This window comes from Sorex araneus, chromosome X (assembly GCF_027595985.1).
Source record: "Sorex araneus isolate mSorAra2 chromosome X, mSorAra2.pri, whole genome shotgun sequence".
In the NCBI taxonomy this organism is placed as follows: Eukaryota; Metazoa; Chordata; class Mammalia; order Eulipotyphla; family Soricidae; genus Sorex; species Sorex araneus.
In genome coordinates this window covers 365,684,428-365,756,516 of record NC_073313.1, presented here as the reverse complement: position 1 = coordinate 365,756,516, position 72,089 = coordinate 365,684,428, and the positions used below count along the sequence as shown (strand labels likewise).

General features: G+C 41.5%; 1 pseudogene; it reads right to left on the bottom strand.

The window, feature by feature from the left end:
- Positions 1–22,268: 22,268 nt before the first annotated feature.
- On the bottom strand, positions 22,269–49,807 carry LOC129399932 (histone H3.1-like; annotated as a pseudogene).
- Between the last annotated feature and the right edge of the window lie 22,282 nt (positions 49,808–72,089).

The following is a 72,089-nucleotide window of genomic DNA, read 5'->3' as shown; positions in this document are numbered from 1 at the left end:
AACATTTAAAGAAGACCTATTGCCTGTTTTCCTCAAACTTTTCCAGGAAATTGAAAAGACAGGAACTCTCCCAAACAGTTTCTATGAAGCACATATCTCCCTAATACCAAAAGCAAACAAAGACACCACTAAGAAAGAAAATTACAGACCAATTTCCCTGATGAACACCGATGCGAAGATCCTCAACAAAATACTAGCAAATAGGATCCAACAACTCATCAAAAAGATCATACATCACGACCAAGTGGGATTCATCCCAGGGATGCAAGGATGGTTTAACATTCGGAAATCAATCAACATAATCCAGCATATCAACAAAAGTAAAGATAAAAACCATATGATCATTTCAATAGATGCAGAGAAAGCATTTGACAAGATCCAACATCCTTTCATGATGAAAACCCTCGCCAAAATGGGGTTTGGAGGAACTTTCCTCAGATAGTTGAAGCCATCTATCACAAGCCTACGGCAAGCATTATCCTCAACGGGGAAAAACTAAGGGCCTTTCCTCTAGATCAGGCACAAGACAAGGATGCCCACTCTCACCACTCCTCTTCAATATAGTACTGGAAGTACTTGCGATAGCTATTAGACAAGAAAAAGAGATCAAGGGCATCCAGATAGGAAGGGAAGAAATCAAACTCTCACTATTTGCAGACGACATGATACTATATCTAGAGAAGCCTAAAACCTCTACTAAGAAACTCTTAGAAACAATAGACTTATACAGTAAAGTTGCAGGCTACAAAATCAATACCCAAAAATCCATGGCCTTCATATATGCAAACAATGAGGCAGAGGAAAGGGACATGAAAAAAGCAATCCCATTCACAATCGTGCCCCAGAAAATCAGGTACCTCGGAATCAGCTTAACCAAGGAAGTAAAAGACCTTTACAAAGAAAACTACATAACGCTACTCCATGAAATCAAAGAGGACATGAGGAAATGGAAACATATACCCTGCTCGTGGATAGGGAGAATCAATGTTGTCAAAATGGCAATACTCCCTAAAGCATTATACAGATTCAATGCGATCCCTATAAGTATACCCATGACATTCTTCAAAGAAATGGATCAAGCAATCCTAAAATTCATATGGAATAACAAACGTCCAAGGATAGCTAAAACAATTCTTGGGAAAAAGATGATGGGAGGCATCACCATCCCCAACCTCAAACTTTACTACAAAGCAGTAACAATTAAAACAGCATGGTACTGGAACAAAGGCAGAGCCGTAGACCAATGGAACAGGGTGGAATATCCCTACACACAACCCCAAATGTACGACCATCTAATCTTTGATAAGGGAGCAAGAGATGTGAAGTGGAGCAAGGAAAGCCTCTTTAACAAATGGTGCTGGCACAACTGGACAACCACATGCAAAAAAATGGGTTTAGACCTTGACCTGACACCATGCACAAAAGTCAGATCAAAATGGATTAAAGACCTCAACATTAGACCACAAACCATAAGGTACATTGAAGACAAGGTCGGCGAAACCCTCCACGATATTGAAGATAAAGGTATCTTCAAAGGTGACACGGAACTAAGCAATCTAGTAAAAACAGAGATCAACAAATGGGACTACATTAAACTAAAAAGCTTCTGCACCGCAAGAGATACAGTGACCAGAATTCAAAGACTATCCACAGAATGGGAAAGGATATTTACACAATACCCATCAGATAAGGGGTTGATATCAATGGTATATAAAGCACTGGTTGAACTCTACAAGAAGAAAACATCCAACCCCATCAAAAAATGGGGCGAAGAAATGAACAGAAACTTTACCAAGGAAGAAATACGAATGGCCAAAAGGCACATGAAAAAGTGCTCTGCATCACTAATCATCAGAGAGATGCAGATCAAAACAACTTTGAGATACCACCTCACACCACAGAGACTAGCACACATCCAAAAGAACAAAAGCAACCGCTGTTGGAGAGGATGTGGGGAGAAAGGGACCCTTCTTCACTGCTGGTGGGAATGCCGACTTGTTCAGCCCTTCTGGAAAACAATATGGACGACTCTCAAAAAATTAGATATTGAATTCCCATTTGACCCAGCAATACCACTGCTGGGAATATATCCCAGAGAGGCAAAAAAGTACAATCGAAACAACATCTGCACATGTATGTTCATCGCAGCACTGTTTACAATAGCCAGAATCTGGAAAAAACCCGAATGCCCCAGAACGGATGACTGGTTGAGGAAACTTTGGTACATCTATACAATGGAATACTATGCAGCTGTTAGAAAAAAGGAGGTCAAGAATTTTGTAGTCAAGTGGATGGGCATGAAAAGTTTCATGCTGAGTGAAATGAGTCAGAAAGAGAGAGACAGACATAGAAAGATTGCACTCATCTATGGTATATAGAATAACAGAGTGGGAGACTAACACCCAAGAACTGAAGAAATAAGTACCAGGAGGTTGACTCCATGGCTTCGAGGCTGGCCTCACGTTCCGGGGAAAGGTCAACTCAGAGAAGCGATCACTAACTACATTGTAGTCGAAGGCCATGTGGGGGAAGGGAGTTGCGGGCTAAATGAGGGCTAGAGACTGAGCACAGCGGCCACTCAACACCTTTATTGCAAACTACAACAGCTAATTAGAGAGAGAAAACAGAAGGGAATGCCTTGCCACAGTGGCAGGGTGGGGTGGGGGGGGAGATGGGATTGGGGAGGGTGGGAGGGACACTGGGTTTACGGGTGGTGGAGAATGGGCACTGGTGAAGGGATGGGTTCCAAACTTTGTATGAGGGAAGTATAAGCACAAAAGTGTATAAATCTGTAACTGTATCCTCACGGTGATTCTCTAATTAAAAATAAATAAATTAATGCCATAGAAAAAAAAATGGAAAAATAAAGACAAGTGAAATTTTATTATTGAAGCTGAAAAAAAAAAATAAAAATAAAAAAATAAAAAAATAAAAAATAGGTGGTACACAAGTTTCTGCTAAATATTTAGCACATCAAAATTGTTCTTTGTTTCTGATGATAAAGAAGTAGATATTCTTAGGGACTGTATGTTTGAAAAATGCTGTCAAAGCCTGTTCTCATTAACACTCACTCTAGCTCCTGATAAATTCTATAGGAGATAAAATGTGAAAATTGAATAAAAGGATATTTCTGTACTGCATTCTTATAGATAGTAAAAGTGCCAAAAAATAAAATAAATAAATCCATAAACAATAATGGCAAATGAAAAGATAATCCAATAAATAGAAGAAAATTAAAGACTCTTGACAGATCATAGCAAGAGAAATAATCTCTGAATTTTAGGAATACCAGGAGAGGAAAACAGAGAGGGAACGTATGACTGATAACTTCTCTGGTCTCTGGAGAGAGCCTTCAGCACAGATTCAAGAGCCCCAGGAGTACCAAACAAAATAGACTGAACAAAATCAATACTAAGGCTCACAATAATCAAAATAAACAGAATACAAATAAATACTACTTAAAGCAGGAAGAATAAATGAAAAAAGCAAGGTATATAATACAAGAATCACAAAAGATGGGAGCATATGTTATCAAGCAAACCAGAAAAGGGTGGGATGACCTATTCAAAATATTTAACTAAAAAATCTTCCAACCTAGAGTTTGGTGCCCTGCAGAGCAACCATTTAGACTCAAGAGCGAGATAAGAACTTTTTTAGACAAACAAGATCTGGCAGCATTTGGGACACCTAAACCAATCCAGCCAGAACTACTGAGAAGTCATTATGAAAGAAAAATATATTTTCAAAAACAACTTGATTGAACACACATACACAAAAATGGCAACAGAACCCCTTTTTTTGCTGGAACCTTCACCAGGTGGGAACAGAGCCCTTTTTAATACCCAAAGATTTATATCTATAATATCTCTCAATGTTAATGAACCAAACTCCCTTATAAACTGGTATATAGTAGCTAAATTGATCTGGAAAAAAATCTAGCCATCTAATGCTAAAAGGAAACACACCTAAATGCACAGGACAAATAATGATACAGAATGAAAGAATGAAAAGCAATCATACAAGCCAATAGTAGAGAAAAAAAGTGTTAGAGACAATCTTAGACCAAATAGTATTCAATCACCAAAAAAGATATAGACAGTAATGTATACAACTTATTGGTTAATGGAATAATAGATCAAGAAACACTAACTGTGATCAATATTTGTGCACCAAAGAACTGGTCTGCAAAGTTCATAAAGATAAAGAAACACTGATGGAAGCACAACAGTAATTGGAGACTTTGTCACTCCAACTTTGGTATGGGACAGTAGACTCAGACAGAATATCAGTTCAGACAAGAGTTCTGAACAAGGAGTTAGAAGAACTGAGTTTGTTGAACAAACAGAAAACCTGAACAAGGCAATCACAGTAAGGGAATAAAAAATATTCCCTTAATTGAAAATAATTGGATTTTTTAATTAAATAAATATTCCTTAATTAGATATTCCTTGATTAAAAGTAATTAAATATATCCTCAAGAATACAAGTCCTGGTCTAAATGGATTCACTGAAGAGTTATATTAGGTCTTCAGAGAATATTCACTGCCTTTACTTTTTAAGCTCATTCAATCTATTGAGAACACAGAAATCCATCCTAACATTTTTTTAATGAATCACTGTGAGGTACGGTTACAGACTTACAAACTTTCATGCTTACATTTCAGTCATGCAATGATCGAGTAAGATAGAGGAACTTCAAAAAAATTTTTAGAAAAGTCTATGTGATTAACATCAAAGCAAAATTCCTTAATGAAATCTTAGGTAACCAAACCCAACAACATAACAACAACAGTAATAATAACGAAAAATTATACACCCAAATCAAGTGGGATTTATCTCAGATTGAAAGGATTGCTCAACAGACACAAATCAAATAATAATGAATCACTTTAATAAAAGGAAAAAAATATACTATTATATCAATCTATGAAGAGAAAGCTTTTGACAAGATCCAAAATCCATTTATGATAAAAAAAAACCCTTAACAAATTATGGGTGAAAAGAACCTTTTATAAGCTAGTTATGGAATAACGAGCATAAACTTGCAACCAGTATCATTCTATTTTTCTGTGTTTTTTTTTTGAGTCACCTACCAAATGATACTCTGGAGTTACTCTTGTTTCATTCAGGAATTACTCTTGGCAGTGTTCAGGAGACCATATGGAATGCTGGGGAATAATCCAGAGTCGGCCATATGTACAGAAAGTGCCCAGAATAGCTATAGCTCCAGTATCAGTCTATATATATTACATAAATATATATTATATTTATATAATGAGCTATAGCTCCAGTATCAGCCTATAATTTAATGGTTAAAAATCTGATACAATTCCCTCTGACATCAGTACAAGGCAAGAATGTCCACTGTCTCATTTTTGATTAAGTATATTATTCAAGGTCTGGCTATTGCAATCAGGCAAAAAGAACACATCAAAGAGATGCTAATTGGATAAGCAAAACTCAAATTTCACTATCTTCAGATCATATCATAATATGCATAGAAGAATCTAAAGAGTTCACATAAAAAGCTCCTAGCAACAATAAAGGTATACAGCAAAATAGTTGGCAACAAATTTAATTCACAAAACTTAGTGTTATTCTTATAAACAAAGAATGAATCAGAAGAGAAAGTAATCAAGGTATTTATCCCATTTAAAATAATGTCCAATGAAATCAATTATTTAGAAATCAACAAAAGATATAGGGAACAATTAAAACTTTAAATTACTTAAAAAGTGTTAGAAAACCTTAGGAAATGGAAAAAAAATATTCCATGCCCTGGATTGGATGAATCAGTATTGTTAAAATGACTGTCATATCTGAGCTATTATACACATTCAATGTAATTCCCATCCAAATTTAGAGGACTTTCTTCAAGGACCTAGAAAAGTCAGTAAAAAAGTTCATATAGAGTCAGAAAAGACCACAAATAGTCCAGACAGAGTAAAAATAAGAAATTGAGAGGTATATAATTACTTAGTTTGAAATTGTACCATGAAGATATATTATCAAAATTGGATAGTAGTGGAAAACTTGCTATAATAGTGCTCTTTGGTACTACTGCAGCAATATGGGAAGATGTCATCATTGACAACATCGACAAGGAATACGAGTGACTGGTTCAGAACTTCCACTATTGTGTGAGGAATGCAGAGAGAAAGCCACAAAAAGTTGCCTATCTTTGGAAACTCTCCAGCTTATTCGTGAGCGTGGTCTGGCACAAGCCTCAGGCAATCCCAAGCTAATGTCCGAGCTCGCAAAGCTGTGCAGAGACGACCTCAAAGAGAGAAGAGGGGCAATGTTGGCCAATGCGGCAGAAGCTGGGAAAAATATTCGCAATACTCGCCTGTCCTTCGCCAACTACAGGACTAAGATGATTGCCCTCCGACATCCTGATGGATCTATCACATCTTCCAGATGGGCGATAGAAAAGGTTATCCACAACTTCTACTCTGATCTCTTTGATAGCCACATCCACCTGCCAATATACCAAATGCCACAGGATGGATATGTCATTCCTAGCTTCTCCCTTCCAAAATCCAACATGCCATTTTGTTGGTAAAGAAGTGCACAGCACCCGGTCCAGACAAGATCAGACCCGAACACCTGAAGAATTTGCCGCCAGTACTCATTAGCATACTGGTTTGGCTCTTCACACGCTGTGTCTGAATGCAAGTTTTCGTCCAAATGGAAAACCTGCAGGACTGTTCTGTTGTACAAGAAGGGAGACATTCACGACATCAGCAACTGTCTCCCGATCTGCCTGTTGTCAGTCATCTACAAGTTATTCGAGTCATAATGAATAGAATTGACAAAACACTAGATAAAGGACAATCATGCAAAAAAGCCAGGTTCTGAAAAGGGTTCAGCATGATCGATCATATCCACATGGTGATCAAGCTCATTGAGGTTTCACAAGAGTTCAAGATGCTGCTATCTAATGTTCATTGATTTACAGAAGGCCTTTGATTCTGTTGAGACTGAGACGGTCATCGAAGCCCTAGCCAAACAGGGTGTTCAAACTCAATACATCAGGATTCTCCATGAGCTGTATTATAGATTCACCACCAGGATTTCACCATTCTACAAAGAAGTGATCATTGACGTAAAGAGAGGGGTTTGATAAAGTGACACCATTTCACCAAAATTCTTTAGCGCCACCCTCAAGAACATCATGTGACGATTGGAATGGGAAGAAATGGGAGTTAAGATAGACAATTGGCAACTAAACCATCTCCGCTTTGCTAATGACATCGTTCTCATAACACGAAATATCAGCCAAGTGGCACTAATGCTGGCCAACTTCGACTGTAAGTGTGGAAAGGTCGAACTGCAGCTGAATCCCACCAAAACAATAGTCATGAGAAATGGACTAGTTCCTGATATTCCATTTGCCCTCAATGGAATGAACATCTCTGACTGCAGCTGTTATGTGTACCTAGGTCTAGAACTCAACATGAAAAAAGACCTGGCACCTGAACTGCGCAGGAGGAAGGGAACAGCGTGGAACACCTTCAAGAGCATCGAAGAAGTGGTTAAGAAGATGAAGAAATTCCGGCTCCAGGCACATCTTTTCGACTCCACTGTTCTTCCTGCACTAACATTTACCTCAGAGATCAGGGCCCTATGAAAACAGGATGAGAACGCTATTCCAGTATCCCAAAGAAGAATCGAAAGAGCTATGGTTGGAGTATCATGTTTCACTCAAGTGAGAGAAGGAATCTGGTGTTTCGACCTCTATCAAATATTGAGAATCAGGGACACTGTCTCATTTGCCAAGGTGTCAAAAATCAGATGGGCTGGACACGTAATGTGATTTAGAAACAACCGCTGGACTAGAGCTGTTACCAAGCATATTCCATGGGATGTCAAAAGACCGCGTGACTGCACACCTATGAGATTGCCAGACTTCTTTGTCAAAACCCTGAACAAACGGTTTGAGGCTCTTCGTTTTTCCTGGAGTGAGCAGATGCCATTGGTTACACTAGTAAGCAACAGGGACAAATGGAGACTTTACTGGTGCCCACTTGAGCAAATCAAATATCTACAGGATGACAAATGACAAGTGATACAAGTGATTGGAAAAAATATAGGTTCTTTGATCAATGAGTCATAATCAAATGCCGAATGGAAAAAATCTCCTATTTATGGACATTTTTATAAAGTAGATGAGAACATGAACAGGATTAAAGATAGTGCCTTCAATGAATGCTGTTGGAAAAACAGGAAAACCATAAATAACAAATCAAACCTGGAACCATATCACACTACTTACATAAAAGTCAATTCAGAGTGGATCAGAGATACAGAGACTCGCATAAAGTCTCTGGAAGAAGTCTTGGAAGAAAGCAACAAGCTACAGAGATGCCTCCAAACTCTGTACAGGCTGAGTTTCAACTGCGGTGCCGCCAAGGGGCGTGAGTCGGCCCACTTCCTGTCCCAACAGAGCCCAGCAGCTGAAAACCTCCAGTACCCAGTGGCTGCTGCCATGCTCACGGCCAATGTCCACATGCTTGGGATGAGCATCACACATGAGAATGAAGCTGTTTAAAAACTCAGGTATGAGGGTTTTGTGACTGGAATCTCTAGGCTCTTGCAGATTTTGGAATGGGCAACCTCTCCACTTCTCTCCCAGTTCTTCTGGGAGACTGGCAGTCACGCCCACAGACTGTCTCTGATGCCATGTAATCTCACTAATGCCCATCATCCAGAGACTCACACAATCTCAGAAGAGAGAAACAAGCTGCAGAGAAGCTTTGGACCCCAAAGTCACCACTCAGTTAAAAAATTAACTCCAGTTGTCACCTATTTAAAATTTTAGAATTCCTGGAATGCACAGCCGTGACATACCATAATCTACACCACTGATGTACTAAGAGTAGCACCCCACATTTGGTTGTGTGTAAAGTAGAAGGCAACCTATCTGGATCAAAAATATATATATAAGCATACCAGACTCAACCTGTAACAACATGTTAGTAATCTCTTATTTTTTTAGCCTTTTGGGTCACACCCGGCTATGCAAAGGGGTTACTCCTAGCTTTGCACTCAGGAATTACTCCTGGCAGTGCTCAGGGGACCACATGGGATTCTGGAAATCGAACCTGGGTCGGCTGCAAGCAAGGCAAACGCTCTACCCGCTGTGCTATCGCTTCAGTCCCCCATGTTAGTAATCTTTTATACAGGGGTTTAATGTGTCCAGGGTGAGATACAGCAATCTTCAAACACTTTCCTCTAAGGAAATTTTTTGGGATCTTTTTTAGAGGATTATTTGTAACAACCAATACAAAATAAATTATTTTAAATCTGCTTTTAGAGCAGGCTTGGGTGGTGGTAGGGCACTTCAAAAATTATGGTGGTGGGACTGGTGTTGCAATATTTAATGCAATAAATATTTTGTGAACAATAAAATATTGTGAACATATTTAATTATGTGAACAAATTTATTGTGAACAAATTTATAAAAATAAAAGTAAATTTTTAATTTTTAATTTTCTTATTTAATGCATTAGACAAATGATTGATATCCAGTATATATAAAGTACTCAAAAAGATGAACAACAACTAAAAACACGAAAACTATGAAAAAATTAGTAGGAATAAATATACGTATTTTTCACAGAAGAAAACATGGAGATGGCATACAAAAAATGTTTAGCATAAATTAACATTAGGGAAATCCAAATAAAGGCAACTATAAGAAATCACCTCACATGAGTTAGAACAGTACATATCAAAAATAATGGGAACAATGTAAGTTAGCAGCAATATGTCAAAAAAGGAACTCTTAAATACTGCTGGTTGGAATACTGTCTGATTCATACCCTGGTGTAAACAGTATGGAGGGTTCTATGTGAAAGTATAATTAAACTGCCATATAACCCAGTGATTTCCATGTGGAAAGTTACAAAGTTCTCAGGCTTATGTCTCAGTTATACAATATTAAACACCCATGCCTTCACCAGTGCCCATATTCCACCACCAAAAACCCCAGTATACCTCCCACCCCCCGCCCCCTGCCCCTCCACCCCAGCCTGCATAACTGATAAATTTCACTTCATTTTCTCTTTACCTTGATTACATTCCATATTTCAACACAAAACTCACCATAGTTGTTGGAGTTTCCCCCCAAAGAAGACAGCCCTACTGCCAAGGAAGCATCTGATAGTTTTCCATTGTTGAGAATGAAAAGATATGAAGACCTGCTGTTCCAAGTACATAACTTTATTTTTCTTTCCTGCACCACCAAGTTCGTGTCTGCTTAGTAGTCCTCATAATATGGCAGACGCCATGCCACTTCTCCCCGGAAAGGGAAAATAAAATGAGAAAAAAGGATATTTCCCCTCCTTGGCTGGCGTGGGGCTGTGCCTTAGTTCACAGCCCAGACACATGGCTGCAAGCAGTTTCTGGGACCAAAAGTAGTCTAGTTGGCCCCTAGATTCTGGTCGATCAGCAGCAAAGCAGCGGCACAAAAGTGTGGCCACCTGGCTCGAATCTCGGCGGAGCGTGCGCTGGTATTGGCCCCGGCCTGAGACTGCCCATGAGTCCCGCTGTTCCAAGTACATAACTTTTTTTTTCTTTTTTTTCTCCTTTCCACGCCACCATGTTCATACCTACTTAATAGACCTCATAATATGGCGTACACCACGCCGCTTCTGCCCGAAAAGGAAAAAAAAACAAGAAAGAAGGATATTTCCTCTCCTCTATCAGTGTGGGGCTATGGCTTAGTTCACAGTCTAGAGAAATGGCTGCTACTTTGATTACCTACAATATTTCAACAAAAGACTCACTATTATTGTTTGGATTTTTCCCCCAAAGTCAGAATTGCTAAAAAGGAACCGTTTCACATTGCTGACAATTAAGAGATATTAGGTCGTGCGGCCGATGTTGGTTTTGAATTTCTGTATAACGTCCAGGGAAAATTCTGCCAGATATTGCATCACTGCAAGCTTTTACTTCCATTTTGTGGTGCTCCTAAGATGGAAAAGCCTGGAGAGAAAGACCCTACCCGCCTGGTGCCACATGGGGCGATGGCTCAGTTCACAGTCTAGAGGCATTTCTGCGAGCCCAGCAATTTCACTCTTTGGCATCTATCCCAAGGACAAATAACATTCATTCAAAGGATATATGCACAAAAATATTAATTGCAGCACTTAGTATCATAGCTAAAATATAGAATCTAGTTGTTCAATGATAGATGAATGGATTCTGAAGATGTGATACACATGCTTAATAAAACACTACTGCTGCAAAGAAAAGACAAAATATAAATTTTCTTCAACCTGGTTGGATGATATAATGTTAAATGAAATAAGTCAGAAGAGGATGATCACAGGAAGATCTCCCTTATCGGTGGTGGGCAGAATAACTAGAAGCAGAAATATCATGATGGAGAAATTGCTGAGGTCACACTTGGCCCCAGAGTATATGGTGGAGAAGAATATAAAAGGAAATAAACAGAGGGTGGAAGGAAAGGAAATAATGGAAAACAGGGATGTGAGCTTCAGATATACTGGTAAAGCACAGATTAAAAAATATTGAAAACCTATGATCAAAACCAAACTATAGGCACTAAACTGCAAAGAGTCTGTGAAAGTGGCAAGAGCAGGGGCAGGGAGGGAACTTAGTACACTGGCAGAGGGAAGTTGTCATTATTGGCAGTGTTATTTCTATATCTATATCACCGTATCACTGCCATCCCATTGAACATCGATTTGCTCAAACGGGCACCAGTAACGTCTCCATTGTGAGACTTGATTAATAAAGTTAAACATAGTTGAGTCTTGGACATACGGTATTTCAGCGCTGAACCACCATGAGTGCCAAGTTCTCTCCACCACTCTTCCCAGGTTCCCTCCCTCCCACAACCTCCTTGTTATGTGCCCACAGCCCCCCATTCACCCTCCTCCCACCACACACACACACCATGCATCTTGACAGGCACCTTTGAAAGTTTGGTTGTTAAAGTTTGGGTCTCATGTTTTCCTGACTCTGTATTTGGGATATTTAGATATACCATTCCCTGCACCACTAATATGCCCCAAGTTCCCTTGACCCCTGTGTAAAACACAAAACTAAAAAAAAGGGGCGCCACACCAGGGAGGTTGAATGGCGATGACGAGGCAGGTGAAGGAAGGAATGGAGCCAAGATGGTTGGTCTCACCACAGTTTAATCCAAACTTCTTTCTCCATTCTCCTCTGATTCTCCTCCTGCTTCTTCTTCCACCATGCTACTTTATTCTCTCTCCTGTTTCTCTCCCGGCTCTCGGTCTCTCTCTCGATCTGTGGATCTGGCCCCCAACCCACTCTTACAGCCTAGTTAAATCTCCACAGCATGAGGGCATTGGGGAATACACATAGGTGTGGTCAGCAATAGGGTAAGGTTCCTTTCCCTCAGGGGATGCTTTTCCTAGGACTTAATTCTCTTTCAGCAGGAGGATCCTCCCAAGGGCAGAATCCCATGAATGTGTTTCTCTTCTTCTCAGCCAGCAAACATATAAGAATTCATAATATTAATCATTTTGTAAGGACACAATAAGACATGCATTAAGCTTATAGAATTGCTCTCCTGGGGCCACCTCAATCTCAGACTACAGTGTTCAGGCTAGAACAGTCTTTCCTATACCTAGCAGGGTCCTAGTCTCATCATTACTTTTGGATCATGACAGCATTTGTCTATGATCAAGCTCTTAACTTATACTTAAGAATTAGGCACTTTGGCCAGGCCCATCTCGATGCCAGGGCAGCACATAACTCACCGCTTGCCCTGAATATTTCCTGTCCCTCGTCGGGACCCTGCTTTTGGGGTGCTAGGAACTGAGGGCAACTGAGGCTTAAGTGGAGAAAGCAGATGCCCGGGAGGGAATACTATTCGAGGCCAATTAAGTCCCAAGTTACAAAAACATAATATTGTTTCTTGTGTCTATACAAGAAAGACATAGCTTTAAAGTAAATTATTCAAAAGGCATAAAGAGGAGAGAAAGGCAATGTTATAATATTCAGTGTCCTAGGATGTTCTGACCTTACCAATTAACAGAGTTTGATTAGAGGAAGAGAAGAAAAACTGGTAGAAGTGGTTACAGATAAACAAAGGAATGGGAGTGACTCGGGAGCACTTTGATGGGTGTGATTGAAAAACCTAAGCTCCTAGTGGCAAGGGGGAAAGGACAAACCAATGATATCCAACAGACCCCTAGTCCCTATTGTTTCCCATATGTCTCTTCTCTACTAACCCACAACAAAGTTCATTTGTTTCTTTCTCCTCTCTATAGTCTGAAGTCAAGGGTTGCTCAGGTATTTCTTTTTAAAACTATTGTGTTTCCTCATCCAGTTATTTTAAATGTAAATTAGATCATCCTGTGTTTGTCCTTCTTCTTCTGGCTTAATTCATTTAACATGATGACCTCCCAGTTCCACCCATGGTGGTATTAGGATATTATATATCTGCCTAATACTCAACTAAGAATAATTTTGTAAATCATAGCTCCTTAACGAACCAAATGTTGTTTGAAGTGATAAAGATATTAAAAAATAGAAATGTGAAAAAATAGCCCCCCAAAAATTAGTTACTGGAACAAGATATGGAGAGTCATAAGATATTCTAGGCAGATATCTTCCTAGGAGATCTGCAAAGATTATGAAAGCTCGTTCTGCCCGGCAGCCCATCTGGGATCATGGGCATGCACATGTGACCTGAGGAAGTCAAAGGAGGGCCACATGATCCAGACAGCTCAGAACATACTGCCTCATACTCGAGTGTTTCAGCAACAATGTGTGACATTCATATTTTTGGCATTGTGGGGTATCTCACTGGATTGTTGATGTTTTTGACTTCCTAGTGTTTTTTATAAATTGATGATCAACATATTCTCTGTGTTTTCAAAGATAGAGTATTAAGGTTGGAGATGAAACCCAGATCTCACATTTACCTGTACTTTTATTTTCAGTTCACAAACTGAGGCCGGCTGATATCAAGGTAGTTGCAGCTGTGGGTGACTCTCTTATGGTGAGTTCCTTCAGTTATGGAGGAAATGGGGCAGGCATGCTATTGATTATTGGTGAGAATTGGAGAGAGAAAAACCCTACCTCAAATGAAGTGTTGCCATCTTAGGTCCTATTCATCTACCCATCTCACGACAAAACCAGAGTGCATTGCTGAGCATGGCTCATCCTTTGGCTTCCTGCTGGATGAGATCCACCGCCACCTGAGAAGCCTACTTGCCTTGAGGGTGCTCTCATGATGCTGCTGATTCAACAGTGCACAAAACTGTGAACACTTCCTCAGCATGCGCTTAGGAGTACAATGTGCCAGGCATTTAGAAGGAGATTTGTTACCAAAAGACAAATATCTTAACTCTGGTGGCCCTCAGGCCTGGAAATCATTCTCAGAATGACCTTGGGAGTATCTTGCTTGTAACTGACTTTCTTTAGACCAGTCATTGACTTTGAAAGAGTCTGAAGGAGTACTTGAAAGAAACAGACTGTCTTCATTCAGTGCTCATTTGTGAATCTGTTGTTACTTATCGTCAATTAGGAGGGATGCCCTACTTGTGGATGAGCTCTTGGGTGGGTCAGGATCCTATGCAAAGATCTTCCTCATCTCTACAAAGACAGAGTGTATAGAGTGGCCTGTATATACCTTTTGATCTTTCAGCATGTCCAAATTTTCCCAGTCAGCACGAGGACACATACCTTCTGCATGGCAGGGCTACTCAGAACCTCTTCTTCTTTTTTAGGCAGCTTTTTGGACCCAAAATAGACCTCAGAACTTCAACAGTGACTCGAATGAGTATCAAGGCGTGTCATGGAGGTGAGCTTGTGTGTGGCAAGGCCCTGATCTTCCCTAGTGCATGAGCAGTAGAGACTTTTTCCCTCACTCCCCACCCACAGACCTGAGCCCTGAAGAAAATAATTTCTGAAGCAGAGTGAGAAGTCACCTAGTTCCTTCATAGGACATATGTGTTTCCTTTCAGGGAGATTTTTATCAGCTATTCCTAACATCCTAGTTGGGATGTCCTGTCCCGCTTTACTAGTGAGAGTATTCAATCACCTTGTAACACCTGCTCTATTTTCATAACACCTAGTCTAACACAGGACACATAAATAAGCAGCACTCAAGTTTCTCTGGATCTTAGGACATAATCAATCTTGGTGTTCAATTTCTTTACCTCTGTGTTCATAGCAGCTACCTTATACCTGGCAACAAATGTACAGATGTGTATGTCCCCATTCTGGTGTCTGGTATCTGGTATCTCTGCCACCACACCAACTGGAACTGGAGTGGCCATCCCTGACATCCTCCCTAGGTCACTGGCCAGAGTTTAACTCCACATGTTTGTAGAGCCACTCAAATCGTCCAAGGTGCTGTGCAGAGAGGAGGATTAGTGGATTTAATTTCCTCCAAAATGCTGCCCATATTCTTACCTAGAAATCAACCAACTCTGAGTTATTAAAATTTTAGCAGTCATCTAGATGATAGACTCCTTGCTATAAGACATTTATTTTATATTTTATTTTTCTTTTTAAGCCACACCTATGATGCTCAGAGATTACTCATGTCTCTGTGATAATGGTTTCTCCTGGTAGTGCTCTGGGGGTCATATGCTGGTCCTGAAATCAAATGGATTTCAGTGAATTGTAAGGCAGACACCTTTACTCCTGTACTCTCTCTCCAGTCAAAATACACAGTCTTTATTTCTTTTTGTTTCTTTCATTTTTGGTTTATACCTGGTGATGCTTGGGGTTTACTCCTGGCTCTGTACTCAGGAGTTACTCTTGACAGTGCTCGGGGAACCATATGGAATGCTGGGAATTGAACCCATGTGAGCTATGTGCAAGGCAAATGCTCTACCTGCTGTACTATCATTATGGTCTCTAAAAGACACATTTTGCAAATAGAGTTTGCCAAGTAGAACAGGGAGAAAAAAGAAAGCAACCTTTCCTACTGCATGTTATCTGTAACACAAACAATAATGCATAGTCTGGTGGGATCAGACTGGGTTTTTGTATCCTAGGCAGGTGCTGTGTTCTGTCTCAAAGAGAGAACTCAGAAGGAGAGGTACAGATATAGAATGCCCCAAAGTAGTAAAGTATCTACCATAGAGGTAGGGGTCGTGTAGGGATGGTGGGAAGGATATTGGAGTCATTGTTGGTGGGAAATGTACACTGGTGGAGGGATGGGTGTTTGAACACTGTGTGACTGAACTCTAGCATAAAAGTTTGTAACTGTATCTCTAGAGGATTGAAAAAAAATAAAGGACTCAAAAGAGACCCATTTAGTTTCCTCTGCCTAAGTCAAAGAACTCCAAGGGTGAGGAGAACCAAAAGATTCTGGCTTGATTTTTTTATAAATGTTCACTGGTGTTGGAAGTCGGAGTTTTGTGAACAGGAACCTGCTATCTTCTAGATAACTTTCAGTTTTTATATAGAAATAAGGACAGAGCAAGATGTTTCACAGAAAAGGTTATCTGTGTTTCAAGGTGTCTTGGCACTGCTAGTATTTCAGCCTGACTTTAGTCTCCCCTTCTTTGCTCTCAGAGGTGGAGATGCGACTCTGGAAAACAGCATCACCCTGCCCAGTGAGTATCAGCCTCTCCCTGCGTGTCAGCAACTCTCTCTGGAGGTGGCAATAGGCTCCATAGGAAACTCGAGGGCCCCAGGAACGAACCAGGAACCTCAGGGTCACTACTTCCCCAGTGGCCTTTGGCGTTTACCACACTCTGCTGCTTGTTCCTGAGGAAAGTCTTGAGATATGTTGCTATTTTTTTAAAAAAATGTATTTGTTCAAGGATGGAAGCAAGCTAGAAAGTAAACAAGAACTCATCAATCTTGGTGCAAGTATAAGACTAATATCCAAGGTCAGGTAAAATGGGTTGGGAGGACTGATCTGTGTAAACACAAAAGGGCAGTGGCACTCTATCTCTCCTGCCGCCTGCGTTCGGTAGTCTCACACCATTTCTCCCACCCTGGGGAGGTCGACGGTGAAGGAAAGAAGGAAAGCGAGGCTGGTTGGTCTCAATTGCAGTTTCTTCCATTCCCATCTCCATTCCTCTCTGATTTTCCTCCTGCTTCTCCCTTCCCCATGCTACTTCATTCTCCTCGCTGTCTCATCTTCTTCTGCCACTCTCATTCTCCTTCTCCTCTGGTCCTGGACCTGGACCCCCCCAGCCCACTCTTACAGCCTGGTTAAATCCTAAAGCACGAGGGGTTGGGGCTTACACATAAATGTGGTCACAATCAATAGGGGTAAAATTCTCTCCCTCAGGGGACGCTCCTTCTAGGACAGATTCTCATACAGCAAGATGACCCACTTAAGGGCAAAATACCATCTACGGTTTCTACTTTCCTTAGTCCAACAATGACATAAGCATTCATAATATTAATCATTTTCTATGGACACAATAAGTGATACATTAAGCTTATAGAATTGCTCTCCTGGGTTCATCTCTACCTCAGACTATAGTGCTCAGGCTAGATTGGTCTTTCCTATCTCTAGTAGGGTCCTAGTCTCGTTGTTGCTTTTGGATAATGGCAGCATTTGTCCATGATCAAGCTCTTAACTTATATTTAAGAATTTTGGTGCCTTGGATTGGCCCATTTCGGTGCCAGTGTAACTGACAGCTTGCACTGGGTCCATTGAGTCCCTTGTCAGGACCCTGCTTTTGGGGTGCTAGGAACTAAGGACAACTGAGGCTTAAGTTGAGAAAGCAGATACCCGGGAATGAATAATATTCAAAACCAATTAAATCCCAAGTTACAAAAAGATAATATTAACTGTCTTCCTGTGTCTATACAAAGAGGATATTGCCTTAAACTAAACAATTCAAAAGATATAAGTAGAGGAGAAAGGCAATATTAACTTACAAGTTTGGTGTCCTAGAAGGATCTGATCTTACAAATTAAGAGTATGATTAGGGGGAAAAGCTGATTAACTGGTGGAGAAAATAACATAGAATAGTCGTAATATTTAAAGAAAAAATGACTCAGGAGCACTGTGATGGGTATAACCAGATAAACCTAAGTGTCTTGTGGCAAAGAAGAAAGAACAAAGCAATGTTATCCTACACTGATCAATGTTTGGAAGCTTGCCAAAAGTTTGTGGGAGGCAAAGGGAAGTTTGGATATAGAAGGGATAGTATGACTATAATAATAAAAAATGATGCCTCTGGACAAGAACTTGAGTGTTGAAAGTAGGTAAAGTGATGTAAATGATAACTCTCAGTATGTATATTGCAAAACATAACCCCTGAAAGGAAGAAATAGAGAGAGAATGAAAGAGAGACAGAGAGAGAGAGATAGAAGAAAATGTCATACCACAGAGGTGGGAAAGGGGGCCGGTGGGTGAGAGGGAAACTAGGGACACTGGTGCTGGGAAATGTACACTGGAGAAGGGATGGGTGTTGGAACATGACAATAACTGAAACCCAATCATGAACAAACCTTTAACTGGGTATCTCACTGGGATTCAATAAAAAATATTCATGATTTAGGAAAGAAGGAAATGATACCAGTTCCAGTTAGCCTATCATTCTGAGCAAAGCCCCTCTGCATACAGTATGAGTCTAATCTGTACCGTGTTGGGTACACTCATATGCCAAGACCATGTGTTGGAAATACTGTTTTTGAGGCAGTAAGAGATGGGACTACACAAACATAGCCAAATGTGTTTGAAATGTTTTCCTTAAGGGATTTTATCAACCCCCTGTTTATTATCAACCACCTGACTGTTACCCTTGGCTGCTATACAATATTATGGAAGCTTCCGATATGCATAGCTATCAGTATCTGCATATCATATATTTAACTCATACGCATTTTAATATGAGGGGCATCTCAAGTGGTGCACAAATTTTTGGTGGAAACTGCCTGCAATATTTGTCTAATAAAGCAAGTGTTTCAGTGCTAAGTTCTGAGGTATGGGGCTGCTTAGTCCCTTTGGTGCTGAAGACCACCTCACCACAGCTGACAGTGCTCAGGGAGCCAGGTGGTTCTGCAGCTGGTACTCACTGGGGAGGAATCAACTAAACCTTTGTACCATTGCCCTAGCCCTTCAGAGTTCATGATATACTTTTAAAAACTTTTTAAAAATTTGTTAAGTCACTGTGATTTCTACTAGTGCTTATGATGGTTTCCAACGTCATAATTGCAACACCACACGCATTGCCAGTGTGCTCATCATCCTCAAGGATCCCAGTGACCCTTGCTTTCTCACTATTCCCAGCTTACTCCAATGTGTGCATCAGTTCACCTGTTGTGTTGGTTTGGGGCCTTTGTTGCTAGCTTGCTGTGTATATTTAATCTCTACATATTAGAGAGATCATTCTGTATCCCTTTCCATCTGACTGACTTGACTCAGCATAATATCTCTCGTTGGATGAATGTCATGAAAAATCACATGATTCTGTCTTTTCTTAGAGCTCTAGTTAGCTTACAGATGTATTTTTAAGTATTCCATTGTGATATATACCACAGTTTCTTGATCAATTCATTCATATTTGGGTAGCACCGTAGCACTGTCGTCCCGTTCATTGATTTGCTGGAGCGGGCACCAGTGACGCCTGCATTGTGAGACTTGTTGTTACTGTTTTAGCCATATCAAATACAGCACGGGTAGCTTGCCAGGCTGTGCCCTGTGGGCAGGATACTCTCACTTGCTTGCCGGACTCTCTGAGAGGGACAGATGAACCGAACCTGCGTCAGCCGCATGCGAGGCAAATGCCCTACCTGCTGTGCTATCGCTCCAGCCCCATAGTTGGGTATTCGGGTTTATTTCATATCCTGGATATCGCACTAAATCTTGTTGGGTTTATTCTGTATCCTGTATATCACACGAAAGGATTTGATGAATATAGTTGTACATATATTTTTAATGAATATTTTTATGGATTTGTGCCAGATAAGAACTGGTATGTCTGGGTTGGATGAGGTTCTATTCCTATTTTCTTTTAAAGATTCATTCTGCTTTCTATAGAGGCTGAACCACATATCATTCCCAACAACAATCTATAGGGCTTTATTTCTCATTAGATCCATGACAATTTAGGCTTTTTAATATGTACCATTTTTTCCTGGTGTGTACTCTTTTTTTATGGATGGGACTACAGATCAGATGAGATTGAGATCACTGTAAGCTTACCTTTGTGAATGGTTTCAGGTATGATTACAATTTCTTTTTCTTTGCTTCCTTCTTTTTTGTGACTATCCAGTCTTTTTAACATGATTTATTGGTGACATACTTTGTTCTACTTCAGGGCTTATCTCATATTTCAGATTTTAGCTGTCCATACATCTAGAGGTTAATATAGGATTCTCAATTATGTTTTATTTTTCTGAAGGCCTATCACTAACCCACTACCATACAGTTTTGATTCTTATAGGTTTGCAAAATAGCTAAAGTTTGAGATATTAAATTCCACTCTCCTCTGTCTCTTCCTCTCTCTCTCTCACACACACACACTTGCTTTTGTTTTTCAGGGAGTTTTATTCTTCCAATTTTTTATTAGAGTTTTTTAAAAATATGTGCTAAAGGTAATTGGAATTTGAATGAATATTGCATTGAATCTATATAGTAACTTGAGTAGGACAGTCATTTAACAATGTTGATTTTTCCAATACAGGAACAGTGAATATGTCTTTTTTTCATCAGTAATGATTTATAGTTTCCAACTGTACAAGTAGTTATTTATAGTTTCTTAGTAGTTATTTATAGTTTCTAATTTCACCTCCTACTTAAGTTCATTTGCAGGTGTTTGATGTTTTGTGGGTAGTATTTTGAAAGGGATAGTTTCTTATAAATTTCTTTTTCTTCTAGTCCATTATTTATGTACATTAATGTCATTGATTTTTGTGTTGTTTTGTTACCTGCTATCTGACTCCATTGATAAATTATTTTTAGATGTATTGTGGAGTCCTTAAAATTTTAAATGTATAGTATCATGATATCTTCAAATTGTGTTGATATGACTTATTTCTGTGATCAATTCATCTGATACACTTTTCATTTCTGTTTACCCTAAAAAGAGCTTCCAAAATTATGTTGACTTTTTAAAATTTTGTAAAGACTAACTTATTGGTTGTGATTTAGGATTTAACATATATTGATCCCCAAAGAATTCAGATTAGTTGTCAATTGAATCACTTGTTGCGATAATTAAGAAGAGTGGTGAAAGCAGATATGTTGCCTTGAGCTCAGGGAAGTTTCAGCTTTTTTAGCATTGAGTACTATACTGACTGGGTATATTGTAGATATTCATTACTGTTTTGATGGATGGCCCGTCTGTCCCTATTAACTAAAGCACTGTCGTCCCATTGTTCATCGATTTTTTCGAGTGGGCACCAATAACATCTCCATTGTGAGTCTTGGTGTAACTGTTTTTGGCATATCGAATGTGCCACGGGTAGCTTGTCAGGCTGTACCATGGATGGGATACTCTCGGTAGCTTGCCGTTCTCTTAGAGAATGATGAAGGAATCGAACCCGGGTTGGCCTTGTGCAAGGCAAACACTCTACCTGCTGTGCTATCACTCCAGCACAGCAAGCTACTGAGAGTATCCAGCCCACACGGCAGAGTCTGGCAAGCTACCCATGGCATAGTCGATAGCCAAAAACAGTAACAACAAGTCTCACAATGAAGATGTTACTGGTGCCCGCTTGAGCAAATCGATGAATACCGGAAGACAGTGCTATAGTGCTACAGTGCTACATTGATTAGTTTGCATTTATCAAACAATCCTTTCATCCATGGGATAAATCCCAAATGATCATGGTGTGTAATCCTGATTTTTAAATATTGCTGAATTAGGTTCATGAGAATTTTGCTCACAATATTTACAACAAGGATATAAAAAGATGGTATTTTGTAATCTTCATGTTTACTAGTGTATCTGCCTTTAGGTATCAGTATAATGTTGGTTCAATAGAAGCTATTCGGAACAGGACCTGCTTTCTTGATATTTGAAGAGATAGGAGAGTATGACCACTAAGTGTCTTCTTTGAAGTTTTAATAGAATTTACAAATTCATCTATATGAACCTAGGGAGTTTTTAAACTACTATTTCAATTTCGTTACTCTACATTGGTCTCTGCAGGGGTTTTGTTCCCTCTGATTCAATTTTGGGAGTTCATATGATTCTACTGTTTACATTTCTGTGGCAGAAGATACTAGAGCAAGCACTTGCCTTGCATGTGACCTAAAGGATTAGATCTTTGATATAGCATACAACCTGCAGAGCACTTCTTGGTGTAATAAATACTTGGTTGTAGAGCCAGAATTAAGCTCTGAGCAGCCACCTGTAGGTAAAAACAAGGAAAGAATGTGTCTATTAATTTTAGTTTCTTGACCTTGGCAGTATAGAATTGTTCAAAACTGCCTCTTAAAATTTTTGTATTTCTTAGTTGTTTGTTTCAGTATATTCCGTGTCAACTGAGACCCTACTTTTTTATTTATAGTTTTTTTCTTAGTGAATTTAACTAATGGATTATTTATTATTCTTTCAGAAACCCTACACCTATTTCTGCTGATCTTTTTGTATTCTTCTCTTGTTCTCTTTTGGCTCTAATTTTTATTATATTCTGTCTACTACTCCCTTTGGGATTGATAAGGTTTACTTATTTATTTATTTTTTTGCTTTTTGGGTCACACCCGGCAATGCACAGGGGTTACTGCTGGTTCAACACTCATGAATTTCTCCTAGAGGTACACAAGGGACCATATGGGATGCTGGGAATCAAACCCAGGTCGGCCGCATGCAAGGCAAACGCCCCAAGGATTGATAAGATTTAAGATTTCTGCAGCTGGCAGGTTTGATCAGTTATCTGAGCCCTTTATTTTTTTCTATTGTCTCCTGGAATAGCAGTTAACTTTCCCCTTAGTCCTGCATTTGCTCTGTCCCATGGGTGATGATAGTCAGTGTTCATACTCCATAGACTGGGAGAAAATATTTGCTCACCATCCATATGGCAATGTGACATATTTAAAGCTATGGTAGCACTTTATGAGAAAAAATCTGCCAACCCCATTAAAAATTGGGGAGAAGAAATGATCAGAAACTTGGAAAAGAAGATATATAGATGGCCAAAATATTTTAAGAAATCTTTTGATTTATTTTTACTTCCTTTTTGATACATTGTTATTAAACAATATGTTGTTTACTTGACAGGTGTCTAATCTTCTTGCCACTTTCATTTCATAATTGATTCACTTTTATGGCTTTGTTGTCTGAGTAGATGCTCAGTGTGATTTCCATCTTTGTGACATCTGAGTTGTTTTCTGCCATGTGATCAATCCTATAGAATGTCCCATGCTCACTGAAGAATACACTCCCCGTTTTTGAGGGCCTAACGGTTCCTGATTTGTCTACTAGAATCAGTTCTTCCAACTTCTCATTTAATACACTTGCTTCTTTGCTATTGCTTTGCCTGGTTGATCTTCTCATGATGAGAGTGGTCTAGTGAGTCTGTGGCCATACCACCCTGAACGCGCTAAATCTCGTCTGTTCTCTGAACTGTTTGGTACTTGGATGGGAGACAATGATCTGTTGAAGTATCCACTGTTACTGTGCCACAGCTGATGCATTTCCTCAGGTCTCTCAGCAGTTCTTTTTTAAAATGCCCATTCAGGTGGTGCATATTTATCGAAAATGAGTAAGTCCTCATGTCCTATTTATCTTTTAATGACTGCAGTGTTATTCCGTGTTTTAGTATCTTTTGTAGTTTGAATGGTATTTGGGTTGAAACCAGTGTGACCGTCATTGCTTTGTTCTATCATTATCCTCTATCTATACATTTTCTGACCCTTGACAGGAAGTCAGTGCATAAGACGGGAGGTTGAATTGTGTTTCCTCTAAACTTTTGGGTTTGTTTCCTAATTATCCTGATATACCGTGTCATTTTATGTCATTTTATTAAGTCATTTTTGATTTTTTATAGAAACTATTGACATGAAGAAATTTATTGACATGTCCCTATGTAGTGTTTGGTTGGTTGCACTGTGTAATATTTCCTTTTCATGAATGGCCTTTTGTCTCCTTTTCAAGTAGTATCCTTGCTAGGACTGGGTAAGATTCCAAATATGCCCTCAACTGTTTTGTTAGAGAAAATTTTTTTGGCCATTTTCCCACTTTGGGTGAGAATCTTTCTGGTTTGAGGATTCTTGGTTGGAAGTTAGTTTCATTCAATATTTTCTACGTTTTCCATTTTTTAAACCTGTCTATTGTCACTAGAGAAATCTTTTGTAAATCAGATGTTTGTTCCTTGTATGTGTTGATTTGCTTCTGACTATGACCATAAGAAGTCTGTCTCTGGTTTGTACCGTTTGAATGACAATGTATATTGGTTCAGTTCTGTTTGGCTTACTGAAGTAGGAACTCTTTGGGTCTCTGTGTTCCAATTTTGTGTTTGACCTTTGTTCTCAATTATCTCAGTTATCTCTTCAACCAGTTTTTTTTTCCTTTCCCTTTTTCTTCTCTTTCTGGAACTCCTAAAACTTCCAAGAAATATATGCAGAACTATTTGGGTATTTGGTTGTATGTAAAGGGTACATACATACTTATGATACCAGATACATAAGTATTTGGATTGAGTTTAAATTAGACATTATCTTACAGCAGCGACTATGACACATATCAAAATACACGTACAATCTCATTTGGTGGGGATGTGTTGGAAAAGGGACCGTCATCCATTGGTGGTGGAATTGTTGTCTGATTAAACACCAAATGGAAAACAGTATTTCTGGTTCTCAGTAAACTCAGAATTGAGCTTCCTTATGAACTAGTAATACCACATTTAGGTGTCTAACCCCTGGACAAAAAAACATTCATTCCAAATAAGGTGTGCACAACAGTATTCATTGCAGTGCTCAATAGCAAGGATTTAGAATCAACTTAGATATCTAATAACAGTAAGGATCATGAAGATGTTGTATATATACACAATAAAATACTACACAGTGTGGGGACAGAGCGATAAGATAGCACAGCGGGTAGGGCGTATGCTTTGCACGTGGCCGACCCGGGTTCAATCCTCGGCATCCCATATGGTCCTCCAAGCACCGCCAGGAGTAATTCGTGAGTGCAAAGCCAGGAGTAACCCCTGAGCATCGCTGGGTGTGACCCAAAAAGCAAAAAAAACAAATACTACACAGTGGTAAGAAATAATTTAATCATGCAGTTTTTGCCAATAAAAATGGAACTGGAAGCTAACTTGCTAAATAAAGTAAGTTAAAAGAAGGTCTGTATCACTGTCATCCCACTGTTTGTCGATTTACTCGAGTGGGCACCAGTAATGTCTCTATTATACTTGGTCCTGAAATTTTTGCAGCCTCTCCTTACTCGTCATTTTCAACTGATTTGAGGCTTTTACAGGGTCAGGGGAATGAGACCTATTGTTACTGTTTTTAGCGTATCGAATACGCCATGGGTGGCTTGCCAGGCTCTGCTAAAAGAAGGATACAAATAAATAAATAAATAAAATATAAAACAATTTAAAAATAAAATAAAAATATCACGTCACTGTGTCACTGTCATCCCATTGCCAATTGATTTGCTCAAGCGGGCACCAGTAATGTCTACATTGTGAGACTTCTTGTTACTGTTTTTGGCATATCGAATACACCTGGGTAGCTTTCCAGGCTCTGGCGTTTGGGCTAGATACCCACGGTAGGTTGCTGGCTCTCCAATAGGGGCGGAGGAATCGAACCCGTGTTGGCTATGTGCAAGTCAAATGCCCTACCCGCTGTGTTATCGCTCCAGCCCTACATAAAAATAATAAATAATTAAAATAAAAAATAATTTAAAATAAATTAATCAAATATGAATATAAAAATTAAATCGAATTATAAAAAAATGAAAACTAAAAAAAACAGGAATAAGCACAAAATGATATCACTTGTATGTGGTATTTACAGTAACTATGAATCAATGCAATGCTTTAAAGGCAGGATGCTCAGATAATCCTAGGCTTCAGAGTATAGTGAGAAGATGTAAAGAAATAGAGTTGAACAGCAGGTAGAAACGGCAGTGAAGAAACAATGGGGACAGGGATAACGAGGACTTAGAAACGTTGGTAGCAGCACTGTAGCACCAACATCATCGATTTACTTGAGCGGGCGCCAGTAGCGTCTCCATTTGTCCCAGCACTGAGATTTTAGCATCGAAAACTCTGTCCTCTCTCCGTGGATGCGGCTCGCCAGCTGGATGTCCTTGGGCATGATGCTGACGCGCTTGGCGTGGATGGTGCAAAAGTTGGTACCCTGGAAGAACCCCGCCATGTAGGCCTGGCACGCTTCCTGCAGCGCCGGGACGGCCGAGCTCTGGGAGCGCAGGTGGGTCTTGAAGTCCTGCCCCATCTCGCGCACCAGCCGCCTGAATAGCAGCTCGCAGGTGAGCAGCTCGGTGGACTGGCGGTAGCGGCGGATTCACCCAGCGCCACGGTGTCGGGCAGGTAGCGATGTGGCATCTTTAGGCCACCCGTGGCTGGTGTGCTTCCCAGGCGCCTTGGTGGCCGGCTGCTAACGGGGCACCTTCCCGCCCCTTGTCTTGAGCCTAGCTTGCCTGGCTCCAGAGTGGGGGGCGGGAATCGAGGCTTCTTTTGGGGTGATCTCTAATCGTCCCTGCAGGAACATTGGTAGTTCCTGGAACTCCTGAAACTTCCAAGAAATATATGCAGAAATATTTGGGTATTTGGTTGTTTGTAAAGGGTACATACATACTTATGATACCGGTCGTGTTGGTAGTGTTAAGAGAAGATAGAAAAGATAGATCTAAATATCAAGACCACAGAGTCAACACTGAAATCCTGAGACCCAAACTTTCATAACCAAACTAAAAAATGTGTCTTTCTGATGGCAGGCTGCTGGGTGGTTATTGGAAGTAACCACATTTGTGAAGGCAGTTGACATCAGTGATGAGACTGGTACTGTCTAAAACTCAACTATATTGGGGCTGGAGAGATAGCACAGCGGGTTGGGCGTTTGCCTTGCACGTGGCCGACCCGGGTTCAAATCCCAGCATCCCATATGGTCCCCTGAGCATGGCCAGGGGTAATTCCTGAGCGCACAGACAGGAGTAACCCCTGTGCATCAGCAGGTGTGACCCAAAAAAAGAGAAAAAAAACTCAACTATAAATAACTCTGTAACCCATGGTTCTTTAATAAAGTGTAAAAATAGCGCCTGGCACCTTTCCGCCGCCGCCGTCAATTCCTGACCAATCCCCACTCCGCTGGTTAGGGGCGTGTCCTCATCTTAGGGGGTGTGGCCTAAAAAGTGGGCATTGTCCTTTGGCCACAATTGATAGAATTCATTCCTCCGAAGAACTCCCTGATCATCTTAGTTACTATATGTTAATGCTCAACTAACCCAGCCTATCCTAACTTCACGAAAACTGTCAATGAACACATCAACTTGCACACAAAAGTCCTTTGTCAAAGGAGCATAGCCCAAAATCTTCAGTTGAGGTTCCTCCCAAGCTAACGAGAGCTCCAGATAGTAAAGCCCATAACAACATGAAGAAACAGAGAAAATCCCCACCACCAGAAGAGAACCAAGAAAACATCTCACTAACCTCAGCAGCGACCTCCCAGAAATACACCCTCCTCTCAGATAAAGAATTCAGAGAGGAAATTGTGAGGATGGTTCACGAACTCAAAGAAATTATGGAACGAACATCCAATAAATTAAGGGAGGATATGGATGCAGCGTTGGAACGCTCCACAAAGATAATCCAGGAAGAAATGAGAGCAGAAATTTCAAAGCTACGAACAGAAGTCACACAACTAAAAGAATCAGTAGATGAAATGAAAAACTCCGTAGGAGCCCTCAATAGTAGAATGACTACAGCCGAAGACAGAATCAGTGAGCTTGAAGATGAGCTGCACAAAGCATATAGACAACAACAAATAATGGCAAAATACCTCAAAATGGCTCTAGAGCAAGTTAGAGTCCTAGGAGATGACCTCAGGAGAAACAACATAAGAATCATGGGAGTGCCGGAACCACACGGAACCAATCCCAATGAAAAAAACACCATTAAAGACACCATTGCTAAAAAATTCCCAGAGCTAGAGAATGCGGACATCCAGATACAAGGAGTCCGAAGGGTGCCAGCTAAAAGGGACCCAAATAGAAAATCCCCAAGGCATATCATAGTCAGAATGATGGATGCCGTGGATAGAGACACAATACTGCAAGCAGCAAGATCAAAGAAGGAGATCATATACAAAGGCGCACCCCTTACATTCACAGCAGACCTATCAAAAGAAACCCTCCAAGCCCGAAGACAATGGTGGGATATAGTGAAAAAACTTCATGAAATGAATGCCTCACCAAGAATACTCTACCCGGCTAAACTCTCAGTTAAACTTGAAGGAACCATACACTATTTCATGGACAAGCAACAGCTCAGGAACTTCATAGACTCAAGACCAAATTTAAAAGAAGGACTCAAAGGGCTACTATAAGACAAGGAAAAAGACCTATAAAAACAACAAACCCTACAGAAAAATGGCACAAAATCCCCTGACAATAATTTCTCTTAATGTTAACGGGCTAAATGCACCAATCAAGAGGCACAGAGTGGCAAAATGGATTCGGAAACTAAACCCAACTTTCTGCTGCCTACAAGAAACACATCTGAATAGTCAGAACAAACACAGACTCAAAATCAAAGGATGGAAAACAATCCTGCAAGCAAATAGCCCCCTCAAAAAAAAGGCGGGGGTGGCCATACTAGTATCCGATAGCATAGATTTCAGGCTGAAAAAGATCAGAAGGGACAGCAAAGGTCATTTTATATTCACCAAGGGATATATACAACAGGAAGAAATCACACTCCTAAACGTATATGCACCTAATGAACGACCAGCTAAATACTTAAAAGAACTCCTAACAGAATTTAAGGAGGACAAAACTAGCACCACGATAGTAGTTGGGGATTTCAACACTGCCTTATCACCTCTGGATAGATCGATAAGAACAACACTCAGCAAGGAAACGATGGCCCTGAAGGAAGAAATGGAGGAGACAGGGCTAATAGACCTATACAGGGCTACATACCCCAAAAAGAAAGAATACACATTCTTTTCCAGCGCACACGGAACATTTTCCAAAATAGACCATGTTCTGGGCCAAAATTATACCTTAATAGAATTGGGAAGATAGAAATTGTATCAACTATCTTTTCAGACCATGATGCACTGAAGATGGAAGTTAATGCTGCACAGACGCGGAGAACCAAATCAAACACTTGGAAATTAAACAACTCACTATTGAACAATGAGTGGGTCATGGAGGAAATCAAGAAAGAAATTAAGAGATACCTCTAAACAAATGAGAATGAAGACACAAGCTACCAGAACCTATGGGACGCAGCTAAAGCTGTGTTAAGGGGAAAATTTATAGCTCTGCAAGCCTTCCTCAGAAAGAAAGAAAGGGCCTATATAGATAGCTTGACTTCGCAGCTCAAGATCTTAGAAGAGGACCAGCAAAAGGAACCCAAACCAGATCGAAGGAAAGAAATAATAAAACTTAGAGCAGAAATTAACGATATGGAAACCCGAAAAACAATCCGTAAGATCAATGAAACAAAGAGCTGGTTCTTCGAGAAAATAAATAAGATTGATAAACCGCTAGCAAGACTCACAAAGAAAGAAAAAGAGAAAACCCTAATAAACCGAATCAGAAATGAAAAGGGGGACATCACAACAGAAACCAAGGAGATTCAAAGGATCACAAGAGACTACTTTGAAAGTCTGTATGCCATGAAGCAAGAGAACCTAAAAGAAATGGACGAATTCCTTGACTCCTACAATCTCCCAAGACTGAGCCAAGAAGACGTGAAATACCTCAATAGGCCCATAAATATCAAGGAAATCGAAACTGTAATCAAAATTCTCCCCAAAAACAAAAGCCCAGGTCCAGACGGATTCACTGGCGAATCCTTCCAAACATTTAAAGAAGACTTGTTGCCAGTTCTCCTCAAGATTTTCCAGGAAATTGTAAAGACAGGACCCCTTCCGAACAGTTTCTACGAGGCACATATCTCCCTAATACCAAAAGCAAACAAAGACACCACTAACAAAGAAAACTATAGACCAATATCCTTGATGAACACCGATGCGAAGATCCTCAACAAAATACTAGCAAATAGAATCCAACAACTCATCAAAAAGATCATACACCATGACCAAGTGGGATTCATCCCGGGGATGCAAGGATGGTTTAACATTCGGAAATCAATCAACATAATCCATCACATCAACAAAAGTAAAGATAAAAACCATATGATCATATCCATAGATGCAGAGAAAGCATTTGACAAGATCCAACACCCATTCATGATAAAAACTCTCACCAAAATGGGTTTTGGAGGAACTTTTCTCAAGATAGTCAAAGTCATCTACCACGAACCTAGGGCAAGCATTATCATCAATGGAGAAAAACTAAGGGCTTTTCCTCTAAGATCAGGGACAAGACAAGGATGCCCACTCTCACCACTTCTCTTTATTATAGCATTGGAAGTATTAGCAATAGCCATCAGGCAAGAAAAAGATATTAAGGGGATTCAGATCGGAAAGGAAGAAATCAAGCTCTCACTATTCGCAGATGATATGATGCTATACCTAGAGAAACCTAAAAGCTCTAGTAAGAAACTCTTAGAAACAATTGACCTATACAGTAAAGTCGCAGGCTAAAATCAATACACAAAAATCCATGGCCTTCCCCCACTTCCCGCTGCCGTCTGCGTGCCCCGAGTTTCTGAAGTCACTCCCTGCTCGCCCTGCGTGCCCCGTCTCCCGAACCGGCTTGTAACTGCGCACGTCCATCAGGTACGAGGACCATCCCTCGGCCAGGCCCTCCCTTTCCCCCACTTCCCGCTGCCGTCTGCGTCCCCCGAGTCTCCCCCATCAACAGGAAGACACTGGGGGCGTGGCCTGTGTCTTAGTGGGCGTGGCCTCCTCTCAGAGCGGCCAACGCTAACACGGCCGCAGTTATTCTTTGCTACCTCAGCTCAATCGGTACTGTGTATTCCTTTGAAAACTCACTTTTCCTATCTCAAACACTTACGCAAAATAGCCATTAGCTTAGGCTGACAGTAAAAAAGCTATCAGTGAATAAGGGAAGTTTAGCACAATCGGAGCCCCTTCTTCCCACAAAAAGGAAGAGGAATAAATAACTACAAGGTTCCAACTCTACACTTCCCTGACAATATGAAGAAGCAGCGAAAATCCCCCCCGGGCAGAGAGGGGGAAGAAGAGATACCAGAAACCTCAACAGGGGCTTCTCACATCTACGACCTCTCAGATAAACAATTCAGAGAGGAAATCTGGAGGAGAGTCGACCTACTCCAAGCAATTATGGAACAGACATCCAATAAATTAAGGGAGGAGATGAATCAAGCGCTGGAACGGTCTACCAAGAAAATACAGGAAGAAATGAGAGCAGAAATGAGAGCAGAAATTTCAAACCTTCGAACGGAAGTCTCACAAATAAAGCAATCGGTAGATGAAATAAAAATCTCACTAGATGCCCTCAACAGTAGAAAGACTACAGCCGAAGACAGAATCAGTGATCTGGAAGATGAGCTGCAGAAAGCTTATAGACAGCAACAAATCATGGCCAAAGACCTCAAAATGGCTATAGAGCGAATCAGAGCCCTGGGGGATGACTTCAAGAGGAACAACATAAGAATCATTGGAGTACCAGAACCGCAGGGAAGCAACCCCAATGAAAAAAACACAGTCAAAGATATCATTGCTAAGAAATTCCCAGAGCTGGAGAAGGCAGGCGTCCAGATACAAGAAGTCCGAAGAGTGCCAGCAAAAAGAGACCCGAATAAAAAGACCCCAAGGCATATCATAGTCAGAATGGCGGATGCTGTAGATAGAGACACAATTCTACAAGTAGCAAGGTCAAAGAGGGAAATCACATACAAAGGAGCACCCCTCAGATTTACGGCCGATCTGTCAGAAGAAACCCTCCGAGCCCGAAGACAATGGTGGGACATAGTGAAAAAACTCAACGAAATGAATGCCTCACCAAGAATACTTTATCCAGCTAAACTCTCACTCAAACTCGAAGGAACCATACACTATTTCTCGGATAAACAACAGCTCAGGAACTTCATAGACTCAAAACCAATCTTGAAAGAAGGTCTAAAGGGGCTACTGTAAGACAAGGAGGAGCCCCATAAGAACAACAAATCCCACAGAAAGATGACACAAAACCACATCACAATAATCTCTCTCAATGTCAATGGCCTAAATGCACCTATCAAGAGACACAGAGTGGCTAAATGGATCCGGAAATTAAACCCAACATTCTGTTGCCTGCAAGAAACACACCTGAACAAACAGAGTAAACATAGACTCAAAGTCAAAGGATGGAAAACAATCCTCCAAGCAAACAACCCCCTTAAAAAAGCTGGAGTGGCCATCCTGGTATCCGACAACATAGATTTTAGGATGAAAAAGATCAAAAGGGACAGCGAAGGTCATTTTCTGTTTATCAAGGGATATGTACAACAGGAAGAAATCACACTCTTAAACGTATATGCTCCTAACAAACGACCGGCTAAATATTTAAAACGACTCCTAACAGACTTCAAAGAGGACATCACTAACAGCACAATTGTAGTCGGAGACTTCAATACGGCCTTATCGCCTCTAGATAGATCCACAAGAACAAAACTCAACAAAGAAACACTGACTCTGAATGAAGAAATTGAAGAGAGAGGCCTAATAGACCTATACAGGGCCTTACACCCCAAAAAGAAAGAATACACATTCTTTTCCAGTGCACATGGAACATTTTCAAAAATAGACCATGTACTGGGCCCCAGAACATACCTCAATAGAATCGGAAAAATAGAAATTGTATCAACCATCTTTTCAGACCACGATGCGCTGAAGATAGAAGCTAACCACCCACAAATACGGAAAATCAAATCAAACACCTGGAAATTAAACAATTCCATGTTGAACAATGAGTGGGTCAAGAAGGAAATCAAGGAAGAAATCAAAAGATACTTAGAAACAAATGAGAATGAAGACACGAGCTACCAAAACCTATGGGACGCAGCTAAAGCCGTGTTAAGGGGAAAATTTATAGCTCTCCAAGCATTCCTCAGGAAGGAAGAAAGGACCCACATAGATAGCTTGACTTCACGACTCAAGACCCTAGAAAAGGACCAGAAAAAGGAACCCAAACCAGACCGAAGGAAAGAAATAATAAAAATTAGAACAGAAATTAATGACATCGAAACCAAAAAAACAATCCGAAAGATCAATGAAACAAAGAGCTGGTTCTTTGAGAAAATAAATAAGATTGATAAACCGCTAGCAAGACTCACAAAGAAAGAAAGAGAGAAAACTCTAATAAACCGAATCAGAAATGAAAAGGGGGACATCATAACAGAAACCAGTGAGATTCAAAAGATCATTAGAGACTACTTTGAAGGTCTTTACGCCACAAAAAAGGAGAACCTAAGAGAAATGGATGGATTCCTTGATTCCTACAATCTCCCAACACTGAAGAAAGAAGACCTGGAATACCTGAATAGACCCATCAATGTTAAGGAAATTGAAACAGTAATCAAAAACCTACCCAAAAACAAAAGCCCAGGCCCAGATGGTTTCACTGGCGAATTCTTCCAAACATTTAAAGAAGACCTATTGCCTGTTTTCCTCAAACTTTTCCAGGAAATTGAAAAAACAGAAACTCTCCCAAACAGTTTCTATGAAGCACATATCTCCCTAATACCAAAAGCAAACAAAGACACCACTAAGAAAGAAAATTACAGACCAATTTCCCTGAAGAACACCGATGCGAAGATCCTCAACAAAATACTAGCAAATAGGATCCAACAACTCATCAAAAAGATCATACATCACGACCAAGTGGGATTCATCCCAGGGATGCAAGGATGGTTTAACATTCGGAAATCAATCAACATAATCCAGCATATCAACAAAAGTAAAGATAAAAACCATATGATCATATCAATAGATGCAGAGAAAACATTTGACAAGATCCAACATCCTTTCATGATGAAAACCCTCGCCAAAATGGGGTTTGGAGGAACTTTCCTCAAGATAGTCGAAGCCATCTATCACAAGCCTACGGCAAGCATTATCCTCAACGGGGAAAAACTAAGGGCCTTTCCTCTGAGATCAGGCACAAGACAAGGATGCCCACTCTCACCACTCCTCTTCAATATAGTACTGGAAGTACTTGCGATAGCTATTAGACAAGAAAAAGAGATTAAGGGCATCCAGATAGGAAGGGAAGAAATCAAACTCTCACTATTTGCAGACGACATGATACTATATCTAGAGAAGCCTAAAACCTCTACTAAGAAACTCTTAGAAACAATAGACTTATACAGTAAAGTTGCAGGCTACAAAATCAATACCCAAAAATCCATGGCCTTCATATATGCAAACAATGAGGCAGAGGAAAGGGACATGAAAAAAGCAATCCCATTCACAATCGTGCCCCAGAAAATCAAGTACCTCGGAATCAGCTTAACCAAGGAAGTAAAAGACCTTTACAAAGAAAATTACATAACGCTACTCCATGAAATCAAAGAGGACATGAGGAAATGGAAACATATACCGTGCTCGTAGATAGGGAGAATCAATGTTGTCAAAATGGCAATACTCCCTAAAGCATTATACAGATTCAATGCGATCCCTATAAATATACCCATGACACTCTTCAAAGAAATGGATCAAGTAATCCTAAAATTCATATGGAATAACAAACGTCCAAGGATAGCTAAAACAATTCTTGGGAAAAAGATGATGGGAGGCATCACCATCCCCAACCTCAAACTTTACTACAAAGCAGTAACAATTAAAACAGCATGGTACTGGAACAAAGGCAGAGCCGTAGACCAATGGAACAGGGTGGAATATCCCTACACACAACCCCAAATGTATGACCATCTAATATTTGATAAGGGAGCAAGAGATGTGAAGTGGAGCAAAGAAAGGCTCTTTAACAAATGGTGCTGGCACAACTGGACAACCACATGCAAAAAAATGGGTTTAGACCTTGACCTGACACCATGCACAAAAGTCAGATCAAAATGGATTAAAGACCTCAACATTAGACCACAAACCATAAGGTACATTGAAGACAAGGTCGGCGAAACCCTCCACGATATTGAAGATAAAGGTATCTTCAAAGGTGGCACGGAACTAAGCAATCTAGTAAAAACAGAGATCAACAAATGGGACTACATTAAACTAAAAAGCTTCTGCACCGCAAGAGATACAGTGACCAGAATACAAAGACTATCCACAGAATGGGAAAGGATATTTACACAATACCCATCAGATAAGGGGTTGATATCAATGGTATATAAAGCACTGGTTGAACTCTACAAGAAGAAAACATCCAACCCCATCAAAAAATGGGGCGAAGAAATGAACAGAAACTTTACTAAGGAAGAAATACGAATGGCCAAAAGGCACATGAAAAAGTGCTCTGCATCACTAATCATCAGAGAGATGCAGATCAAAACAACCATGAGATACCACCTCACACCACAGAGACTAGCACACATCCAAAAGAACAAAAGCAACCGCTGTTGGAGAGGATGTGGGGAGAAAGGGACCCTTCTTCACTGCTGGTGGGAATGCCGACTGGTTCAGCCCTTCTGGAAAACAATTTGGACGACTCTCAAAAAATTAGATATTGAATTCCCATTTGACCCAGCAATACCACTGCTGGGAATATATCCCAGAGAGGCAAAAAAGTACAATCGAAACAACATCTGCATATGTATGTTCATCGCAGCACTGTTTACAATAGCCAGAATCTGGAAAAAACCCGAATGCCCCAGAACGGATGACTGGTTGAGGAAACTTTGGTACATCTATACAATGGAATACTATGCAGCTGTTAGAAAAAAGCAGGTCAAGAATTTTGTAGTTAAGTGGATGGGCATGAAAAGTTTCATGCTGAGTGAAATGAGTCAGAAAGAGAGAGACAGACATAGAAAGATTGCACTCATCTATGGCATATAGAATAACAGAGTGGGAGACTAACACCCAAGAACTGTAGAAATAAGTACCAGGAGGTTGACTCCATGGCTTCGAGGCTGGCCTCACGTTCCGGGGAAAGGTCAACTCAGAGAAGCGATCACCAACTACATTGTAGTCGAAGGCCATGTGGGGGAAGGGAGTTGCGGGCTGAATGAGGGCTAGAGACTGAGCACAGCGGCCACTCAACACCTTTATTGCAAACCACAACAGCTAATTAGAGAGAGAGAACAGAAGGGAATGCCCTGCCACAGTGGCAGGGTGGGGTGGGGGGGAGATGGGATTGGGGAGGGTGGGAGGGACGCTGGGTTTACGGGTGGTAGAGAATGGGCACTGGTGAAGGGATGGGTTCCCGAACTTTGTATGAGGGAAGTATAAGCACAAAAGTGTATAAATCTGTAACTGTACCCTCACGGTGATTCTCTAATTAAAAATAAATAAATTTAAAATTTAAAAAAAAAATCCATGGCCTTACTATATGCAAACAATGAGACAGAGGAAAGGGACATGAAAAAAGCAATCCCATTCACAATTGTGCCCCAGAAAATCAAATATCTTGGAATCAGCTTAACTAAAGAAGTAAAGGACCTCTACAAAGAAAACTATAAAACTCTACTCCATGAAATAAAAGAGGACAGAGGAAATGGAAACATATCCCCTGCTCATGGATAGGGAGAATAAACATTGTCAAACTGGCAATACTCCCAAAAGCATTATACAGATTTAACGCGATCCCTATAGGGATACCCATGGCATTCTTCAAAGAAGCGGAGCAAGCAATCCTGAAATTTATATGGAACAATAAACGCTCACGGATAGCCAAAACAATTCTTGGGAAAAAGATGATGGGAGGCATCACCCTCCCCAACGTTAACCTTTGCTACAAAGCGGTAACAATTAAAACAGCATGGTACTGGAACAAAGGCAGAGCTGAAGACCAATGGAACAGGGTGGAATATCCCCACACACAACCTCAAATGTATGATCATCTAATCTTTGATAAAGGAGCAAGAGATGTGAAGTGGAGCAAGGAAAGCCTCTTTAACAAATGGTGCTGGCACAACTGGACAACCACATGCAAAAAAATGGGCTTAGAACTCGACCTGACACCATGCACAAAAGTCAGATCAAAATGGATTAAAGACCTCAACATCAGACCACAAACCATAAGGTACATTGAAGACAAGGTCGGCAAAACCCTCTACGATATTGAAGATAAAGGTATCTTCAAAGATGACACGGAACTAAACAATCTAGTAAAAACAGAAATCAACAAATGGGACTACATTAAACTAAAAAGCTTCTGCACCGCAAAAGATACAGTGACCAGAATACAAAGACTATGTACAGAATGGGAAAGGATATTTACACAATACCCATCAGATAAGGGGTTAATATCAATGGTATATAAAGCACTGGTTGAACTCTACAAGAAGAAAACATCCAACCCCATCAAAAAATGGGGCGAAGAAATGAACAGAAACTTTACCAAGGAAGAGATACGAATGGCCAAAAGGCACATGAAAAAGTGCTCTACATCACTAACTGTCAGAGAGATGCAGATCAAAACAACCATGAGATAATACCTCACACCACAGAGACTAGCACACATCCAAAAGAACAAAAGCAACTGCTGTTGGAGAGGATGTGGGGAGAAAGGGACCCTTCTACACTGCTGGTGGGAATGCCGGCTAGTTCAGCCCTTTTGGAAAACAGTATGGACGATTCTCAAAAAACTAGAGGCTGAGCTCCCATTTGACCCAGCAATACCACTGCTGGGAATATATCCCAGAAAAAGCCAAAAAGTATAGTCGAAGTGACATATGCACTTAGATGTTCACCGCAGCACTGTTTACAATAGCCAGAATCTGGAAAAAACCCGAGTGCCCTAGAACAGATGACTGGTTGAAGAAACTCTGGTACATCTATACAATGGAATACTATGCAGCTGTTAGAAAAAATGAGGTCATGACATTTGCATATAAGTGGATCAACATGGAAAGTATCATGCTAAGTGAAATGAGTCAGAAAGAGAGAGACAGACATAGAAAGATTGCACTCATCTGTGGAATATAGAATAATAGACTATAAGACTAACGCCCAAGAATAGTAGAAATAAGTACCAGGAGATTGTCTCCATGGCTTGGAGGCTGGTCTCTCATTCTGGGTAACTCAGGGAAGGGACCACCAAGTAAAATGTGGTTGGAGGTCATGTGGGGAAAGGGTGATGCGGGCCAAATACAGACTAGAGACTGAACACAATGGCCACTCAACACCTTTATTGCAAACCATAACACCTAATCAGAGAGAGAGAACAAAAGGGAATTCCCTGCCATAGTGGCAGGGTGGGGTGGGGGGAGATGGGAATGGGGAGGGGGGGAGGGATGTTGGGTTTACTGGTGGTGGAGAATGGGCACTGGTGAAGGGATGGGTTATCGAACTTTGTATGGGGGAAACATGAGCACAAAGATGTATGGATCTGTAACCTGTACCCTCATGATGACTCTCTAATTAAAAATAAACTAGTAAAAAAAAAAGAAAAGGCAGCTGAGGTAGAGAAGGGAACACCTAGTAAAGAATGTTGGGAGGATCCATTTTGGTTGAAAGATGAGTGCCGAAAGTAGACTATAGACCGAACATGATGGCCACTCAATACCTCTATTGCAAACCACAACACCCAAAAGGAGAGAGAGAACAAAAGGAAATGTCCTGCCACAGAGGAGAGGTGGGGTGGTAGGGGATGGGGTGGGGGTGGTGGGAGGGATGTGGGAACATTGATGGGGGAGAATGGGCACTGGTGGAGGGATGATGGGTAAACGATCATTGTATGACCGTAATTCGAACATGAAAGTTCATAAGTTTGTAAATGCACCCCACGATGATTCACCAATAAAAAAAATCTATTAAAAAACTAAAAATAAAAATATAAAAAAATAAAAAATATATAAAAAAGTGTAAAAATAAAATGAAACTTAAATATTTCAGCCTAGTAAATAATCCATTTGAGAGACATTAAATTAGAAATTTTCATAATAAAAGTCTATATAAGTTGATAAGATAATAAACTTTTGCATACAAATAAACAGGGGCAAGAAGGTGAGTTGTCTCATCATAACAATGTAAATTTTCCTCTAACAACTTCATGAATATATAAGATCTTGGTATACTGTATGTTTTAAGTGGGTGGATTATTGAGTGATATTGAAGTTAAGCTACTCTTATTGGAGTCTAAAAAATGTATGAAAGACTTAATATTTTTTGCCAAGAAATTAGGCACCTGCGTGTACTGTTTATTGAGCTGGGCCACATCCATGCAGGTTTTTGTTATTGTTGCTTTTGTTCTAAGATTTATACAGGTAACAGTCATTGGATACAGCTCATCTTGGATCCTATTTCCCAATGGTAATCATCCAAGTTGTTACTTTGTAATCCAGGTAGATTACTTTGGGGTCATTACTAAACGCATCCCTTTCTTTTATTTCCAGATATCCTTCGACAATTCAACTCTAAACTGACAGGCTACTTTCTTGGCCATGGAAGCAAATACAGTGCTGGAGCCAGCCTGAAGCAGGCTGTGTCAGGAATCATCTCAATGTGAGCGAGGGACCCCTGAGAGAGTCCCACAGATCTTCTGTGAACTTAGTGGAGGAATTTGTGAACAGTTTTGGGGAGGCTGGTTCAAGAGCGGGTAGAAAAGTCAAAGGCAGATTGAGATGCTCTCTTGGTGCTATCCCTTGAACAGGCTCCTAATTCATTCCATCTGCTTCAGCATGAGTTACGTAGACAGTGATGTCATCTCCCTGCTTGGAACTGATGACTGTCTCACTTCTGGCTCTTAAAATTATGTCTGACAGTGGCTTACTTTGAGTGGAGTCATCACATCACTGCATCTGTCATGATTCCCTTCCTTAGACGTGATATTAAAACCGACTTTTCAGCTCATAATTTTCAAGTTAGATGCTTGAATTGAAAAGCCCTATTTTGAGATCAGTGTGTGTGTGTGTGTGTGTGTGTGTGTGTGTGTGTTGGCAGGGCAGAATCCTGAATCTGAGTTCTGGCCACTTACAGTATTTTCACATTCACTAGGAGTTGCACTGGTTATAAACATGATTCCACTAATGAATAATACTGAGGACCAGGTGCTTGCCGAATATTTGCATTCTAGTGAACTTGTAAAGAACAAAGGCAGACATAGAATGACTGCCTCATTTGTGGAAGTAACAGAATGGGAGACTAACACCCTAGGATAATAGAGATAAGGGCCAGGAGGATCGCTCCACAGCTTGGAAGCCAGCCTCACATGCTGGGGGAAAGGCAGCCAGGGTAGAGAAGAAATCACTAAGTGAATGATGCTTGGAGGGCTCGCTCAGGATAGGAGATGCGTGCTGAAAGTAGACTATAGACCAAACATGATGGCCACTTACTACCTGTATTGCAAACCATAACACCCAAAAGGAGAGAGAGAGAGAGTGAAAGGAAATGTATCTGCCACAGAGGCAGGCTGGTGGTGGGTTTGGAGTGGAGGTGGTGGGAGGGATAGTGGGAACATTGGTGGTGGAAAGGGGCACTGATGCAGGGATGGGTACTCGATCATTGTATGACTGAAACATAATCACAAGTTTGTAAGTCTGTATCTGTATCTCATGGTAATTCATTAAAAAAACACATATAAAATTTATTTTTATTTTTTTATTTTTTTGCTTTTTGGGGTCACACCCAGCAATGCTCAGGGTTTACTCCTGGCTTTGCACTCAGGAAGTACTCCTGGCGGTGCTGTGGGAACCATATGAGATGCAGGGAATCGAATCTGGGTCTGCCGCGTGCAAAGCAAACACCCTACCCACTGTACTATCGCTCCAGCCCCTATTTTTATTTTTTTAATGTAGGATTCCTGCTATATATTCAGCCATTGATTAAGCTGATTGAATTGGGCATGAACTCCACATTACTTTTTTTAAATAATTTTTTTAAGCTTTAAGGTATAAAAAAAGAACAAAGGCAGGATGCTTCATGGTAGTGGCACTGCAGGCAAGGCAGCAGGGTTTTACCAAACACTTGTCAGAAATGGTATGTGAGTTAGGGAACCACCAGTTCGTACTTCAGGAACATTAAATGGCAGGATTGGCTTTCCTGGGTCTTCCAGCCCCACATCTCTTAAGATTCCAGTGCCTGAAGAGCTCTTCCTGGACACAGAACAAAGGAATACCAAGCCCAATATAAGGAAAATATTAGTGGAAGGATGTTCCAGAACAATGCAATTCTCATTCCCTAGAATTCCTAGGGAAACTTCGATTCCCTTATAACCTATTTCTGCCAAAGTTAATGGTAACCTGAGTGATTTTCTTACTAATTAATACGAGGACGTTGGTGATGATGGTGGAAATAATTCAAAAGATTACTGTGCACTCAGAAGTCTCTGATGTCACACCTGATGGTGCTCACGGTTTATCCATGGCTCTGACCCAAAGATCACTCCTGACAGGCTCAGGTAACAATTGTGTGGTGAGAGAGATTGAACTGAAATATCAGTATAGCTAAGATTCTGGGATTGGTTTTCTCAGGTTTTCTACCCCCCTTTCAGTGTGTGTCTGTAAATATAAAACTTAGCAAATTTATCTCTGAAGATGGTACAAAACACTGAGGATGTATATTTCTAAAAAAATGAGAAAATAATGGATCCCATTAAATGCCAGAGCCAAGGTCTTAGAGTGTGAGATATTTCAATATCAGAAAAGGGTCTGCCTTTTCTGTGTTCTCTTTGAAAAGTAATGAAAAGTGCAGATCTGGAAGATGAAGTACTTGGTCAAAACAGAGAGATGGTCATTAACGGACTCAGCTCAGGCTGTCTGACCATATTGAAGGCTTTCACTTATTCCAAGGGAATTCCTCTGATTATCTCAATGACTATTCCCCAGACACTATCAGAGAAGGGGATTATCTCCATGTGTGCAGATTTGAAACCTAGAATGGAAATTCACATGTTGCAAGAGGTGACTAAGTGTTCAAAGCAGGTGTGTCTGACTCACCATAAGAGCTTGAGGCAAGCTGCTGAACTATTTGTGTCCATGGGAATAAGTGCATCCTCAGACTTGTGTGAAATTAAACACATCCACCTTTATGTTGGTCTTGCATGAAACACACCCACCGTTATAATGGCCTTGAGTGATTTGGCTTGGAAGATAAGAACAAATAAGCCAATCAGAAAGCAATCCCACTGTCAGTCCCACCCTTTTAGTTGGCAATCCTCTGCCTCCTCAGTGGACACTAAATGAGGAACGGGCTCATAACAGGGCCCGTAAAGGGTATTCCAACATTCTAGGATGTCTGTCTGGTCTATGCTAGGCTTACTTTTGGATCTTTGCTCTCTGTGTCATACTTTCCTTTTTGTCAATTTCCCACATTCAACTTTCATAAAACTTTTTTTAATGTGTGCCCATAGGGATATGTCTAAACAGGTCACAGAGGTGATAAAAAAGATGAAACATGACAAGGTGAGTCTATGGGGTATGGATGACATCTGATTATATCACTCATGGCTGGAAATCTTGGGAGTGAGCAGGAGAAATCTGTGTTAGGGATAAGATATTGTCAGTTTTTAGGGCCACGTGAAAATTCAGAAAATCTCCTGTCAAAAAATGCAGAAAATGATCTGGAACCTAAAACATGGAACTTTGACCTTAAGGTCTCCAAAGCAAAGAATAGATAATATTACTGATCTATTAATAATTAATAATTATTATTTCTGGTTTGTGAAGCCCCAATAAGTTCAGTGTTCAGCACTTTGCACTTGCTACTGAACATGATCTTAGGACTTGTCATTCATATGATTCCCGTTTATTTCAGAGAATAAATTATAAGAATGATTGGAAGTTACTAACCATGTTTATTGGCGGAAACGACCTTTGTTATTCTTGCACTGAAAAGGTATGTCATTAGATTCTCCATACAAAATTCCCACAGGAAGAATCTCTACCCCAGGTTGGGACATGAATTCCACACTTGTGGTCTGACTTGGATGCAGTAAAATATTGACCCTGAGTCAATATCCGGCAAGATTTTCTCCCCAGAGAGGAAAATCTTGAACAAGCAAGCAAGATTTATTCTCAAATTTATCTTGATTCAATTTCTACTAAGGTAGCCTAGAAAATCTTTCATGAAGCCAAGGGAAATTCCAAATAATCCATAGAAACTGGACCTATCTTTGTAGAGCAGTAAACGCATGCCCTTTTCCAATTTTGAAATACTTCACCTTCTCCAACTTTGTCACTTCTATGAGACCCTTGAGTTCTTCAGGTTTTCAGAAAAATATGGAATCAGGTGATGCTGGGCGTTTGGGGAGAGTGAAATTGCTGTCCTGTGGTTCAGGTGTTGTTAATCTGTCACTGTCATCCCTTTGCTCATGGATTTGCTTGAGTGGGCACCAGTAACGTCTCCATTGTGAGACTTGTTACTGGTTTTGGCATATCGAATATGAGCCACTGGTAGTTTGCCAGGCTCTGCTATTTTATATATATATATATGTATATATATTATTTTTAATTTAATCACCATGTGGAAAGTTACAGAATTCTCAGGGTTATGTCTCAGTTATACCGTATTCAAACACCATCCCTTCACCAGTGCCCATATTCCAGCACCAAAATCCCCGGCATACCCCTCGCCCCCCACCCCAACTGTATAACTGATGAATTTCACTTCATTTTCTCTTCACATTGATTACGTTCCATATTTCAACACAAAACACATTATTGTTGTGGAACGTATATCCCCAAACAAGATAGCCCTACTAAGGAAGCATTTGATAATTAGTTTTCCATTAAGAGATTGTAAGTTTTCAGGTTTTAGAAAAGCTCGGATGTGTCCCAGTCCCGAACCTGGAGCCGTGTTAGTTGCTGCTCAGTGTCGCCAAGGCTCCATCTGGAGAAGGTGTGCTGGTGGCACCTCTTCCTCCCGGCTCCCCGGTGTTGCTGGCCCCAATTCGTGTCCGGAGCATTTTCCGGGCCTCGTTGCTCACCAGAATGCCTGCCGCTTCTCTATTGATTGTGGCAAGATGGCGCCGAGGGCGGGTCAAGGGAGGGACTTCCGGCGGCCGGGACCACTTGGAGTTTTAGGCTGGCGCAACCCCACTCCAGTGCCCCCCCGCGGATCAGATGTGTCCCAGTCCCAAATCCTGGAGCCGTGTTAGTTGCTGCTCAGTGTCGCCAGGGCTCCATCTGGAGAAGGTGTGCTGGTGGGACCTGCTCCTCCAGGCTCCCCGGTGTTGCTGGCCCCAATTCGGGTTTGGAGCATTTTCCAGGCTGCTTGCTCACCAGAATGCCTGCCGCTTCTCTATTGATTGTGGTAAGAAGGCGCTGAGACCGGGTCGAGGGCGGGACTTCCGGCGGCCGGGACCAATTGGAGTTTTGGGCTGGCGCAGCCCCACTCCAGAGCCCCCCCGCGCATCGGATGTGTCCCAGTCCCGAATCCTGGAGCCGTGTTAGTTGCTGCTCAGTATTGCTAGGGCTCCATCTCGAGAAGGTGTGCTGGCAACACCTCCTCTTTCCAGCTCCCCTGTGTTGCTGGCCCCAATTCGGGTCCAGAGCATTTTCCGTGCCGCGTTGCTCACCAGAATGCCTACCGCTCCTCTGTTGATTGTGGAAAGAAGGCGCCCAGCGCGGGTCGAGGGCGTGACTTCCGGCGGCCGGCACCACTTGGAGTTTTGGGCTGGTGCCGTCCCACTCCAATGCCCCCCCTCGGCTCAGATGTGTCCCAGTCCCGAATCCTGGAGCCGTGTTAGTTGCTGCTCCATGACGCCAGGGCTCTATCTGGAGAAGGTGCGCTGACGGCACCTCCTCCTCCCGGCTCCCCGGTGTTGCTGGCCCAATTCGGGTCTGGAGCATTTTCTGGGCCGCGTTGCTCACCAGAATGCCTACCGCTTCTCTGTTGATTTTGGCAAGAAGGCGGCGAGGGCTGGTCGAGGGCGTGACTTCCGGCAGCCAGGACCACTGGGAGGTTTGGGCTGGCGCCGCCCCACTCCACTGGCCCCCCGCGGCTCAGATGTGTCCAAGTCCCGAATCCTGGAGCCGTGTTTGTTGCTGCTCAGTGTCGCCGTGCTCCATCTGGAGAAAATGTGCTGGCGGCACCTCCTCTTTCCGGCTCCCCAATGTTGCTGGCCCCAATTCGGGTCTGGAGCATTTTCCGGGCCGCGTTGCTCACCAGACTATCTGCCGCTTCTCTGTTGATTGTGGCAAGAAGCCACCGAGGGCTGGTCGAGGGCGTGACTTCCGGCAGCCAGGACCACTGGGAGGTTTGGGCTGGCGCTGCCCCACTCCAGTGCCCCCCAGTGGCTCAGATGTGTCCCAGTCCCGAATCCTGGAGCCGTGTTATTTGCTGCTCAGTGTCGCCAGGACTCCATCTGGACAAGGTGTGGTAGCGGGACCTCCTCCTCCCGGCTCCCCGGTGTTGCTGGCCCCAATTCGTGTCCGGAGCATTTTTCGGGCCGTGTTGCTCACCAGAATGCCTGCTGCTTCTCTGTTGATTGTGGCAAGTTGGCGCCGAGGGCGGCTCGAGGGCGTGACTTCCGGCGGCCGGGACCACTTGGAGTTTTCCGCTGCTGCCACCCCACTCCAGTGCCCCCCAGTGGCTCGGATGTGTCACAGTCCCGAATCCTGGAGCCGTTTTAGTTGCTGCTCAGTGTCGCCAGGGCTCCATCTGGAGAAGGTGTGCTGGCGGCACCTCTTCCTCCCGGCTCCCGGTGTTGCTGGCCTGAATTCGGGTCCTGAGCATTTTCCGGGCCGCGTTGCTCACCAGAGACCTTCACTTCTCTGTTGATTGTGGCAAGAAGGCGCCGAGGGCATGTTGAGGGCGTGACTTCCGGCGGCCGGGACCACTTCGAGCTTTGGGCTGGCGCAACCCCACTCCATTGTCCCCCCACGGCTTGGATGTGTCCCGGTCCCGAATCCTGGAGCCGTGTTAGTTGCTGCTCAGTGTCGCCAGGGCTCCATCTGGAGAAGGTGTACTGGTGGCACCTCTTCTTCCCGGCTCCCTGGTATTGCGGCCCCAATTCGGGTCCAGAGCATTTTCCGGGACACGTTGCTCACCAGAATGCCTGCCGCTTCTCGGTTGATTGTGGCAAGATGGATTCGAGGGCGGGTCGAGGGCCCAGGCTCTGCTATTTGGGTGAGAAACTCTCGGTAGCTTGCCGGGGTCTCCAAAGGGGCAATGGAATCGAACCCGGGTCAGCTGGGTATTAATCAAGTAAAAGAAACCATGGAAGACATAGTAAACTGGGTCCTACCCAGGAATCATTTGTATAAAGCTAATCCCTTTAAAATTATTTCCAGAGAGTGTCAGTTCCGCTAATTAATTTTAGCAGGTGATTAAAATTATATAACGTTTCTTTGTGTTCAACTCTAATCTGTGACCTTTAGCTCTTACATCCAATCTGCAGGGCGTGTCTTGTTCGCTTCTGTATTCAGTGAGGCAGTCTTGAAACATAACATTTATCATAATTTCTGAGCAAACTGTACATAAAAGGAAGCACATAAAAGCATAGACTACCCAACAAGTCAAATGTCTTTTCTTTAACACTAAGAATTTAATTCTAGTATTCAAAAGTGAATACATTTTGATGAATATTTCTCTAAAATTTTCTGTAAGTATGGAGACATTGCTTATAACTTTCTATAAAACTGTCATCGTGAAAATGCTGATCGGAATATTCAAAGTAAACAAAATGCTGCTTTGTTTACAGTTCAAAACATGAAAGATAACCTCTTGTTAATATATCATATCTTATAAAAGAACAATTTTGCAATAACCCATAATCTATATTCGCTGTTTTATATTTAACTTGTTCCTGTAATGAAATACTTTGCTTTAATTGCTTCTATCTTGCCTATTATAAACAACTGGATTTTACTTAATATATTTTTTAAAAGCAATTGCGAATTTACCCCTGGAATTATTTTTTTAAATTTAGTCACTATGAGATATACAGTTAAACAGTTGTTCATGATTGAGTTTCAGTCACACAGCATTCCAATACCCATCCGTTCACCAGTGTACATTTTTAACGACAATGTCCCCAGTTTTTCTGTCACCCCCATCTGCCTCTACAGCAGGTACTTTTTTCTCTCTCACTCTCCCTCTCTTGATATCACTCTCTCCCTCTCTCTCACCCATCTGACTCCGCCTTTCGCTCACTATGACATTATGGTTTGCAATACAAGTGATGAATGGTTATCATGTATATCCCTAACCTGCTTTTGGCACTCAATTCAACTATCATTGTCATAGCGGTCCCAGACCTTCTCTATCCTAACTATACCTCATCCCGCCCCTGGCCAACTTTGTGGCAAGCTTTTAATTGTAGACCAGTCCACTTGGCAGCAGTTTCTATTGTCTTTGGGCAGTGTCATTTGTATCGCTTGTTATCCCGTTGATCTTCGATTTGCTCAAGTGGGTGCCAGTGATATCTCCATTTGTCCCTGCCGCATGCTAGTGTAGCCCAATGATATCTGCTTGCTCCAGGAACAGGAATAGCCTCAAACCGTTCGTTCAGGGTTTTAATGAAGAAGTCTGACCATCTCGTTGGTGGGCGGCCATGCGGTCTTTTGGCATCCCGTGGAATCCAGTCGGTAACAGCTCTAGTCCAGCGGTAGTCTCTGAATTGCATTACATGTCTGTCCCATCTGATTTTTGATGCCTTGGCAAACAAGACAGCATCCCTGGTTCTTGATCATCAACAGAGGTTGGAACTCTGGATGTCTTCTCTCACTTGAGTGAAACATGATACTCGAAGCATAGCTCTTTCTATTCATCTTTGGGATACCAGAATAGCGTTCTCATCCTGTTTTCACGGGGCCCAGGTTTCTGAGGACTAGGTTAGTGCAGTAGTCTCATCTTATATATTTTAATTCCCACAAATTAGTGAAAAAATTCTATGTCTTAGCATTCTGATTCATTTCACTCAGCATGAAACTCTCCAGGTCCAACTATTTATAAGAAAATTTCATGAATTCATTTTCCTTGGTGACTGTGTAGTATTCCATTTTGTAGATACACCATAGTTTCTTTATCCAGTTGTCTGTTCTCAGTCACTCAGGTTGTTTCCAGATTCTGGCTATCGTGAATTGTATTGCAATGAATACAAAAGTGCAGACAGAATTTTTGCTGTGTGTTTCTTTGGACCCCAAATTTATATTCCCAAAAGTGGATTGCTGGGTCAGATGGAAGCTCGATATTTAGTTGTTTTTTTTTTCTTGAGTAATCAACATATCGTTTTCACCAAGAGCTGAATCAGTAAGCATTTTCACCAACAATGAATGGGAGTCCCTTTGTTTCTACATCCACACCAGCACTGGTTGTTCTTGTGGATGTGTAGCTGTCTGGGGTCAAATGATATCTCATTGTTTTAATTAGCATCTTCCTGTTGATTAGCAATGTTCAGCATTTTTCACATGCTTTTTGGCGATTGGTATTTATTGTTTGAAAAAATTTCTGTTCATTTGCTGTCTTCAGTTTTTAATTGGGTTGGATTTTTTGTGTGATGCTCTATGGGTGCCTTACATATATTTGATATTAACTCCTTATCTGATGGGCTTAAATATAAGAAAGATGAGGACTAAATATTGGGATTCTTGTAGGTCTACCACCATTAAGTAATGAATTATATTGGAGGTATTTCTTTTCTTGTAGCTCATCTTTAGTCCTGAAAACTTCCAAAACAACATTCAGCATGCACTGGACATCCTTCATAAAGAGGTATGAAGACAGGACCATATGATCTCTGAGCAGACTTTCTAAAATGTATTTGGAGATAGTTATGGCTTTCTGATAGGACCTATATCTCAGGTCCTTTTATAAGGAGTCAGAAAATGAGAGACATGGTCTCATTCAAGTAGCATAGAGGATAAAGGTGGGAGGAATAAAGCCATTAAAGGATGCCAGAAATGAGGACATTGACTGAGGTTTAGAAGACAGAACTGTTCTGATGCATAAGAGACTGGGTGAACCCAGCCTTAAATCTTGTGTACAATTATATTGTTTTTGCTCAGGTTCCAAGAATGATTGTGAATGTCGTATCACCACTGGAGATCATCAGTCTGAGGGCGATATATAAGGAGGCAGGAAACAAGTGCCCTCAAGATCAACTAATGTGAGATGGAAGCTTTTTATCTCCCCCCCCACCAAAGTACCCTGGTTTCCTCAAAAGATACTATACTGGTTATAGATTCCAAGGACAAAAGTGTGGGGCTGCAATGACCATCACACTTACAATCTTAGATGGTTAAGAAGGAAATTCTAAGGCTTTCCTTATCCTGGTATGGGTCTCAGCTGTCCTTGAAGTCTAATTAGAACTCAAATATGACTCTAGTACAGCATCCAGAGAATTTTTCCTGGGACATATTCTTGAACTTTTTTCCTAGAGTCCTTCACTGTCTGGGTCATTGCAGCCGTAGTATGGGACATAGCACATACTAATCAAAAGGTTGATGAATAATTCACAAAGGACACATTTGGTCTTTGATATTAAAGTGCATCTTGGATGTTTTGCTAAAGATTTTTAGCGATCATAATATAAGGATGAAGACCACACATGCACCTTGAGTATGGCAAGAGGGGACTGAGAAGGTGCATGGCTTCTGAGAGACGTGGCGTGCTGTTATGGCGTGCTGTTTTCAGTGTACCAATTCCAGTCCTGTTGTCCGCTCAGCTAGGATACTTACCATGACATCTGAGACCTCCAATTAAGTGCATTCTTAATCTCAAGTAAAGTTCCTGCATCTTGCAAACAGTCAGTGCTGGTTGCTGAGGGCAGATCTTTGGTTTGGCCTGCAGGAAGTTGTGTCCTTGTGTCATGAAGTTTGATGAAGGTTCCCAAGAACTTGCTCAAGTTGTTATATATAATAAGAAGTATCAGGTAAGTGATAAAAAGTTCCTGCTACTACATTGAGTTGACAGTTATAATCTTTCACCACTCTTATCTGACACACAAATACTATTCAGTCTTGATGCTGCCTTTGAGTTTATGAACTTCCTGTAATAGGATCATTCTCTAGCAGACTCTTTTGGGGATATGCACAATTCTTAAGGGTGTCAGGATTCAGGTAATTTAAGCTCCATTTATCAGTCCTGACCTCATTGTCAAAGTTGGTCCGAATCGTCAACTACATTCTCTCTGTGGTCAACATGTGTCCTGCATGTCAGTGGCAGGAGAACGAGGGAAACGTGTGAAAATCCTGGCTGATGGTCTGTAACACATAGCCCCATTTCAATTCCCAAGATTTATAGTTAACCAGCATATCTGTGAGAATTAGATAGGATTATATGCAAAGCACCAGAAATCATATAATCATTGGATATTAGGGAGCCCAACCATCACATTCAAAGTCCAGTGTGAGAGCTAGTCCAATGGAGACATCATGGAAGCCAGAATAATTGTGACAAATTTTTTTTGATGAATAACCATGAGATACAGTTACAGACATACAAACCCTTGTGATTACATTTCAATCTTACAACGATATAGTACCCATCCATAACCAGTGCCCATTCTCCACCACTAACGGTCCCAATAACCCTCCCGCCATCCCCACCCTATCCCCTCTGAACTCACCCATCTCTGTGACAGGCACATTCCCTTTTACTCTCTCTCTCTCTCTCTCTCTCTCTCTCTCTCTCTTTCTCTCTCTTTCTCGCGCACGCGCTCTTCTTTTGGGTATTATGATTTGTAATACTGGTAGTAAGTGACCATCACGTTTGGTCTATAGTCTACTTTCAGCAGATGCAGCTCAAAACAATGAGATACCATCACATTGTGGCATCTTGGTTGTAGCTGCTACCTTATCAAGCTGAATTCTGTCCTGGATCTTCATCTTTCCATCACTGACTTCCAAACAAAAGCCTGAGATAGGCATTTTGGAGGACGGTGTTTCGTAAAACCAGAGATTTTGAGGGGATGTTTGAAAGTCTGTGTGTCTTTTCCACTTTCTTGGGTGGAAAGCATATAGATCTTCAGACACTGGAGTTCCTCGGAAAAGGAAGAAGGTTCAGTTTGCATTCTTGCAGTGCTCACAGCCGAGCCATATGCAACCTCATAGTTTCTTCAGTGTTTCCTCTCCCTCTCTTATTCCAGAAAATGTGAAGGCTCCATCATGATCTCAGAGATAATTCTAAGCACACTGTATACCAGGCATGTTTTGTAACATCAAGGATTCTTTTTAAAGTGCCTGTTCTGTGATCTCTTGAAGCTAAGACCCAGCGGCATTGGGAGAATTCTTTAAGGATAGTCTAGTTTTCACTCCTTCACTGTTGGTGGGAATGTCGACTGGTCCAGCCTTTCTCGAAAACAATATGGACAGTCTTCAAAATCTAGAAATTTAGCATTCATATGACCCTGCAATACCACTTCGGGAAATATATCTCGAGGATGCAAAAGAGCACAGTAGAAATGACATCTGTACCTATACATTCATTGCAGCACTTTTCACAATAGCCAAAATCTGGAAACAACCCGAGTGCCCTAAACAGACGATTGGTCAAAGAAACTTTGGTAAATCTACAATCTACACAATGGAATACTATGCAGCTGTTAGGACAGATGAAGTCATGAAGTTTTCTTATAAATGGATAAACATGGAGAGTATCATGCTAAGTGAAATGAGTCAGAAAGAGAGGGACAGACATAGAGATACTGCACTCATTTGTGGAGTGTTGGGTAGCATCACATGAAGCTGACACCCAATGGTAGATAAAAGGGCCAGGGGGATTGCCCCATAGCTGGAAGTCTGCTTGATGAGCAGAGGGGAGGTGTCAGATGGAATAGAGAATGGATCACTAAGAAAATGATGGCTGGAGGAGCAAGTATTGAGGGGAGATTCATGCAGAAATTAGATAATGGACCAAACATGATGACCTCTAACTGTCTGTATTGCAAGCCATAATTCCCAAAATTAGAGAGAGAGTATGAGGAATATTGTCTGCCATGGACGCAGGGGGAGTGTGGGAAAGGGGGTATACCCGGGATATTGGTGGTGGGGAATGTGCACTGGTGGAGGGATGGGTGTTTGATCATTGTGAGATTGTAACTCAAACATGAAAGCTTGTAACTATCTCACAGTGATTCAATAAAATTTTAAAAAAAATTAAAAAAAGGATAGTCCAGTTTTGCTGAACATCCTCCATTATAGTTGAATAAATGGTGTCAATAGAATGCAATGGATTTGGTGAAAGTCCAACAGTTATTCATTGGGAGTGGGATTTCCTTGGAAAACATCCCGCTCTTTCTCTTCTGCTGTACTCAGGTCTCCACAGCTGAAAAAGCTTCCCTAGATATCAGAGTTGGAGCTTCCTAGCAGTTCTCCCTTAGGCTGACTTCAGTTCCTCTCACACTAATGTTCCCTGGGATATAAGCCTGGCTTTCCTCCCAGCCTAGAGTCATGGCCTGAAATTGTGGCCCCCTGGAACATGGTGAGATGAAGCTGATACCTGAGGGCTGGGATTGGAGAACTGACTGTGCTGTTGTGCTGAGTCCAAGTGGCAGTTGTAGGAGTCACAGTTCTGTCACCCTGCTAGACAGGTCTGTGCCTCACCAAGGAGTGGATTAGAAGGAGCAGAAGTGCAGCTACGCAAACCAAACTCAAGTGATAGAACTCAAGCACGTATTCTCTGTCATTCCTAACTCACCTTTAATTTATGAACAGATATGGAGACAGAAGGAAATGCAAGCATTATTCATGGAAATACCATAGAATTTCACCTGTCTCTCTGGTACTATCCCATAGTTCTAATAAGCTACCTTTAAAAAGCAAGTCAAAGCACTACAGTTGCATATTCCATTCTCTTCCTTATCCCATTCCTGACTCGTGTCAACTGTCTGAGAGTGGGGTTGGGTTGAGATTTAGGCTAATAATACAAGGTAACCGGATCCTAAGTGTCTGAGATTCTGTTGCATATGAACTTATCTTCAGGTAATATGTGAATGGATGTTGATAAAGAATTTTTACTTACAGGAGCAGAAACAGAATCTCTTGAACCCTCATGCTATATTCTCCTATTTCCTCTTGTCCCTCAGAAACTGGTTAAGGTTATGGTGGAGAGTGGGCGCTATGACACTAGGGATAACTTCACTGTGGTTCTACAGCCATTCTTTGAGAGGTTTGAAATGCCCAGGACTGAGGTAAGGAAACAAAAATTTCAATTATTTGTGAGTGTCTGTTGTGTTCTCTGGCACCTTTTACATAACACCATTGGTCCATGCCATTAGGAAGGATTGCCTGACCTAACTTACTTTGACCCTGACTGTTTCCACTTCAGTCAAAAGACATTTGGTCATGCAGCCAGTGCCCTCTGGAACAACATGGTAAGATGACAGGATGGGACATGGTTTACTTCCCTGGTTCAAAATAAGAACAGAGGAGTTTCCCAGGGCCCATCCTTCAGCTGGGATTTCCTGCCTATACTAATCAGAAACCCTGTATCTTTTGTCTGTTCTTCTTCACTCCTCACCTGCACCCCTATCTTTTCCTTATGATACCACTTTCTCATCCCTATCTTCCTGTTTCTTGCTTTAGCTGGAACCTGTAGGCCAGAAGTCACATCAGCATAATTTCACAGGTGATATTGTTTTCACATGCCCAACCCAGGTGAGTTTAAATCTTTCTTCTTAGGATTCTAGTGAAAGTATGTATCTCTGGAAAGCCTCTTCTATCAGGCTCCCAGAGTTCCCCTGGCTATTCACCTACCTACCCATTGCTGGTTAACCTTACTCTGCTTAACCAGCACCCAATCCTATCAAGTAACAATCTGAGGGATGGGAGCCCCTAGTGGCTGGAAAGCCCTAGCATGTTCTGGGACACCGTCATGCCACAGCGAGTCCAGCAAAAACCTAAGCAGCACAAGACTCTTTCCTAGAAGTGTGAAATAACAGTGATTTCCAGCTTGCATTTTGAATGATCATGGTAGTAGAGGATGTTCAGGGCAGGAATTGAGAAATGTACTAACTCTCTGAAGAAAGTGCTGCCCTGACAGAACCAAATATCTGCCAGGATGGCAGTACACATGCGGTGCTGCCCGGGAACTCTAGCTGAGACAGCGAGTAAATCAGAAGAATATGTGCCCATCCGACCCCCCATACTTACTCCAACCATGCTTATTCCCAGGTTGTCAGAAAGATGAGGCCAGGGATGCAGCTCAGCAGAAAGATCATGTTGGACCTGCTCAGTGCTCTGGGGTGGATTCCTTGAGAATAAAGTTGTCAGAAAGGGAGTCTGCATGGTTTGGTGGCTCCTGACATTTAGCAATTCCTCTGTTCCCACAGAGGCCCCGGGTCCCCTTTAGCTGGGCTGGTTGATGAAAGATGTAGAAGTGCTTGACTTTTGTTCCCTTACAAGAAAGACTCCCAGTGGCTGAGGAAGAGTGGCATGGATGTGGGTGCAGAGGGGGCCCTGCTGGAAGAGTATTAGCAGACAAAGAACAGAGAGAGAAGACCCCACCCTAGATTTTTGGGTAGAAGGCAGAGAACACTTGGAAGTTGTCACTACTAGGAGTCGATCAGGGTTTATTCTCATTGCTTCTGTATCTGGGGGGTTTTGGCTCCAGTTCATCCTTGCAAGAAAAGGCAATCATGTCTGAGGGGTAAGTACCTAGAGAGTGAATCAGTGGGATGTCCAGGTCAGCACTTCTCAAGATGGGTTACAGAGGGTGACACAGGAACCATGAAAATAGCTATACAAGCTTCCCCCCCCTTCTTCCAGGAGCAACCTTTCCTGATGACCAGCAGGAACAGTCTGCAGGTACCTGCCTCTTGCTGCATTTGGGGTCACAGTGTGCGAGCTGTCCACCAGGACAGGGGGGAAATGAATCATGGTTAAAGATTCCCATCGCGTTTCACATTGGGGGTGTCCCTACTCTATTATAAAGACCACCCATATACTCATCTAAGAGGATAGGGGGAGATATGCAAGAGCCTCAGAAATAATCCATTGCATGCCAGTCAGTCAATTTCCTGTCTCAGCAGATCCATGTTCAAGATCACTTCTCCTCACATTGTTGGGGCAGAATCAGACGGGTGTGAAGCACATTTTAGTTATGTGCTAGTTCTAGCTCTGGGATATGGAGGATCTGAACTAAGTAGTAGATCCCAGTCTGGCTGGTGTATCACGTTCTAGTCTCATCCTCAGTGTGGTTTCCGCTACTCTGTGCTGCTGAGAGCTTCTGGTGAGTCTGGCCCTTTCAATGCTCAGATATATTGTTTCCTTCTCCACTTTCAGAGTACTGTTTACACTATACCATGTTTACAAACGGGCCGTCCTTCAGATAGACCCAGCACAGGTAAGCCACCATGACTCACCAATTTTGGCACTCTCCCCAAGTCAGGCCTCTGACCAAATTTGTAATGCTCTAAGAAGTGGCATATGCTTGCCTCCCATGTAGATGGTCATATGGAAGAGTCATTGTTGTCCCCACTTCCATGTAGTGATCTCCTTCCTGTCTAGCAAGCCTCAGTGTGGCAGGCCAGGTGCTTCAATTTATTATAGCTCTGTGATTTACAAAGTTTTCATAGTTGAGTTTTAGATATACAATGCTCCATCACTGATCCAACCGCAATTGTCAATTTCCCTCAACTGGCCTTCCAGGTTCCATATTTTATCTACTGCACCCTCCCAACCCACCACCCAACATTCTAGCAGGCTATCTTAACTGACACCTTTTACGTTCGGTTATTCAAGTTTGATATCCTGATTTCAGTATTGATTCTGTGGCATAAATATTTAACTCTTATCACTCCTTAACACCACTGATGTATATTGACCCTTGCTTCTTCCCTTCCCCCTTCACTTATTGTTTTTTCTCTTCCTCTGTAACAAGGGTAATCTAGGCATCCCCACTTTCAGCCATTGCATTTCCTCATCCAGTTACTCAAAATAACACAAATGAGTGATGTCATTCTGTGTTTTATCCTGTCTCTATTAAAATATTTATTGTAATGAAGAAATGAAAGAGCAACAACCTTTGATAAAAATCTAAATTTGATTAGATAAGAGGTGCAGTATTAAAATCCATTTGTGTACATAAATTTCTCATGTGTCTTTTGGCCATGTATATTTCTTCTTGAGGAAATCTTTCATTTCTTCTTTCCATTTTTTGATGGGTTTGGGTGATTTTTTTCTTGTAAAATTCTAACGGTACTTTATATATCTTGAATATTAACCCCATTTTGGCTAAGTACTGGGTAAGTACTTTTTTCTTTTCCATGAGCTGTCTTTGTATCTTTTTTTGAGGGGAAGGTCACACCGAGTGATGCAAAGGGGTTACTCCTGGCTCATGCATGCACAAATTTCTCCTGGCGGTGCTCAGGGGACCATATGGGATGCTGGGAATCGAACCCGGGTCAGCCACGTGCGAGGCAAACGCCTTACCCGCTGTGCTATCGCTCCAGTCCCTGTCTTTGTATCTTAATCACCATTTCTTTTGAGGCACAAAAGCTTCTCAGTTTAGTGTAGTCCCATTTATTTATCTTTGCTTTCACTTGCTTGGTCAATGAACCTTCATCTTTGAAGTGACTTTAGCGTCCATGAGGGAGGGTTCTTCCCACATTTTCCGCCATTAATCTTATAGAATCAGGTCTGATATTGAGCACTTTAATCAATTTTCATCTGACTCGTGTCTTTCATTAGAGAAGGGTTCAAGGCCTTTTTGTTTTTTTGCCTGTAGGAACCCAGTTTTTTTCCAGCACCTCTTGTTAAAGAGGCTTTTCTTGTGCCACGTCGCCTGTCTTGCTCCTTTATCAGATATCATGACCAAATATATGAGAGTCTGCGTCATGATATTCAACCCTATTCCATTGATCTGTGTGTCTGTCTTTATTCCAATACCATGTTTTAAGTACTTCTGTTTTGCAGTACAGTTTGAAGTTGGGGCAGTTGATGACTCCCTTCTCCTTGTTATCAAGGATTGTTTTAGCTATTCATGGGGGTTTATTACTCCATATGAATTTTAGGAGTGTTTGATCTATTTCTTTGAATAATGTTATGGGTATTCTTATGGGGGCTACATTGAATCTATATAATGCTTTGGGGAGTATTGCCATTTTGGCGATGTTAATCCTCCCAGTCCATGACAGGTATTTGTCCATTTCCTCCTGTCTTCTTTCATTCTTTTTTTTTTAATAAAAATTTGTTTTATTAAATCACCGTGTGGAAGATTACAATGCTTTCAGGCTTAGGTCTCAGTTATACAATGCTGAAACAACCATCCCTTCACCAGTGCCCATATACCACCACCAAAAAAAAAAAAACCCCACACAATACACCTACCATCCCGCCCACCCACCCCCTACCTTGTAACTGATAAGTTTCATTTTAAATTCTGTTCACATTCGTTACATTCAATATTTCAACACAAACCTCACTATTGTTGTTAGGAGTACCCCACTAGATTCAGACCTACTGTGAAGACAAATAAGGTCTTCTACTGCAGCCGCGCGGTTTTGAATTTCTGTACTTTAACACTAAGTCCAGGGAGATTTCTTCCAGATATTGGATCATTGCAGGCTTGAAAACACAATCTGTGGTCGTCTTAATATGGCGGACACCGCGCCCTTCATCCCCGGAGAGAAAGAGGCGAGAGAGAGAGAAATACCTTTCCCCTCCTGGGCGGGCACGGGGCCAAGGCTTAGTTCTCAAGCTGGAGACATTCTGCGAGGAGTTGCCCATACCGAAAGAGGTTTTGCTGGGTCTGGATTCACGTCTGTGCAGCTGCGGAGAGCTCTTCTTTCATTTTTGAAGTAGTATTTTGTAGTTTTATTTTAAAAGGTCCTTTATCTCTTTAGTTAAGCTGATTCCAAGGTACTGGATTTTCCAAAGCATGATTGTGAACTGGATGCTTTTCTAATATCTCCCTCTTTTTTTTCACTATTTGTGTATAGAAAAGCTATAGACTTTTGGGTATTGATTGTGTAACCTGTCACTTTGCTATACAAATATATTATTTCTAAGTTCTTTTTGGTAGATTCTTATGGAATTTCTAAGGGGGACCATATGGGATGCTGGGAATTGAACCTAGATCAACCTCGTGCAAGGCAAATGTCCTATCACTGTGCTATTGCTCCAGCCCCTCTAGTTGTTTATTGATCTTGTTTATTTTCTAAAAGAACCAGCTCTAGGTCTCAATGATCCTTCAGATTTAGGCGGGGGATATCAGTTCAATAGTTTCTGCTCTAAGTTTTATTACTTCCTTCCTCCTGCCTGGTTTGGACAACTTTTGGTCATTTTCCAAAATGTTAAGCTGGAATTTGTTATTACTGTAGACATTTTTTTCCTTCCCACTGAATTCTTACAGAGCTATAAACTTCCTCTCTTAATACTGATTTTGTTATACCCCACAAGTTCTAGTAGCTCATGTCCTCATTCTTTTTTATTTATTTATTTATTTATTTATTTATTTTTAATAAATGAGTCACCATGAGGGTACAGTTATAAATTTACCCATCTTCGTCCTTGTGTTTCACTCATACAATGTTTGAGAATCCATCCCTCCACCACTGTACATTCTCCACCACCAGTGAACCCAGTATCCCTCAACCCTCCACTCCCGTCCCCCACCTACACCCCACCCTGCCTCTGTGGCAGGGCATTCCATTTTGTTTTCTCTCCTTTTGGGTGTTGTGGTTTGCCATAGGGGTATTGAGCGGCCTTCGTGTTCAGTCTCTAGTCTACTTTCAGTACCCTTCTCTCTTCTCATAAGGGGTCCCCAACCACGTTTTACTTGGTGTTCCCTACTCTATCCGGGCTGCCTTTTCCCCAGCATGTGAGGCCAGCTTCCAAGCAATGGAGCAAACCTCGTGGTAATATATACTGCTATTCTTTTTTTTTTTTGGTTTTTGGGTCACACCTGGCGATGCACAGGGGTTACTCCTGGCTCTGCACTCAGGATTACGCCTGGTGGTGCTCAGGGGACCATATGGGATGCTGGGATTTGAACCCGGGTTGGCCGCGTGCAAGGCAAACGCCCTACCCGCTATGCTATCACTCCAGCCTTATACTGCTATTCTTGAGTGTTAGTCTCCTACTCTGTTATTTTATACTCCACAGATGAGTGCAATATTTCTATGTCTGTCCCTCTCTTTCTGACTCATTGCACTTAGCATGATACTTTCCATGTTGATCCACTTATATGCAAAGTTCATGACTTCATATTTTCTTACAGCTGCATAGTATTCCATCGTATAGATGTACCAAAGTTTCTTTAACCAGTCATCTGATCTCGGGCACTCGAGTTTTTTCCAGATTCTGGCTATTGTAAACAGTGCCACAATGAACATATAAGTGCAGATGTCATTTCGACTATACCTTTTTGTTTCTCCGGGATATATTCCTAGAAGTGGTATTGCTGGATCAAATGGAAGCTCAATTTCTAATTTTTTGAGAAGCGTCCATATTGTTTTCCAAAAGGGCTGAACCAGTTGGCATTCCCACCAGCAGTGTAGAAGGGTACCTTTCTCCCCACATCCTCTCAAACAGCGGTTTCTTTTGTTCTTTTGAATGTGTGCCATTCTCTGTGGGTGAGGTGGTATCTCATAGTTGTTTTGATCTGCATCTCCCTGATGATTAGTGATGAAGAGCATTTTCTCATGTGCCTTTTGGCCATTTTTATCTCTTCCTTAGACAAGTTTCTGTTCATTTCTTCGGCCCATTTTCTGATGAGGTTGGATGTTTTCTTCTTGTAGAGTTCAACCAGTGCTTTATATACACTTGATATCAACCCCTTATCGCATGGGTATTGGGTGAATATCCTTTCCCATTCTGTTGATTGCCTTTGTATTCTGGTCACTGTGTCTTTTGAGGTGCAGAAGCTTTTTGGTTTAATATAGTCCCATTTATTTATCTCTGTTTCTACTTAATTGCTTAGTTCCGTGTCATCTTTGAAGATACCTTTAGCTTCAATATCGTGAAGGGTTTTGCCCACCTTGTCTTCGATGTACCTTATGGATTGTGGTCTGATGTTGAGGTCTTTAATCCATTTTAATCTTATTATTGTGCATGGTGTCAGGTCAAGGTCTAAGCCCATTCTTTTGCATGTGGTTGTCCAGTTATGCCAGCACCATTTGTTAAAGAGACTTTTCTTGTTCCACTTTACATTTCTTGCTCCCTTATCAAAGTTTAGATGATCATACATTTGAGGTTGTGTGTAGGGATATTCCACCCTGTTCCACTGGTCTGCAGGTCTGCCTTTGTTCCAATACCATGCTGTTTTCATTGTTACGACTTTGTAGTAAAGTTTAAGGTTAGGGAGGGTGATGCCTCCCATCATCATTTTCCCAAGAATTGTTTTAGCTATCCGCGGGCGTTTGTTGTTCCATATGAATTTCAGGATTGCTTGATCCATCTCTTTGAAGAATGTTTTGGGTATTTTTATATGGATCGCGTTGAATCTGTATAATTCTTTGGGGAGTATTGCCATTTTGACAATGTTGATTCTCCCCATCCATGATCAAGGGATATGTTTCCATTTCCTCATGTCCTCTTTTATTGCATGGAGTAGCGTTTTATAGTTTTCTTTGTAGAAGTCCTTTACTTCTTTAGTTAAGCTGATTCCAAGATATTTGATTTTCTGGGGCACGATTGTGAATGGGATTGCTTTTGACATGTCCCTTTCTTCTGTCTCACTGTTTGCAAATAGGAAGGCCATGGGTTTTTGTATATTGATTTTATAGCCTGCAACTTTACTGTACAAGTCTATTGTTTCTAAGAGTTTCTTAGTAGAGGTTTTAGGCTTCTATAGATATAGTATTATATCGTCTGCAAATAGTTAGAGTTTGATTTCTCCTTTTCCTACCTGAATGCCCTTAATATCTTTTTCTTGCCTAATAGCTATTGCAAGTACTTCCAGTACTATATTGAACAGCAGTGGTGAGAGTGGGCATCCTTGTCTTATCCCTATCTTAGAGGAAAGGCCCTTAGTTTTTACCCATTGGGGATAATGCTTGCCATAGATTTGGGGTAGATGGCTTTGACTATGTTGAGGAAAGTTCCTCCAAAACCCATTTTGGTGAGAGTTTTCACCATGAACAGATGTTGGATCTTGTCAAATGCTTTCTCTGCATCTATTGATATGGTCATATGGTTTTTATTTTTACTTTTGTTGATATGATGGATTATGTTGATTGATTTCTGAATGTTAAATCATCCTTGCATCCCCAGGATGAATTCCACTTGGTCATGGTGTATGATCTTTTTGATGAGTTGTTGGATTCTATTTGCTAATATTTTGTTGATGATCTTTGCATCGGTATTCATCAGGGATATTGGTCTATAGATTTTCTTTTTTTGTTGTGCCTTTGCTTTTCAGATTTAGGAGATATGTGCCTCATATTAACTGTCTGGGATGGTTCCTGTTTTTTCAATTTCCTGGAAAACCTTGAGGAGAACTGGCAACAGGACTTCTTTAAATGTTTGGAAGAATTCTCCAGTGAATCCCTCTGGATCTGGGCTCTTGTTTTTTGGGAGATTTTTGATTATAGTTTCGATTTCCTTGATATTAATGGGTCTATTCAGGTATTCCAGATCTTCTTGATTCAGTGTTGGGAGATTGTAGGAATCAAGGAATTCGTCCATTTCTTTTAGGTTCTCTTGTTTCGTGGCATACAGACTTTCCAAGTAGTCTCTGATGATCTTTTGAATCTCCTTGACTTCTGTCATGATGTCCCCCTTTTCATTTCTGATTCAGTTTATTAGGGTTCTCTCTTTCTCCTTCTTTGTGAGTCTTGCTAGCAGTTTATCAATCTTGTTTGTTTTCTCAAAGAACTAGCTCTTGGTCTCATTGACCTTTCGGATTATTTTCTGGGTTTCCATGTCGTTAATTTCTGCGCTAATATTTATTATTTCTTTACTTTGGTCAGGTTTGGGTTTCTTTTTCTGGTTCTTTTCTAAGAAATTGAGCTGTGAATTCAAACTATCTATGTAGGCCATTTCTTCCTTCCTAAGGAATGCTTGCAGAGCTATAAATTTTCCCTTAACACGGATTTAGATGCGTCCCATAGGTTTTGGTAGCTCGTGTCTTCATTCTCATTTGTTTGCAGGTATATCTTGATTTCTTCCTTGATTTCCTTCCTGACCCACTGATTGTTCAACACTGAGCTGTTTAATTTCCAGTTGTTTGCTTTGGTTCTCCGTGTCTGTGTGTGATTAATTTCTATCTTCAGCACATCATGGTCTGAAAAGATAGTTGATACAATTTCTATTTTTCTGATTCTATTGAGGTAATTTTTGGGCCCATACATGATCTAACTTGGAGAATGTTCCATGTACACTGGAAAAGAACATGTATTCTTTCTTTTTTGGGGGGTAAAGCCCTGTATAAGACTATTGGGCCTCTCTATTACATTTCTTCATTCAGAGTCAGTCTTTCCTTGCTGAGTTTTGTTCTTGTCGATCTATCTAAAGGTGATAAGGCAGTGTTGAAGTCTCCAACTATTATTGTACTGCTAGTGATGTCCTCTTTAAAGTCTGTTAGGAGTTGTTTTAAGTATTTAGCAGGTCGTTCATTAGGTGCGTATACATTTAAGAGTGTGATTTCTTCCTTTGTACATACCCCTTGATAAATAGAAAATGATCTTCCCTCTCCCTTCTAATCTTTTTCAACCTGAAATCTATGTTGTCAAATACTAGAATGGCTACCCCAGCTTTTTTGAGGGAGTTATTTGCCTGCAGGATTGTTTTCCATCCTTTCACTTTGAGTCTGTGTTTGTTCTGATTGTTCAAATGTGTTTCTTCCAGGCAGCAGAATGTTGGGTTTAGTTTCTGGATCCATTTTGCCACTCTGTGTCTCTTAATTGGTGCATTTAGGCCGTTGAGATTGAGAGAGATTATTGTCATGGGGTTTTGTGTCATCTTTCTTTGGGGTTTGTGGTTCTTGTGGGGTTCTTCCTTGTCTTACAATAGCCTCTTTAGTCCTTCTTTTAAGTTTGGTTTTGAGTCTATGAAGTTCCTGAGCTGTTGTTTATCTGAGAAATAGTGTATGATTCCTTCGAGTTTGGGTGAGAGTTTAGCTGGATAAAGTATTCTTGGTGATACGTTCACTTCTTTGAGTTTTTTCACTATGTCCCACTATTGTTTTCGGGCTTGGAGTGTTTTCTCTGATAGGTCTGCTGTAAACCTAAAGGATGCTCCTTTGAATGTGATTTCCTTCTTTGACCTTGCTACTTGCAGTATTGTGTCTCTATCCACAGCTTCCATCATTCTGACTATGATGTGCCTTGGAGTCTTTTTATTCAGGTCTCTTTTTGCTGGTACTCTTCGGGCTCCTTGGATTTGGATGCCTGCCTCCACCAGCTTTGGGAATTTCTTAGCAATAATGTCTTTCACTGTGCTTTTTTCATTGGGGTTACTTCCCTGTGCTTCTGGTACTCCAATGATTCTTATGTTGTTCCTCTTGAGGTCATTCCCTAGGACTCAGATTTGCTCTAGGGCCATTTTGATGTCTTTTGCCATTATTTGTTGTTGCCTGCAAGCTTTGTGCAGCTCATCTTCGAGCTCACTGATTCTGTCCTCGGCTGTAGTCATTCTACTGTTGAGGGCTCCTACTGAGATTTTTAATTCACCTACCGATTCCTTTATTTGTGTGACTTCCTTTCATAGCTTTGAAATTTCTGCTCTCATTTCTTCCTGTATTTTCTTGGTGGACCACTCCAGTGCTTCATTTATATCCTCCCTTAGTTTGTTGGATGTCTGTTCCATGGTTGCTTGTAGTACATTGGCTCTCCTCAAGATTTCCTCTCTGAATTCTTTTTCTGAAAGGTCGTATAGGTGGGTAGCCCCTGTTGAGGCTTTAGGAATCTTTTCTTCATCCTCTCTTCATGAAGAGTATTTTTGCTGTTTCTTCATATTGGTATGGAAGTATAGAGTTAGAACCTTCTAGTTGTCTATCTCTATTCCCTCTTGCTGGGGGAGGAGGGGGTCTGTTTGCACTAAACTGATAATGGTAGCCTTGCACCTATTCTATAATTCTTCCTTACTCTCAAGCATTCGTCCTGATTTATGTGGGGCCTCTAGTGAATGTTTAAGTCTATGCTCTCCTTGCAAAGTTTCTATTGTTCACAGATAGTTTTTGTGAAGGCAGAATAAGCTAATATACTACTGACATAGAGTGACTGGGATGGCCAGGGTATTTTACAAAGAAACCGGTTATACAGATTATGCTAAAAATAATAATTACTGTGGCCGCGAAAGCAGCCGCTGCTCTGGCCATAAGCCACGCCCGTTTTGAGACCACGCCCCCTGAGATATAGGCCACGCCCAGGGTAACCACTTAGGACACTGGCAGTGCTCTGTACACTACAGGGGCCACTAGTTGGGGAGCGAGCAGAGGCATGGGGATGGGCACAGGGTCTGAGGGTCCTGGGAGAGCCGCAAGGGGGCGCAGGGCCCGCCTTGGAGCCATCCGAAGCTGAGTAAGAGGAGTTCCCAGTGGGCAGATTACCTGAAGGACAGGGAGGACCTGTAGGGGAGCGAGCAGAAAGGCATGGGGATGGGCACAGGGTCTGGAGGATCCTCATGTCCTCATTCTCATTGTATTCCAGGAAACTTTTTTTTGCTTTATTCAATATTTTTAATGGAATCACTTTGACATAGAACCTTACAAACCTGTTCATTATTAGGTTTCAGTCATGCAGTGTTCCAAATCACATCCCTCCACCAGTGTACATTTCCCAGCACCAGTGTTCCCAGTATCCCTCCCCAACCACTTTTTGATCTAAATATCCTATTGGAAAAAATAAATATGAGATAAAAATGAAGATGAGAACCTCTTCCCATCCACCCTCACCCCCACCTGCCTCTATGACACAGGCACTTTTCTTCTATCTCTTTCTCTGTCTGTCTGTCTCTGTCTATCTCTGTCACTGTCTCTCCCCCCCACCCTTGTTTTATTTCCAGGAATCTTGATTTACTCTCTAAGCCACTTGTTGCTCAGTAGGAGCTGTTTAATTTCCAGGTGTTTGATTTTATTCTTTGTTTCTGTGTCTGATAAACTTTTATATTCAGTGTATCATAGGTTTGAAAAGAAAGGTGATAAAATTTCAGTTTCTCTCTCTTGATTTTATAAAGGTATACTTTGTGTCCCAACATGTGCTATATCTTGATAATGTCCAAAGTATCTTGGGGAAGAAAACGTGTGTGTGTATGTGTATGTGCTTGTGTGTGTGTATGTATTCATCACTGAAAACCTGATTACAAATTCTTCTATATTGAATGCAATCTCATTCAACATATTTACACTAACTTCATCTCTTACATTTGTTATGCCATCTAAGGTATTTCCTTGCTGAACCTTTGTTTAGCTGATCTATCAAGAGATGACAAAGTGATGTTGAAATCTTCAAGTAATATTATATTGGTGTCAATGTCTTTCTTCAAGTCTACTAGTTATTTTTTAATTTTCTTATTTTATTAGTGAATCACGGTGAGACAAAGTTACAGACTTACAGATTTTCATGATTACATTTCAGTCATACAATGATCAAGTGCCCATCCCTCCACCATTGCCCATTTTCCACCACCAATGGTCCCAGCATCACTCCCTGTCCCCTTCACGCCACCCTGCCTCTGTAACGGGGCATTGCCCTTTGCTCACTCTCTTTTTGGGTAGTATGCTACAGAGGTATTAAGTAGGCATCTTGTTTGGTCTATAGTCTATTTTCAGGCTGTATCTCCCATCCCTAGTGGGCCCGCCTAGCACCCTTTGCTTGGTGATCCCTTCTCTATCAGAGCTACTTCTTCACCTAGCATGTGAGATCAGCTTTGAGGATGTGTAGGACTCCCTTGATACTTACCTCTGCTATTCTTGGGTATTAGTCTCTCATTCTCTTACTTTGTATTCCACAAATGAGTGCAATCTTTCTATGTATGTCCCTATCTTTCTGACTCATTTCACTTAACATGACACTTTCCATGTTGATCCACCTATATGCAAATTTCATGACTTCATCTTTTCTAACAGCTGCATAGTATTCCATTGTGTAGATGTACCAAAGTTTCTTTAGCCAGTCATCAGTTCTCAGGAACTTGGGTATTTTCCAGATTCTGGTATTGTAAACAGTGCTTCAACGAACATATAGGTGCAGATGTCACTTTTACTATACTTTTTTGCATCTCTGGGATATATTCCCAGAAGTTGTATTGCTGGGTGAAATGGGAGCTCAATTTCTAATTTTTTGAGAAGGGCCCATATTATTTTCCAAAAGGGCTGAACCAGTCGGCATTCCCACCAGCAGTGAAGGAGAGTCTTTTTCCCCACATCCGCGCCAACACTGGTTCGCTTTTGTTCTTTTGGATGTGGGCCAGTCTCTGAGGTGTGAGATGGTATCTCACTGTTGTTTTGATCTGCATCTCCCTGATGATTAGTGATGAGGAGCATGTTTTCATGTGCCTTCTAGCCATTCGAATTTCTTCCTTGAGAAAGTTTCTGTTCATTTCATCATCCCATTTTCTGATGGGGTTGGATGTTTTCTTCTTGTGAAGTTTAATCAGTGCCTTGTAAATCCTTGATATCAACCCCTTATCCGATGGGAATTGGGTGAATATCCTTTCCCATTCTGTAGACTGTCTTTATATTCTGGTCGCTGTATCTTTTGAGGTACAGAAGCTTCTCAGTTTAAGATAGTCCCATTTGTTTATCTCTATTTCCACTTGGTCAGTGGTGAGTCCTCTTTGAAGATACCTGTAGCTTCAATGTCGTGGAGGGTTTTGTCGTCCTTGTCTTCAATGTACCTTATGGATTCTGGTCTAATGTTGAGGTTTTTAATCCATTTTGATATGACTTTTGTGCATGGTGTTAGATACAAGTCTGAGCCCATTTTTTTTTCATGTAGCTGTCCAGTGTTGCCAGCACCATTTGATAAAGAGGCTTTCTTTGCTCCATTTTACATATCTTGCTCTCTTATCAAAGATTAAATGATCATATATTTGAGGTTTTGTGTAAGGGTATTCTAACCTGTTCCATTCGTCTACTGTTCTGCCTTTGTTCCAGTCCCATGCAGTTTTACTTATTACCGCTTTGTAGTAGAGCTTGAGGTTGGGGAACGTGATGCTTCCCATCTTATTTTCCCCAAAGATTGCTTTAGCTATTCATGGGGGTTTGTTGTTCCATATGAATTTTAGGAGTGTTTGGTCCACTTCCTTGGAAAATGTCATAGGTATCCTTATAGGAATCGCATTGAATCTGTATAATGCTTTGGGAAGTATTGACACTTTGACCATGTTAATTCTCCCAATTCATGAACAGGGGATGCGCTTCCATTTCCTCGTGTCCTCTTTTATTTCATGAAGTAACGTTTTTTTTAATTTTCTCTGTACTGGTCCTTCACCTCTTCAGTTAATTTGATTCCGAGCTACTTGATTTTCTGAGGCATGATGGTGAATGGGGTTACTTTTTCATATCACTTTTTTTCTCTCTAATTATTTGCATATAGGAAAGTCATAGACGTTTGATTTTATAGCCTGTGACTTTGCTATACGAGTTCTTCTAGTTGTTTTAAGTCTTGCTGTTCCTTCATTAAGTGCATATACATTCAGGAATTTGACTTCTTCCTAATATACGATCACTTGATCATTAAGAAATGGACTTCACTGTCTCTTAAAACCTTCCTCAATTTGAAGGCTTTATCATATGATTCAAATGAATCAATGCTCATGGCCAAGTTTGTGTTGACAAGGTCACCAACGCCACCAACACCTCTGTTGTCACATGTTCCAAGGAACAATTATTCTCCAGTGTCAAAAGTGGCGTGATGTGGTTGATGTCTTATCATTTCGGTCAGACCAATGATGTCATACTTGATCATCTGTGCTTGCACCATCATGTTCATGATGGTTGCTTTTGATGCCAGCGCATGTGTGTTGAAAGTACAGACAATCATTTTAGTCTTTCTTCATTTTGGCAGTCTAGTTCGTCCCCAAGATTTTTTTCAGCTTCTCCTTGCTCATCTTTCTTAATGCAGCTGTATAGGGAGCTCTTTCGGTGACAGGCGAATGGGCCAATTGTTGTTATTGTTATTGGCATATCGAATAAGCCATAGGTAGCTTGCTAGGCTCTGCTGTGTGGGTGGGATACTCTCAGTAGCTTGTCGGGCTCTCCGAGAGGGACAAAAGCTTTTAGGGCGGCCTCCAAAAGCCCTTAGAGTGTTACCATGGTTCACATCAAATTTAAACTTATCAAATATGGTGCGGGAATAATGGGTATTAGGTGTCTTATGGTGTGTCGCATGGTCCGGAGAGCGTCATGGAGCGTGGTGGTGTCTGAGTAGTGGATGTAGTAGGGGTAGGCTAGTGAGGTATTTATCTGGCTTGGGTAGGCTGAGGTGTCTGGGTTTGACCCGTCCCTCAGATGCCAGAGATTGGAAGAGGCAGACAGAGGATCTTGTTTCCAGGTCTTGTTGAACCTAGAGTTCAAGGTCGCAAAGTTCTGCTTACCTGGTTTTGCGGGGCTTCACTCGTGCGTGAGGTTCGGCCCAAGTGTCCGGAGAGCAGCCTGGAATGTGGCGGTGACTGGATAGTGAATGCCTAACAACCCGAATTGAATGATTATGCTTGAATAGATGTGGCTCACTGCCTGCAGTTTCTATCTTCATCGTCTACGCACCAACTTCCAACTACGATGAAGAAGAAATTGAGAGGTTCTACATGGAACTGGAGACATTCTATAAAGAAGACCACACCTTCTACAAGATCATTGTTGGTGATTTTAATGCCAAGATAGTTCCGAGAAGGTCGACTGAAGAACTCCACATTGGGACCCATGGCCTAGAATGGAACAATCAGGATGAGAGACTGTCAGAATTCATCATGTCGACCATGACCATCCATAGTAACTTACAGTTTCAGAAGGCCAAATATAAATGCTGGACATGGGAGTCTCCCGGTGGACAGTTCCCACAATGAAAATGACCATATCATATTCCATCGAAGGTTTTGCCTGACCGAAGTCGCTGTTGTCCCAAATTTCCAAACGGATCAGACCACCATCTCCTTCGTGCAAAATTCTACTTCACAGAGCAGGGAGAAAAGCCTGCAAAATTTAAGTCTAAGAAGGCAACTCCCAGAATGACCACCAACTGGGAGTTCTTTGGCACTATTGCAGCAATGTGGGAAGATGCCGTGATTGACAACATTGATGAGGAATATGCTTGACTGGTTCAGCACCTCCATGACTGTTCATGTCGACTTAAAGAAGGCCTTCGAGTCTGTTGAGACTGAGGTAGTCATTGAAGCCCTGGCCAAACAAAGCGTACAAACTCAGTATATCAAAATCCTTCATGAGCTGTACTGTGGATTCACCACCAGGATCTCATCATTCTACAAGGAAGTGATCATTGATGTAAAGAGAGGTGTGCGGCAGGGTGATACAATTTCACCAAAACTATTCAGTGCTGCTGCCCTTGAGAACAACACTCGACGACTGGAATGGGAAGGAATGGGAGTGAAGATAGACGATCGGCAATTACACCACCTCTACTTTGCTGATGACATTATTCTCATAGCACCAAACATTAGCCAAGCGGCACAAATGTTGGCCGACTTCGACCAAGAATGTGGAAAGGTCAGATTGTAGCTGAATCTCAACAAGACGATGTTCATGAAAAATGAACTGGTCCCTGAAGCTCTATTTGCTCTCATAGGCACAAACATCTCCATATGCAGCAGCTATGTGTACCTGGGTCGAGAAATCAACATGAGGACGACTTGGTGCCAGAACTGTGCAGGAGGAAGAGAGCAGCGTGGAATGCCTTCAAGAGCGTCGAAGAAGTGGTTAAGAGAATGAAGAACCTCCAACTTCGGGCACATCTTTTCGACTCCACCATTCTTCCTGCACTAACATATGCCTCAGAGATCTGGGCCCTACGCAAACACAGGATAAGAATGCTATTAGGGTATCCCAAAGAGGAATCAAAAGAGCTATGCTAGGAATATCACGTCTCACTCAAGTGAGAGAAGGAATCCGGAGTTCTGACCTCCATTGACAGTTAAGAATCAGGGACGCTGTCTCGTTTGCCAAGGCATCAAAAATTTGATGGTCCGGTAATGTAATGCAATTCAGAGATGACTGCTGGATTAGAGCTGTTGCTGACTGGATCCCACGTAACGTCAGAAGACCTCTTGACCGACAACCAACTAGATGGTCAGATTTCTTTATCAAATCCCTGAATGAACTATTTGAGGCCCTTCCTGTCCCCGGAGCCAGCAGATATCACTGGGCTACACTAGCGCATGACAGGGACAAATGGAGATGTTACTGGTCCCTGCTCAAGCAAATCGAAGATCAACGCAACAACAAGTGATACAAGTGTCATAGTATTACTCCTCCACCTGTTTTGAGTGGGTTGTTTGCTAGAAGAATTGTTTTCCAGCCTTTGACTTTCAGTTGCATTTGCTCTGACTTTTCAAATGTGTTTCTTGCAGGCAGCAGAGAGTGTTGACTTCAATTTTCTAATCTATACTGCCACTCCGTATTTCTTAATGGGTGGTGCATTTAGTCAATTGACATTGACAAATATTATTGTGATGGCATTTTGTGACATCTTTCTGGAGGAGTTTGGTGGGGTTTCTTTTGAGAAGGGGTTGTCCTATCATAACATATTCCATTTAGTTCCTCTTGCAAAAATTGTTTTGAGTCTATAAATTTACTGAGTTATTTATATGTGAAATTGTGTTTTGCGCCTTTACATCTGAATGACATTCTAGCTGGGTAAAGTATTCTTGGTGAGACATTCATTTCACTGAGTTCAGCAACACACATATTTTTATGAGAGAGGTGAGTGTAAATATTCTCAGACAAACAAGAGCTGACAGCATTTGTTAAGCTCATCCTAAATGAAATACTGAAAGACAATTTATAGAAAACAACAAGCAAGTTGTAGGATCAAGAACCACACATTGTAAAATGGCATCACTGCCCTTTATATCAATAATTTCTCTGAATGTCAATTGAGTGAACTCTGTCATGAGACACAGAGTATCAGATGGATCACTGTCACTATCACTGTCATCCTGGTGTTCATAGATTTGCTCGAGCAGGCACCAGTCACGTCTCCATTGTGAGACTTTTTGTTACTGTTTTTGGCATATTGAATATGCCACAAGTAGCTTGCCAGGCTCCGCCATATAGGCAAGATATTCTCAGAAGCTTGCTGGGCTCTCTGAGAGGGACAAATGATCTTGTAGAAGGTGTGGTCTTCTTTATAGAACTTGTCCAGCTGCATGTAGTACTTCTCAATTTCTTTTCCATTGTAGTTAGATGTTGGTGCGTAGACAATGAAGATAGAAACTTCGGGCAGTGAGTCACATCTATTGAAGCATAATCATTCGATTTGGGTTGTTAGGCATTCGAATGAATCAATGCTCATGGCCAAGTTCATGTAGAGAAAGACACTGACACCACCAATGACTCTGTTGTTGCATGTTCCGAGGACCAGTTCTTCTCCAGTGTTGAAAATGATGTGATGTGATTGATGCCTTCTCCTTTTGGTCAGACCAATGATGTAGTACTTGATCTTCTGGGCTTTCACCATCAGGTCCTCGATGGATGCTTCCAATGCCAGTGTACATGCTGTATTTTAGTCTTTCTTCGTTTTTGCAGTCTAGTTTGTTCCTGAGATTTTATGCTGATAAAATCTCATCTACCTTAAGCTGCCATATTGGGGGCTCTTGGATGTCAGGCAAATGAGGCTCATTGTTGTTACTGTTTTTGGCATATGGAATACGCCAAGGGTAGCTTTCCAGTCTCTGCCATGCGGGCAGGGTACTCTCGGTAGCTTGCCAGACTCTTCAAGAGGGACGGAGGCTTTTATGGCGACCTCCAATCGCCCTTACAGGTGTTCCCATGGTTCACAGCATATTTGAAGCCCTTCAAATATAGTGCTAAAATTATGGAAATTGGGTATTCAGGGTTTTTGCAATGTCATGAAGCAGCAGCGCGGTCTGGACAGAGGCCTGAAGCCTGGAGGTGACTGGGTAGTGGAGGTGGTGGAGGTCTGCTGGGGAGGTGTTTATCTGGCTCCATTAGGGTGGGTCAT